The sequence below is a fragment of the Cornus florida genome, unplaced genomic scaffold, assembly GCF_030987335.1.
Source record: "Cornus florida cultivar Cherokee Brave unplaced genomic scaffold, ASM3098733v1 CherokeeBrave_3.0.0_Hap2_Chr09, whole genome shotgun sequence".
Taxonomy (NCBI): domain Eukaryota; kingdom Viridiplantae; phylum Streptophyta; class Magnoliopsida; order Cornales; family Cornaceae; genus Cornus; species Cornus florida.
The window spans coordinates 94,881,892-94,953,980 of NW_026775579.1; the positions used below are offsets into that span (position 1 = coordinate 94,881,892).

At 35.3% G+C, this 72,089-nt stretch overlaps 3 protein-coding genes and 2 non-coding genes across 5 annotated transcripts; 3 read left to right on the forward strand and 2 right to left on the reverse strand.

Annotated features, from left to right (window-relative positions):
* The first annotated feature begins 4,763 nt into the window (after positions 1-4,763).
* Positions 4,764-10,846, forward strand: LOC132275363 (probable protein phosphatase 2C 42). The gene is made up of 4 exons (XM_059776830.1): positions 4,764-5,388; positions 5,838-6,208; positions 8,900-9,136; positions 10,338-10,846. Exons 1-4 carry the CDS (start codon positions 5,082-5,084, stop codon positions 10,551-10,553), a joined length of 1,131 nt encoding a protein of 376 aa, XP_059632813.1. The 5' UTR covers positions 4,764-5,081; the 3' UTR covers positions 10,554-10,846.
* Positions 10,847-11,633: 787 nt separating this feature from the next.
* Positions 11,634-25,998, forward strand: LOC132275364 (uncharacterized). Its single transcript, XM_059776831.1, has 16 exons — positions 11,634-11,998; positions 12,969-13,163; positions 14,208-14,282; positions 14,358-14,525; positions 15,221-15,384; positions 18,138-18,356; positions 20,075-20,201; positions 21,923-22,111; positions 22,521-22,607; positions 22,810-22,967; positions 23,610-23,729; positions 24,557-24,782; positions 24,972-25,031; positions 25,106-25,279; positions 25,371-25,480; positions 25,609-25,998. Exons 1-16 carry the CDS (start codon positions 11,813-11,815, stop codon positions 25,772-25,774), a joined length of 2,424 nt encoding a protein of 807 aa, XP_059632814.1. The 5' UTR covers positions 11,634-11,812; the 3' UTR covers positions 25,775-25,998.
* Positions 25,999-27,337: 1,339 nt separating this feature from the next.
* LOC132275818 (small nucleolar RNA snoR118) lies at positions 27,338-27,427 on the reverse strand. The gene has a single exon (XR_009470764.1). It is a non-coding gene; the product is annotated as a small nucleolar RNA snoR118 (small nucleolar RNA).
* A 97-nt stretch (positions 27,428-27,524) lies between these two features.
* LOC132275804 (small nucleolar RNA R66) lies at positions 27,525-27,598 on the reverse strand. The gene has a single exon (XR_009470751.1). It is a non-coding gene; the product is annotated as a small nucleolar RNA R66 (small nucleolar RNA).
* A 2,661-nt stretch (positions 27,599-30,259) lies between these two features.
* Positions 30,260-31,035, forward strand: LOC132275365 (calcium-binding protein CP1-like). The gene has a single exon (XM_059776832.1). The coding sequence runs from the start codon at positions 30,400-30,402 to the stop codon at positions 30,877-30,879; it is 480 nt and encodes a 159-aa protein (XP_059632815.1). The 5' UTR covers positions 30,260-30,399; the 3' UTR covers positions 30,880-31,035.
* The last annotated feature ends 41,054 nt before the right edge of the window (positions 31,036-72,089 follow it).

A 72,089-nucleotide genomic window follows, 5' to 3' on the forward strand; every position in this document is an offset into this window, starting at 1 on the left:
ACAAAAAACAGAGATTTGTTGCAAAAAATTAACTTTTTGCAACAAAAACTTTTGTGTCTAAAAATGTATTTTTTGGCAACAAACTATTTGTCACTAAATGTCAAATCTTTTGGAACAAATAATATTTTTGTTGACAAAAGATTCACAATTTGAGACAAAATAAATATTTGTCTCAAAAAATTTAACAATTGGCAACAAAATCTAGAATTTGTCTCCTAAAATAGTGCCTTTGGCAACCAACTCGTAATTTGTTGCAAAACATTACACATTAGGCGACAAATTTACATGTTTGTTGCAAAAAAATATACATTAGGCAACAAAATTTGAATTTGTCACAAATTGCAACCTTTTGCAACAAATTTAATTTTCTTGCTAAAAAATTTGTCCCTAATACCGGTATTTGTTGTAGTGTATGGGCTGGTTTCTGACATAGTAGATGTGTGTAGGAGCTGTGAACGGGAATTGTGGTTGATGTCTGAGTTTAATTTAGGTCTTCAGAAGGCTTGTTAATACATATTCAACCAATTAATATTATTGTTTGGACAGTATACAATTTCTAAGAAAACTGGTAGACTGTTTTGGAGACTTAGGATTTAAACTACACCACTTTAGGTGTAGCAGATTTATTTGGGAATGGAGTTAGGCTATGATCATGGTTCTGTAATGGACTATAAGCATGTAGGAGTATAAAATGAACTACATGCTTATAATGGATGAAAGATGTATACTTACGTTAACTGTTTTATTCACTCCGGAACACCTATGTAGTATTATAGGATGAGTATGTAAATTTGTAAAACAAATCTATCATGCTTACTTGGATTTAATTAAGGGTTATATACATGGTCTGTATTATCCATCGTGGAACTGTGTGGAGGAGTGTTGAATAGACTTGTTAAATAACAAAGTTTTAATATGTTTAATGTGAAGCAATTGATGTTTACAATTGAGTGATTTACTGTCGATTGTTGGATATTCTATATAATTGATAATGATTTTTATTACTCGCATTGTCAACTGTGGATGTTGGATTATTGTTGGATATACTATATAGTTGATAATTACATTTATTACCTGTGTTGTCAACTGTGAACGTTGGATTACATGCACCGATATGGGACAGTGGCATGCTTAGGTTTGGATTAGTTTCAAAATACTAAATCCTACCTATATGGAATAAAGGAATGGATATCAAAATAAATCCTACTTATAATTGAGTCAAAGAAGCTGCATATGCTGAATGACTACTCGGATTACTCGTAAGTTATGTTAAGTCAAAGAAGCTGCACAAGTTGAATGACTAACTGGACTTTTTATGGTTAGAACGGACTTTAAGTATATATTATGGTACTGCGATCTGAGCTTGAGTCTCAGAGTCGTCGGTTAGGGAGCGTATATGCAATAGGATGCGTAGCTAGATATGTGAGGTTGAGATATACCCTGTTAGGTCTAGGTATTCATGCCCACCTTTGGGTGCATTTTCGCTTATTGCCTTCTATTCAGGTTAAGACTCCATCCGTAGTCCAGTTAGAGTCCTGTAGTGTGGATATAATTATGTATCAGACTATTAGCTATTGTTGAATTGCTTAGGATGTATAAGCGTATCGAGTTTCTGCTTGGATTGTAGTAGGTTATAACTTGTTCGTAGGCCTGACCCACTTCTATTTTCCAGGTACTCGTCAGTTCCAGACTTAAACCTGATCGTGCTGAGCAGAGATTACTACTCACTCTTCCGACGACGTAGGACTCTCTCCATAGTTTATTTTTGGATGTTCCTTTCAGTTATCGTTATTTTCAGTTTGGATTATTATTAGGGGTCCACTAGAGATGGATTCTCGAGTTGTTTAATCTATTGGAGGTTTTTTTGGATTATTGGGATTTAAGTTTTTATTTTAAAGAGTTTTACTTTAGTTTCTTCCAGCTTGTATTATTTATTCTTAATTCATTTTGTCATCTGTGTTCGTTTTTAAATATTAATTGTTTGATATTCCCTCGGGTTTGGGCCTAGGCCTGATCAACCCGTGTCTCAGATCCGAAGGGTATCACAATTCACGTATATTATTTTAATTAAGTCTTAAAGGCTAATCAATTAAAAATTAGCCCATGTACTTGCCCAGTTTAGTGGTGCTGTACTAAGTTACGCAGGAGTATGAGAGTGACAGAATTAAGTCATAATTATAGTGAAAATTTGAACAAGAATACGCACGAAGCGTGAGAGTGGGAACGCGTTCAGAACGTAAAAGCGACACGTGTTGAGAAGGATTATATGACTTAGGTGGTGCAATCTATACCCTTTACCAACACTACCAATAATTAAAGAAATAGTCATTTGTTACTTGTCTCACATCGAATCCGAATAAGAATTCAAATTTGTATAAATGGGTGGTTATCCTCTCGTCCTCCCACGTCTATTCCTTCTGTTTTGAGGAGCTTTAATGGCCTGTGGGGTGGGATTGTTTTGTTTTGGGTGACGCCCTTTTGAGTTTTGTTTTACCTCTAGGCGTGTTGGGCTAAGGCCCCTCATTTTGTATAATTTTTTTTTTATTAAACATTAACTTATCAAAAAAAAAAAAAAAAAGTTAATATCTTTGATCCGGTGTCACGCCAAGCGTTCGGTACGAAATTATCGAAGTTTTCTTCCTACTAGAATGTTATAAGTGGGACTTATCTCTCATCAAATCAGTATGAAAACTGAAATGTGTATAAAAAATTAAATATTTATTATTCAATATTATTGAATAACTTAAATTTTTAAATAAATAAACAAACAATCACTCATTACATCACTTCTCCTCAACTTTTATTAATTTTTATAGTGTCAGAATTAAAACTGTCGTCTATTTTGAAAAGAATAATGATATACAAGTAGAATCAAGTTGTGTGTGAATATATATATATATAGCACGATTCTTTTGAAAACTGACTTCCAAAATAATTGGTTAATTGATAGATGAAGACATGACACCGATACAGTAAGGTTCTTTCAAGAAAAGCTTGAAAAAGCAGGCATAATGCCATCAAGTTGTCATAGCACCTTTGGGCATATGGTAGACATTGATGTTGATGTGTTTCTTACATACGTGGCAGCATGCCTCCATATATTTTCCTTGCTTTATAACACAACTTTTCAGTTTCCCCTTTATTATTACCACACAGTTTTTCACAAAAAAAACTTTTTACTTTTAAGTTGGGAGTTAAATGATAGCAAATTCAATCACTTTTAAAGTCTGTTTGGCAAATTTTTTTTTTTTGTTTAATAACTTTTGTTGTTAGTTTGTTGTCTAAAAGAATCCCAAATCTATGCGTATATTTTTTTACTAAATATTTTGTTTCTCAATCTTACAATATTTTTTTATTAAATAAAGATTTTACGAATTCGGTTTCCAAATATGCCGTTAGAGATGTGGGAGGGTGTGATGTAAGCGAATTTTATACAGCATGAGGGTTAAGCGGCAAGTGCCAATTCATGCATTCCACAGTGCAAAGTATACGTGGACCAAGTATAGTTGAGTACTACCCATTGGAATGGACCTAAGATTTGAAACGGTTTTTAACTAACATGCTCACACTGCTAAGCAAAACATGTTGTCTACCCAACAATGAAATATGCTGGAGTTTGTCGACCCTCCACACTCAATAAACCAAGTGGAACTTTGCTACCCAACAAATGCTATATGCGGCCCCATTTCCTCATGCCCAAACTAACCATGCATGCCACGTCACGACCACAAGCACAAGCTCAAGCTTATGGCATGCCAATATTTCTCTGTATATCGGAAACGTCATTTGCAACAAAATTTTATATTCTATCTTATATGTAGGGGCATGTATTTGACCAAAATAATATGTTGTTGATTTTTTTTATTTTTTATTTTTTATTTATACGAAACAGAGAGTTGGGGTCACCCAATTTTCCCCGTATTGCCCTCTGCACGCCCCGACCCAGAGATTTTATGTGCTTGTGGTAGATTATGTAATATTCTAATCGTTCCAAATATCACTATATTCAACAAAGGTAATTATATTTAGAGAAAAATCTATAGATTTTGTTACACAAATAAATAGAATTCAAGCTTTTAAAAATAACAAAATTATCTCAATCACGTGCTAATTATCAAGTCAGATCGGTTATGTAGTCATGAAATAGAGTTTACAATTATATCATTTTTTTATTTTTTATTTTTTTATATGCATTGATAACAGGTACCCATCTTTAATTTCAAATATAAACATAGTCCTAAAATTTGACACTCTTGTATGTTAATGTCATGATCAATATTTACTTAAAACTCAATAATGTCTTTAGAAATCTTAAAAAAACTATTTTGTTCATAAAAAAAATAAATATTTTACATTACAAAACAATAAAAATATAATGTGTATAATAGTCATTTAACAAAAGCAAGCTCAGTGTTATATTTAAAACCATAAATTATTTAGGAAATTTAAGTGTAGCTATCCCATGTATATTGTTGCTTTAAAATTAAAGTGATTCATCAGGGTGTCTCCGAGGCTCCGACTCTCCAACACAAGGGTAGAAAAATTGGGCCAGGTCTGAGCCTTATAGAAAAATTGAATCATAAATCCAATAAAGCCACTCTGTTGTGGGCCTAAACCCAAAAACCAGACTGGCCCATTAAGTCATCCAATCCAACTGAATCTTCTTCCTCCAATTTTTTTTACCAGATGATGGAAGAAGAATCGTATAGTTACAGACTTACAGTGAAGACGGAGCTTAGAAAAAGGCACTTCAATGAAACAAAAAAGAAAAAAAGAAAGCAAAATACATTAGGATATATATATGTGTGTGTTTGTATATATATATACAGAGACATTGAAAGTAACACCCAACGAAAGGCTTCCCTAAGCCATCTTCTTCCAAAGAGAACGAACTCAACCCTGTTCCTCTACCACCGAACACCCCCACCTCCCCGCTCCCCCACCACTCTCTCTCCTAGGGTTTTATTTCTCTCTCTATATATACACATATATAATATATATAATATAATTTCAACTTCTTTTTGTTGGAGGGTTTTTTGCTGGGGGTTAAGAATAGGATTAGGGTTTTCGAGAGATGTGGGATGCTCGGAGGATTGATGAATCTCCTCTCGCTCTGTTGGAAGCCGTGTAGTGGCAGTGACAGCGATAGAGGTGGTAGCGGCATCGACGGTGTCGATTTTGGCAGGGATGGATTGCTTTGGTTTCGCGATATCGGGCGTTGCTCGTGCGGAGAGTACTCGATGGCCGTGGTTCAGGCGAACCAGGTACTCGAAGACCAGAGCCAGATCGAGTCCGACCAGTTCGGGACGTTCGTGGGTGTCTACGATGGCCACGGAGGTCCCGACGCTGCCAGATATGTGTGCGATCACTTGTTCCGGCATCTCCAAGGTTCATCTTTTTTATTCAGTTCTTGTGATTTTGATGTTTTCTAACTATTTTTGTTTGTGAAATTGTAATCAAATGCTCTGATCTTTGTACATTGCTTATTTGATTTACCCTCATTGAGAACTGTCAATGATCTCTAATCAAAATTGGCCCTTGTCTGGGTTTTTTTTAAGGTTTTGATTCGATTGAACCTCTAATTAGCTTAACTAACAAAATTATTACATACAGTGACAGATAGATTTGCAGTATTCTAAATGGAATGTGTCTTTGATTGAATATTTATTTTTGTTTATATCACAATTGCCCTCATACATATGTGGAATCTAACTTTATCCCACATATTTTGCTCCAGTCCCATAGATTGGGCACTGTGACCTTTAATTTTAGTTTGGCGTTAACACCAAAATGAAAACTGTCTTATGTTGGCGTTCTCAGATTTCATGTTTATGCAGCAATATCAGCTGAGGATGGTGGTGTTGTCACAGCTGAGACAATCGAAAGGGCTTTTCTCGAAACGGAGCGAGGGTTTACTGCACTTGTGGCAGAGTTATGGAATACTCGACCCCATATAGCAACTGTTGGGGCATGCTGTCTAGTCGGAGTGATATGCCAACAGACTCTCTTTGTTGCAAACCTTGGTGATTCCCGTGTCGTTTTAGGGAAGAAAGTTGGCAATACTGGGGTTATTGCTGCGATACAACTATCAACGGAGCACAATGCTAACCTTGAGGCTGTCAGGCAAGAACTTAAAGAATTACACCCAAATGACCCTCAAATTGTTGTCCTCAAGCATGGAGTTTGGAGAGTGAAAGGCATTATTCAGGTTATTCCTAGAACTATTTTTTCAATATTAGAATGTATTTGTGTTGAACCTTGTTTTATTCTGTAATTTCTGAAAGTTGTTTTCAGGTTTTTCTGCAGTCGAAGAGTATTCTTTGCTATTAGTATATAGCCAGTATTGAACTTAGTTTTTAATTGTGTTGACAGTCCCATGAACTACAGATAACAATATATATCAGAATTTCACGTTTAGAATCACTAAACTAAACATGTGAAGAGACAAAGTCACTACTGATCTGAGAATAGTGAGGACCTATGAAGATGGTACAATGACGCTGGATCTCACTGTCATTGGAGAGTTTGATGGACCATGTGATGATTGGCTTTAATAGGATATGTTTAACCTTAATCATATCATACATATCTTGAAACATACCTTTCAAGCCCCTTAATTAATCTGACTGATATAACACAAATGCCACACAGGACATCAATAACCTTGGATGAATTTCCCTGTACATCTGAACCTCGAAAATTTTGAAAGTTACCGGAGCATGCAGTACAATATGCTAAACTGAAACTTTATTCTCCTTTCTACCAATAAAGTTGTTTTTATCTTCTTTCAGACAGTAAAGTCGGATAAGATTTTTTGACCATTTGGTTAGCAAGGTTTAGAGGCTCCTGAATGGGCTGTACGTACACAAGTGTTGAAATAAGTGTAATTACATCATTTATTCATTACCTATGGATAAAGGGTTGTAGAGATTTTATTCCGTTCTCGGGTGAGTTGGTCTCCTAAACTTGGTGATTGCACTTTCTGAAGAATGGCAATTGCATGGATTACCATATCTTGCATAATGTCTGTGGTTGAAAGGATAAAGGGTTGTAGAGATTTTATTCCGTTCTCGGGTGAGTTGGTCTCCTAAACTTGGTGATTGCACTTTCTGAAGAATGGCAATTGCATGGATTATCATATCTTGCTTAATGTCTGTGGTTGAAAGGATATTAATAGAAATCTTTATATTGACCTTGGTGTTGATTATTAATTAGATTATTAAGTTTTATTACTTAGTGGGGTAGAAGAATGGACTAGCTTAGAGTGACTCACCGGTATCATCCTCATCATCTTTACCTTAATTCCACACGTTCCTATACAAATCATCTCTTTTAAAATATTTAACTTTGTAAAAGAATTCCTAATAATTTAATCCGACATTAATTTCGGTCTCATTCTCTTTTTCCTACCTTCTGTGCAAATAAGGCTTCCTCTTTTTACCGGTGCTTCTATAGGTTTTCTTTGTACATGTCCATACCACGCAATACTATTTTCTCTTTGTTTATCACTAATAGGCATCAATCTCAATTTCTCTTTCACATTTTGTTTAATAACTCTTTCTTTTCTAGTCACTCCAATCATCCATCTTAACATCCTCATTTCCACCACATGAATTCGTTGTTTTTTTTTTTTTTTTTTTGTTTTTTCAAGGCACCACACTTTGCACCATATAAAATACTTGGCCTAAAAACTATTATATTAAAATTTTATTTTTATTTTATTCTTTTATCGTATAAAACACAGTAGCTTATCTACATTTTTGTCCACCATGCTCCAATTCTACTTATATACCCATCTACCTCGTTACTTACTGTTTTTGTGTATTTTTGATCCACTCCTAAGTGCCGAAAATGGTTACTTTGGCTAATTCATTGGTTTTGAAATGTGATCATTACATCATCAATATGTAACTCTTTACTAAATTGACATTCCATATGTTCCGTTTTTGTCCTACTATTTTTTTTTGAACCTTTCGGTTCTAGCGCTCTTCAGAGGTGCCTAATAGTGCTATGTCATCTAACAACATACACCGTGGAATGTCCTCTGATGCAGTCTTTTGTAATATCATCTAAAAAATTTATGAATATATATACTTATCAAAAAAAAAAAAAATTTATGAATATTTATGGTGCACATAGTGCTGACCCTTGATACAGTCCACATTTATAGGAAAATGACTAATCTCACCATAGTAGTGCGTACTTTAGTTTCTGTACTCACATGCATATTCTGAATAATCTTGCGAATCTCTATAAAAATTTGTTTTCTTTGTAAAGCCTGCCAAATTACATCTCTGGTACCCTATTATAAGCTTCTTCTAAATTTATTAAAATCACATGTAGATCTTTTTGCTTACACTCTTCAACTAATTGTCTTCGTAAGTATATGGCCTCCATTGTGGACGTGGCATAAATCCAAATTGGTTATCGAACACCATGGATTCTTTCCTTAATCTTAAGGTGACTATATTTTTTAATTTTTAAGATTGCATATCACTCTTTTGAGCAAGGCAAAAAGCCTATATAAGTTGCTTATTCTCACAAAAGAGAGAGAGAGAGGTACTAATCTGGGTTTTCGGCCTATCTCCCCTCTGATTGTTAAATATGAACCTAAAACTCATTTTACCGTGTTTCATAGCAAGTGATATTCCATGAATTCAGTCTTCTTTCCTTGCCACAATGTTCCTTGAAATACATAATGCATTTGAATTATGAAAGAAACCTGAGTAGCTGAATCTTATGCTCTACATTGAACTCAAATATGCTGAATATGCAACTTGACTTCTTCCGTAATTTCTTGGTTCTTTTAGTACATGTTCCATTTTACAAGCTAGTATAGTTCCATGTTGACTAGTATGTTATTTTTTTCATCAACTTCACACGATTGTATTTGATGCAGGTATCTAGATCTATAGGCGACGTCTATATGAAACATGCACAGTATAACAGAGAACCAATTAATGGGAAATTCAGACTTTCTGAACCAATGGACATGCCTATCATGAGTGCAACTCCATCTATTATTTCACATCCTATCCATCCAAATGATTCTTTCCTTATATTTGCATCTGATGGTTTATGGGAACATTTGAGTAATGAAAAAGCTGTGGAAATTGTCCACAGTCATCCACATTCAGTAAGATTTGTCCTTTCATCTCTTTTTAGAATTACTATTTTCTGTGCTGAAATCACTTCCACTTTTATAAGCTTGTCTTTGTGTAGGCATTAAATGAACTTGGAAGTTCAAGTTTGGTTTTTGTGTTTTTTTGAGTTATTTGGCACTAGATCTGTGGTCATGGATTTGATCGAATATTTAAATGTTGATTTAACAATGACAGAAAATCTTAGGGCAATTTTTTAAAATTTTATTTATTTATTTCTTTTTAAAAAAACAACAAGAGTTAAATTCTTTGTCAAGGAGGAAGGAGCTTGATATTCAAGTGTGTTTATTATTCTTTGTCATGGACTTTTAGCAAATTTTATGACTCGGTTATGTTCATTTCTAGGAATAAGCTTTGGAGGTTTTTCTTTTTGACAAGTTTAACTATGTACTTTTCCTTTAAAGTTACATATAAATTGTTTCTGTTAATTTCTTACATATATGTTACTGCCATAAAGAAATTACGAATGATCCTAAACATGTGGGTCAATGCTTTATTCTCCACTACGAGCTAATAGCACAAGGGAAACAGAATGAGGAAATACATGCTATAGGCGGAGAAAAAAGGCGCAAGACTCGAATAAGACAGAAATCATTAGAAATTGTTGAAGGCATTATGGAAGAACGATGGATATTATTATATTCAAACCATTAGTTTGAAATAATTGCACAAGCAAAGGCAAGAGATGATGCCTTGTAACGTCTGCCCTCTTCCTTTTTGATCTACAATTTTTATCATTATATAATTGATCTGACAAACAGGCATGTGTTTTTCGAGTACCTCCAGTGGCATATTAACAGATCTTGCATGATTCTCTCATAGATTCTCTATTATTTGTTTTTCTTTTATTGCCTCTTTTTAGGATAAACAAAACCAGAGTTTTTCTTGACCTTGCAGCTTATCCCATTGTGGCTTATTTTGATAAAAATGGGCTTTGAACTTCTGTGACCCTTAAATTAGTTTTCTGCCCATAATATCTTGCTACTTTTTACATTCTCTAGTGTTGAATTTCAGTTATGATCCCCCTTCTCCTCTTAATTCTTGTGTCAGAAATAAATAGGGATATATTTCACTCATTTACTTGTTTTCATGTTCATTTTGATATTTTATTGACTTGTTTTAGTGATAATGCACCTCTTTACATCTTCTGTGCTCACTAGCTTTCTGTCAATGCAGGGAAGTGCCAAGAGGCTAGTCAAGGCTGCCCTTCAAGAAGCAGCAAGGAAACGGGAGATGAGGTATTCAGATCTTCGAAAGATTGACAAGAAGGTCCGACGCCATTTTCATGATGATATAACTGTTATTGTTTTGTTCTTAAACCACGACTTGATATCCAGAGGCACGGTGCAAGACCCTCCAATCTCAATCCGAAGCGCCCTAGAGCACGGATAAATCATGAACCCAAGAATATTTCTGCGTCCTCTGATTTTGGTCAATGCCCAGATAAGAGTACTACCTGCGAGACGTTTCACAATGCACGGCTAGTGAGCAGCAGTAGCAAACCAGTTGTGCTGCTCTAATACTTGATACCGAGTTCATTTGTTTGAAGAGGCATAAAATTGTAAAATTTTCTTTTTTCCTGAGCATAATTTGTTAAACGTTGTTGGAAGATAGCTAAGAAACTATGAGCTCTTTGTAACTCTTATATAATGTATTCAAAAGCATGTTCTAATTTTTGCCTTCCATTTTGTGGAGTCAGCCAGATTAACACTCTTTCGTTCTATATTTAGCTTCAAGAAATATAGATTATTTTGCCATGGAGATTTTTAACTGTATGCAGCCCCATCACAGGATGAAAACTCGTCGGGGAGGTGGTGCAGAAGCTGATATGTCTGCCGCTCCCAGCTTATGTATCCTTCACAGATGAGCACAATCGACCCATGAATAAGCCTGCACCACCTGCCTCCATGTTTCGTGGGAACTTCCATCAAGATTCAAGACCTTGCTGCGGTTCCTTTTTGTTAATTATGAATTGATTCTTGATAAAAACTGCTAGCAGTTACTGATGCCATTGCTAATGTCCCTTCACCATTTTGCAGAGCCAAATTTCAGCAAGTGAATTACTAGTACAATCAGACTACATTGGTAATTTCTTGCCCAAAATAAATAAATAAATAAAAAATAAATTTCATTTGTTTGTACCCGGAGTCTTTTTTGGCCTAGGTGTTATAACTTTCAGTAGAGAGAATTCAAAGATATTAAAATTGTTAATAGGCTCAAAAACATATCACAAAGCTAAGGTGGAGGGTTTATCTTTTAGTAGTAGAAAGAGTAATGTTCAAAAATCAAAAGATACAAGGCTAAAAAAACAAAAACACCGCAAAAATGTAATATAATGTAAACTTCCGGAGAATAAAAATGTAAATACAGTATAATGCAGAAATTAGAATGATTTTTTTTATACATATAATTGTTCATAATACAGGGGCATTTTTGGGATTCGGTAACCAAATTCAGTCAAGCCGAAGCACCACTAAACAACGCTTCTCAGTTTCAGCCGAAGGGGACCCAAGTACAAGCTCTCAAACACCTACAAATCTCAGCAGGCATGGCGAATTCTTGCTACGAAAACGCTTATATGTAAACATATATTTATATACACACATATACACATAGATAGAGAGAGAGAGATTTTACTAAATCGGAGAGCCATGAAAGCAAGTCCAACCCTAGTTTTTCTCTTAATAATCGGTACACTGTGTGTACTGCAATCAGACTCGGCACCTCAAGCCTTTCGGAGAGATCCGGGACACCCTCAGTGGCACCATGGCGCTTTTCAAGACGTCAAAGATAGCGTCCGATCAGATGTTCGTCATATGCTACATTCTCGCGCCGAGGTATATTTATCGCTAATTGTTTGAATTATATCAACTCTTCATTTTGTTATGCGAGCTCAAACAATTACTCATTCGATTCAGTCCACAATTTTTTTATATTTTGGTTGTCTTTAAATCGTAACAACTGGTTCTTACAGTAGAATTGTGTCTCAGACCATGAACAAGTTTCTTCAATTTCGTATTACTTTTTATTATTTGATGGTAGATTTGATCATTCTATTTTTATGGCAAATCACATCTGAAAGAATTTACATTTCTGTGTTTTCCGATTTGGACATTGGGCCCTTATACTGGTATTGTTCAATTATGTTCAACTCGTCTCGGTGATCATTAGGGTCCAAATGCTTATTTATTCTAGTATTTATTTTATTGTCTACAATCCTATGAGTTGCTGGCCATGTGATTAGAAATTACTGAGTTTTTATCAAATTTATAGGGTTTGGATGCCTTACGTTAGTGTTCATGGTCTATCAGACTGCTTTGTGAAATTTGGAGTTGATGGTTGACACAGTTTTATAACCTAGAAGGATCTGTATAACGAAGATTATGCCTGGAAATAGAATTAAGGTACACGAGATAATTTGAATCAGGGAAGGAAAATTTGAAAACACATTATGTCTACGAGGCAGCTATGCCATGCTGTTGTTACAGACCACTGTTTCATCTTTCCAAATAGAAGACATCGTTTCATGTTTAACTGAAACTAAATCTACCTTTGTAATTAAGATGCAGTAATCCCCTCCTGTACAGGCTTTAAATTCCTCCATTCAGTTATTGAATTTGTCTAACTCAGATTTCTTCTTTATTTCATAACACTACTCTACACTCTTTATTCCATGTATGAATTATCACTTTTACTTGCAAAAAAATGAAAAGGAAATAAAATGAAATTTATAAAGTACACTTTTACTGCTATCTTAATTGACGAGTTTTGTTCAAGCATCTTATTGTGTGTATTAGTGTCATGCAGGTTCCATTCCAAGTCCCTCTTGAAGTTAATATAGTCCTCATCGGTTTAAATGGTGATGGAGGCTACAGGTACACTATGGATTCACACAAGTTGGAAGAGTTTCTGAGAGTTGGCTTCCCATCTCACAGGCCCTCATGCCTGGAGACAGGAGAACCCCTTGATATTGAGCATCACATTGTCTACAATGCTTTTCCTGTAAGCCTCTTCTGAGTATTGTTTTCAAGAATTTCAGTTACCATGCTGGATGCAGCTGCCATTTTCAAACTGCTGTCTTTGAGTTTTTCGCACTGACTTCACAATCTTGTATATTTGAGAACAGTAATTTCATGTATTAGGAGTGTTAGGGTTATAACATGATAAACTGTGCAGCTTAAAAAACTATGTCACCACTGTTGTGGTAGATCCTCACAGAACTTGATATATACTTTTTGGTAATCGATACATTTCCTAAAAACTTTAGCTTTAGAGACAAGAAGTTATTTCATGGTATTAGAGATTTGATTCTCTAATAGGTTTTGGGTTCTAGACTTGCATGCCTATTTGTTCAAGTTTGTTCCCACATTCTAGTTGTTAATTTGCACTCCATGTTGAATGTATGTCTACCTCCACAATGTGAAGGGGGTGTCGCATTTGAAGTAGGATGTGAATGGTCAATGCACATTGTTTGGCCCATTCTGAAAGTGTTTGTCTTGCTGTAATATTTTGTTACAACCATGAAATGGTGCCTTTCAGATTTGGATTTAGATCACACTATTAGAAACAAGTTGGACAGCTGTTGCAGGTTTTTATTTTTAATGCCTGGCTGTCCTTAACCTATTAGTCTCAGACTAATCCTGCAAATTGTGTCTGTCGGGTAAGTCTGGGAGGAGTTGAACCTGAGGCATCCCATTCTTGAGCTGTTTCCTTGGCCAGCTCGCCCACCTGTGCAGGTTGACCATCTGCAGTTTAATCAGCTGACTGGAAACTGGTAATATAGTTAGTACGTCAAATTTCCTGTCACCATCATTTGATTTCACTGAAACATCATAAATTACTGCTAGTCCCTTATCCAAGGAATTGGTAGCTGGTGTTTGGGCACATTTATCGACTATCAATGTAAGCCAAATAGATTGCTTGTTTGAATTGCATATGCTTGTAATGGAGGTTAGAGTATCAATCTCATTGCCTGCAAATTTGAAGAAACTGAAGACTAAAAGAGGCTTGCTACTTTATCTCTTGGATTGGTGCAATATATGACAGGCTGGGCAGGCAGAACTAATTGCAATCGAGAAGGCTCTGAAGGAAGGCATGGTTCCTGCTGGTACTGCTAGAGAGGTGAATGCTATTATTTTATCTCAATTGCAACCGCTAGTCTGGGACAAAGTTCTAATGTATTTTTACATTTTATAGGCTGATTTTGGAAGGGAGGTGCCTTTGTTTGAGGTAGATGCAACTGCTGTAGAGTCCGTTTTTGAGAGACTATATTCCTATATATTTGACATCGAGAATGGGGGACTTTCTGCAGCAGATATGGACAAACCTGTTCCAAGTGCAATATTTATTGTAAATTTTGATAAGGTATTCTCTGCTGGCTCACCACTATGGTTTTGTCTTTATGAAAATCTGTTGATGTTAAGATAGATTCTCATATTTCATCTGGATATGAAGTCACTATATTTTTCCTAAATACCATAGTTGTTAAAGGCTCAAAGGGCACTAAGGCGCCAAAGGCCTTCTGGAGCCTAAGCGCAAGGCGCAGTATAAGGCGCGAGCTTGATCGAAGCAAGGAGCGTGTACATAATATGGCATATTTAAACATATATTATTATTATATATTCATAATCAAGCAGTAATTGCAGTTAATATAAGTAGTAAACCATAAATTTATGAATTTTATCAAACATTTCATAAGGTTAAACAATATGACATATGATGTAGGACTTTTTAATTTAGTATTCATCAAGTAAAAAATAAAATGATATGGATAAATGATTAAAAAATACAAGGCACGCCTTTTTTTAGCCTGGAGCCTACTAAAAAGCATGAGCCCGTGGGCTTTATGTGAGCCTGATTGAAGGGGCCTGGCCTGTAGTAGGTTGAGGCGATCTAGCTGAGCCTTGACGAGCCTGGGGCTTTTTTGGAGCCTAGGCGCGCCTTTAACAACTATGCTAAATACTGCTTATATGTTTTCTAGGCCATGACTTAGCGGATTCTCTTGTGCCTATAGCATCTTGATTTAAATTTTTTTTTTTTCCTTGGCTGGTTGCCTACAGGTCAGAATGGATCCCAGGAATAAGGAGATTGATCTAGATAGTTTAATGTATGGCAGACTTATGGAGCTAACTGAGGAAGAGATGAAAAGACAAGAGGGAGATTACATTTATCGTTATCGTTATAATGGAGGTGGAGCATCTCAGGTTTGGCTGGGCTCTGGCAGGTATAATTGATTTATTTTCTGCTTATTGGTATTCGTTTTTTTCCTAGAGAAATAATTTTTGCTAACAATCCTACTTCAATTGCATGGTTGTTTTAAGTTTTTGAGCTGTTGTGTGGGATCTGAACTGGATTAGGAAATGCCATATACTTATTAGATGGATCATTAATAAATGAGATCATTTTACTGTTTATTCTATAATTTTTGGTGAATCAGTTGTTATGCGGTCATAGATCTAGGCGATAGTGATGATTCAAATCTGCAGTTCTCAATCTGTAATAATCTTTTCTTTCTGATGTATATTAAGATGGCCAAGGGTGGATTGTACTGATTTATCATTCATTGTCACAACCTTCTTAGAAATGAACTTTATGTCCATTACCAGACCATTACCCATAAAGGAGGACTATATTTTGAATGACTCAAGGAGACTATATCTGTATTCTTGCTATTTGAACTTGTAGCCATGACCTTATATGGGATCTTTGGTATGGGTTTAGAGCTTCTTTACTCTGGGTAATGGAAAACCCCCCATACTTTTAAACTACAATCATACCCCATATTTTGAAGCCTAAACTAAGGATACCCACTTTGACGTGATCAGTAAGCCTTTGAACTTCTTATATGTTATAGTTAAAAAGTATGTAATAAGAGTTAACTAGTACACATTCACTTATAAACTTGTACGCATTCAAAGTCTCAAAGTGGTACGATGTGGAAGGTTAACCATAATCCTCTTTGAATAAACAAAAATCATGGTGCTTTGGAATGTTAAGTACCTAATACATGTACCTAAATTCATGTAATATAGTTATATCTTAATATTTTTCCTCTTGCTAACTTTTGCCATTTAATTGTGGTTTCCTCTTTAGTTAACCATAAATCTAAAGTTATTAATTTTAAAATAAAAGTAATTGAGCAGTTTCATGAAGCATAAGCCTTAGCAGCCAAGCACGCAAAGGCACAAGTCGAAGGCCCTCGGATATGGAGGCATATGCCCTTTGGGATCTCGTGAGGTGAAAAAGGTGTAAAATACATAAATTCTAGAGGAAAATGCAAGAAACCCCCTTGAACTTTCCCATATTTGCAAATAATCCCCTTGATATATCAATTTGGCAATAACTGCCTATCGTTTGTAAAAACCTGCAAACCCCTGACTTTTACTTTTCATTAAAAAATGGATGAAAAAAGTCATGTGTGCTTCACATGACATATTAATGGTATATTTTGACCAACATGTGATTTTGCATGTTGCCCTGAATTCTAGCATGTGAGGTGTATGTCCTTTAGGCCTCTTTCTCTCTCTCTCTTCCCCGTCCCCCCATATGAATTAGGTGTCGTTTAAGTTCTGAAAATTTTTAGATCTAAAATTTTAGTTCTAAAATTATAAGTCTAATGATAAATCAAATTTTTTTTTTATGCTTTTTGAATTTTTAGTGTTCAAAATGACAAGTATTCCTCACTTAAAATTTTATCCCATTTTAAGTGATATCCCTATTATGATATCGAATGTACATGCATAATTGAATAAGCACTTAAGTTATAAATTAGGTTATCAAACAACACCTAGTACTTTTAATATATTCGTGTTGGTTTAATTGGGTTGATTTTTTATTAGTTTTTTCCTTGGTTTAACTTTAATTGGGACTTGGAAATTTATTTAACTGAAATTTTTTTTGGAAGGTACCTATAAATAAAGTCAACCTACCATATATTAGCAAATAGTTGCGAGTTTCTAATATTCCACCATCTTTTCCTCTTATTTGAAGTTGAAAATATTGGTCCCTAAAAGTTTGAATGGGAGAATAAGCTTCACCCTAATGAAGCCTGGATGAAATTGAGCACAAACTGAGTTGATCAAAGCTCGATAGGTTTCTTCATGTGAGGCAAGTCAACTGAAACCCTCGTTTTGTTTGATGATTGATGAACCAAGCTTGAGATTGTTTGAGCTCAATTCAAGCTCAACTCAAGGTTGAACATCAGTTTTACTAAGCTGAACTTAAACATGAGGTTTAGGTGGCCCATCTCATCTCATTTGTAGCCCCTAACATGTTTACATTTTTTATGCAAATCGTTTTAAATAGTTCTTCATTCTTTTGAAAATGAAGTTTATATTTTGCTTTTTACATACCAAAAATGAAGACAATGATGATGACAACGATGATGATAACAATAATGATAACTTAATATATTTGAAACGAAACCACATATTAACCTTCTTAATCAACATGTATTTCAGTTAGTTGTCCAATTTCCTCGTATATCCTGGAAAAATGAAATTCATTTGTTTGTTAATGCATGAGCACTTAATTTGAGCAGTTGGGATTGTAGCGGCATAGGATGAAGCAAAAAGAAAGAATAATGTAAATAGTGTCAAAAGTAGATTGCTTATCCCTGAAATAGAAGTGATAACATAGATTGGAGTGTCCATACTTTGCTTTCCAATTCAAACCATGCCAAATAAATCTGCTCAAATAGCACAAATACTTGAAAAGGGGAATCCAAAGCATATGATTTTATAATGATTTACTAGGTTCAATTTCTTCCTTTCTTTTTCTTTGGGTCTTGGAAAAAAAGAAGTGAAAAGTAGTATTTGTAATGATATAATGTGCAATTTGTCATGATTCCCACAATCACGTTATATGTGCAACTCTTCACAATATTTGGAACCATGCTTCGACTTGTAAGAAGTATTATACTGCACCATTTTTGATTTAGAATTTACCATCTCATGTCATCTCCTGTCATGAGTTCAGGTTTGTGGTGATCGACCTCTCAGCAGGACCTTGCACATATGGAAAGATTGAAACTGAAGAAGGTAGTGTCAGTTCGAAAACACTTCCCCGGTTGCAAAATGTGATGTTTCCAAGAGGTTCAGGTGCAGCTAGCGGTCATTCTGCCCACGATATTTTTATTGGACAACTTGCTGCTCTGGTTGCAACCACAGTAGAGCATGTTATAGCTCCAGATGTTAGGTATCTTAATGTTACCTATTTATTCAGTGGGAAAAAAAAAAGGCTTATGTTATTACCCTACTGAATCTCCCAGTTTTCTGCAAAATAACCAGTGCTTGGTTCTAGTCTATATTTGGAATTTTAAGCATGGGGTTGACCAATAATTTCTCTACTTTTCTCTTTTACAAAAATACCACAATATGTAGCATATGTTACATCTTAACTTGCTGCTATTTAGATCAGTGGTATGGCCCCTTTTCTTATTTTGGTTTCAGTTTTCTGCGTCCCTACCTTTTGTATCATGTGTGCCATTCAAATATGTATAAATGCATCAATAATTTCTGAAGTTCCGTTTGTGTTCCATAGACTGCTAATAGGAATATCAAGTCATTTGTTTAATATCTCATCCTATTTGTTTAAGTGCAATAAGCTGATAAGTTACTTAGTAACTTCAATATTTATCAAGTGCTACACAAGCACCTAAGTAGGCTCACATGGGTATCTTAGTGCATAACCCTCGAGCTTGAAAAACCCTGTTACCCGGGGACTCATCATTGAAAAATATTTTTCTTGTATCCACTCAGAGTCTCAACACTCATAATAATTCATTTACAATATGGTTTGAAAGTTGACTGTTATTGTGTCATTGGGTACATTGTCGATTGCATAAGATTACTTGTTTTTTTATTTCTGGTGTATTATTTTGACTGTCATTTGTATTGGTAAAAAAAAGGTAGATTGTACTAATACTACTTATAGGGACAAAAGAAGTTCTAATTTTGAATTCGTTTACTGAACTAAGAGATCACAAAAATCAAATTTTAGGTGGACAGCCAAAATTTTATAATTGCCATTTTTCTCAAATACAATATCTCATATTTTTAGAATCCTTTAGAATGGATAACTATTGTGTTGAGAACTAGTGAACAACCCTGCAAGGAAAAACCCCAAAAATGATTCTCCAGGCAGCCCATTGACCTAGCACAGGAGGGCGTGTTATCCAAATACCTGCAACTCATATAACGAAAACGTCTTTAATTCCAGGATGGATCCCTTGGCCTCTGTAAACAACTACTCATGCCCTGAGGAGTTGGGAAGAAGCTCTTTTTTTTTCCTAATAAAAATTACAAATGGTCAGAGATGTGACTTTCTACCCTTCTGTAAAATATATTTTTCTCTCAAAGTGTCATTTGATGCTGATTTATAGCTTGTGTTTGTTATATGTATAAGAGAACCCTATTTATGCTTTTAACATTAAAGTTTTTGCATTGTTAACAAAATATGGGTTGGACCGTTGGAGATTACTTGCTAGAAAGTACCATAGTCAAATTGTTTCTTCTTTTTTATGCTGAACTTATTATATCTCTCTCAGTCCATTTGATTGCTTTGATTTCCATTGAACACCCTTTCATCGAGACATTGTTACGCTATCAAGAATTTTTCCATGTACTTTAACAGTCAAAAGTTGTGACGTATATCATTACTAAAGGAGACTCTGAATGGTTCTCAAGTAACCCATTATTGGAGATCCATAGTTCCATACTAGTCTTCATCTTTTGTCCATTTTGTGTGATTGTTTGCCAGCGAAGTATCTTTATCTGCCAGTGTATGAAGGCTAAGTAGTATTCCCTCTGTATGGACATTTGATTTCAATTTTATAGTAATTTCCATGCACTTCTTTCATATGGTTCTGCACCTTCTAATGAATTTTGTTATGTTTTCATCTTCTGTTGACTCAGGTTTGAAACTGTTGATATGACAACAAGGCTCCTTGTACCAATCATTGTCCTCCAAAATCACAATCGGTACAATATCATGGAGAAAGGCCATAATTACAGTCTAGACATCCAAGCTATTGAAGAGCAGGTCAGTTTTTTATTTTCATTTTTTTCCAGTAACAATTTCTCAGTACCTGTATGCTTGTCAATGATTTGGTTAAGGTTTGCACAATAAAATTTAAAAAATAAAAAATAAAAATTTGGGAGGTAAGGGGATATCATATGCTTGTCAATCCCTGTCTGGAAATTAACAATTACCTCAACTAGCTAGAGGTTGGTTAAGAGACTGTTGGTTGGCAGCCTATATTCGAATGAATTATACCACTTTGCTTATGACTTGGGATAAACACTTTGGTCGAACATCGCCTCTAATTTTTATTCATTGTTCAGATTTGTTTTTTTTTTATTTTTTTATTTTGATGGTAAACGATCAAATTGGATGAACTAATATATGATCAGTGCCTAATTGCATATAAAAGAGAGGTGAATGAATGCATTATTCCATCGCACTACTGGGTTTTTATGATTTTTCTTTTGAGTTTGGAGGGGCTTCTCTGACGATAAGATGTTTTTGATATATAAAAAGATGACCTCAATATAGATATTGTTTGCACCTCGCTAAACAAAGCAGTTCCTAAAAGGATAATTATCTGAAACCTGCAACCTCCAGCTACATGGGGCCGGCTGATTGTACAACCTTAGTGCTTTTAAAGATTTTAATCCATACCTTCATGATGGGGATACCTTGAGCTCCTTGAGAAATAAATGAACCAATTTTCTGTACGTCGTTTGGTTCATTCACAAGAAAGAAGGGAAAGAAGTCCTGGGAACAACTCAAACAAAAACCAGGAGAAGCTAAGCACAACACAATCCAGACTTATAAGGGCTCAACCAGGATATAACTCTCCATTCCCACCGAAAGCATGTCTCTTTTGCCCTATCAGGATATGACTACATATGCCCTCTATCAATTCACAACTTTAGCCCTAATAGAAAATTGAATGTCTGTAAGGATCTTGAGGGGCTTTTTGCCCTTCTGTCTCTCGCATATAATTCACCTCTCTTGAATGTTTCAAAGCACGCAGTTAGTAGCAAAGATTTTAACCCAGTGACGCAGCTTATCCCTTGTAGATAATCTATCTTTACAGGCAAGTTGCAAGATAAAGCATGCTTGGGGAATTCTCTAGCAAACCAAAAAGGTTTTGTTAAGATGAAAGCATGCTTAGGGGTTTTCTAGAGCTATATACATTTTAAGATATTTTAGCCCTCCTTTCATGCTTTTGCAATTGTTTGTGGGTGTCAAATTGGTTTGTGGGTGTCAAATTGTGTTTCTCAAGATGGTGCCTATACTTTTGTTCCACTGGGCTGATTTAAGAAGCAGAAAATTATGTTGATAGATCAGTACCAGATTTTAGAATTTCGAAATCCTTTCCAGTTTTTTGAAGTAGAGTTTTCTGTGTATTTCTCAACATGCCATTACTTTTTGTGAAATTGATTTTTGGGAAAAAATTAGGTTCTTCATCTTGTAGAATCTTTGAGGTCGGCGTCTACTCGAGAAATTTTCTGAATGTTATGTTGTTTATTGAAGACAGTGTGATTGATTTGAACCCCAAGGGGTTGGCCTAGTTGGAAAAGACTTGGGCCCTGGTGCCTCATGAAGCATCAGGTCTCAAGATCGATTCCTGCTAGGGGCAAACAATTCCTTGGAGGGGGGTTGTGGGGTGTGAGTACCAACTAGGAAAAAAAAAAAGTGATTGATTCTGAAGCACTACTATGGCTTATGTTGTGCTTCATTTTGTTGGTTTTCAGGTAAAGAAGATGGTTCACCATGAGCAGGAAGTAGTGATTATTGGGGGTTCACATGCATTGCATCGTCATGAGAAGTTGGCCATTGCTGTTTCAAAAGCAATGCGAGGCCATTCACTTCAAGAAACAAAGAAGGATGGACGTTTCCATGTTCATACTAAGACATATTTAGATGGTGCTATTTTGAAGGAGGTGTGTTATTTACTTTTCTTTTTTTGTTCACTTGTTTCCTTGTTATGAAGTTTCCACAATGTGCTTGCCAATCATATATGGGGTGAAAATATGTACGGTGTGGCATAACTTTTCAATCATTACATTAACCTCCTATCATCTGTGTGGATGCAATATCCTTTTTTGTTAGTATGAATGGTTCAAGTGGCTTTTGCGGTTCACTTGGGCATCTAAACTTTTTGGTTAAATGCTACAGGTGTTGCTACTTAGTTGCCTTTATTCTATTTCACTATAATAAAGATGTCTGCTTGCTCTGCTGGTCAAGTGGTTTCCATGTCTCTTTATGAGGCTAATCTTTTATGTCTTTTGCGCTCAAGTCACTGAAGGACAAGTTATATGACAAGTTGTATTCTCTTACTGTTCATTGCAGGAGATGGAACGATCTGCTGATGTGCTTGCTGCAGGTTTACTTGAGGTGTCTGACCCATCACTTTCTAGTAAATTTTTCCTCCGCCAGGTTAGTCTAAATAAGCTACATGTATACATTATCATTATCGTTATGTAGGATGTCATGGAGAGAATAATGCGGCCTTTATTCTGTGTGAGAATTTGTTAAAAATAATTTATTTATATGGAAACCTATAATACTTCTTTGTGCATGTTTTTTATGTTCTCTTGATTTCTGCATATTGCCCTCAAAAGTATCTTGTGTTTCCCAGAATTGGATGGATGAATCTGATGGTTCAAGCGATTCAATTCTAAAGCATAAACCTCTTTGGGCTACTTATGGCCCTAAGCATGGCAAAGGGAAGAAAAAGAGAATAGAAAGGAAACAAGGAGATATATACCGGACTTATGGAACAAGAGTTATTCCAGTGTGAGCTTACCATCCTTTGCTGCTAACTTTTATGCACGAGTTAAATGATATTATACTTGAATTTCATCTTACAAGTTACAGTGCAATATTGCCCCCTAGTAACTAAAAAGTTTGGTACTCATAAACACTTTATTTTGTACTCTATTATGTAGTAGAAAATAAAAGTTTTTCATAGTATTTGGTAAGGTAGTTATTCATAATATTATTTTAATTTTTGAAAAAACTGTAACGAGCTTGCACGAGTATAGGATTAGTGATCTTCAAATATCATTTATACATATGTACATAAACACTGTATTGAAGGCCAAGGAATTTTGTCTTCCTACCATCTCTTAGGACCCACCACCATAGTCAGCAGTATTGTCCTCTTTGGGTTTTAAAACGCATTGTTTTTCTATGGATGCATTGCGAATGTACTTTGTTCGTTTTGGTGAGTGTGATTTGTTGGATGGCAATAGTGATTAAGGTCAATGAAGGACTGGGAAACTTTATATTAGTTTCTTACGCTTCTGTTGGTGTGCTCCAATTCTTTTTCCATTGTTGCCCAGTCTTCAATTATAGAGCATCGTTGCTGTAAATTTTATAGTGTCTGAGCAATTCTGAGATGAGTGTTGAAATGCAATTAAATTTTATTTTTTCCAGATTTGTGCTATCATTAGCCGATGTGGATGCACATCTTATGATGGAAGATGAAAGTCTTGTATGGACGCGCAACGATGTTGTGCTTGTACTTGAGCATCAAAGTGAAAAGATACCTTTGAGGTGCGTGGACATGGAATTATTTACAGCTTCTCAATGATAAGTCTTTGAAGCACCTTCAATTTACGTTATACCAATCCTCTTCACTATCTCTTTCCATATTATAATTATTGCTAACTTTAGTTTCTATCAAAGTCATTCATTTCTCATGCTTTCCATTCTTTGTTTTACAATTTAATAATTTATTTATTTCAACATTTTTAAATAACCATGTTCATTTCTGAAGTTTCTTGGCTGTCCAATAGATGGACCATGAAGCACAGCTGACCCAAAGCTTGGATCATTTCTCAATTTGTGTCATTCTCATTTCTATTTTCAATTTTACTGTTAACACATAAGAGCATATGCCTCTTCTTATTTGCTTATATCTTCTCTTTGTTTTACTTACTGTATAGCAACAACAAAAAAAAAAGGGTGTGCCTTCTTTGTTTTATAAAGAGGAGTATTTTGTGTTGGCGTATAAAGGAATGTTCTGTACAAAGAAAAGTGTTCTTTTTTGTTATCACTTTGCCTTTTAACTACAGCTTATTTTTACTATTGCTGTGTAAACAGTAACACTTGAGTCATTATTGTAACTGGTGCAATAAGTTGTAATATGACACAAATTTGGAATGTATGGCACTCTTTTCTCAATCAAAACTAAAACAAGCTAGTCCCATCACCATGCAACAATCCCCAAGGCCTGTTATAGTGGTCTCTGATTAGGCTGGTGTGCATCAATTCTTTTATATAAAAAGATGGAGTTAAAGGGTTTTTTTTTTTCATTCTTCAGTGTAGAATTGCTGTGTTTCTTCTAGTGAATATCTTGCTCCTGTGTGTTTGTTGGACAGTTATGTCTCAGAAATTGAGAGAAGATATGCTTTTCCATCACAAGCGCAGCGTCATATACTGGCTGGGCTGGCTTCTGTTGTGGGTGGGTTGAGTGCGCCATATGAGAAGGCTTCTCATGTACATGAAAGGCCTGTTGTAAATTGGCTTTGGGCAACTGGTTGTCATCCATTTGGACCATTCTCTAATACTTCCCAAATCAGTGAAATGCTTCAAGATGTTGCTTTGGTAAAGACTAATCTCATTCTCCCCTAAATTTTGCATGAAATTTAAAATGAGGTTAAAAGTTATTATGTGCCACATCACTTAAAGGGTACTTGCTACATAAGGAGTTCTTTTACTCTTTTGTTACTCTTCTGGTAGCATGTTTTTATATTTCACAAGAAGTAGATTCTCATTGTTTACTGTTATTTGCAGAGGAACACAATATATGCACGTGTAGATTCTGCCCTTCACCGAATTCGGGATACATCAGAGGTGACTTTAATATTGATTGGCTATCTTTTAGTTGTGTTTAGAAGCTTCTGAAGTCTTTATCTTTATTTGTACAGACGGTCCAAGCTTTTGCTGGAGAATATCTGAAAACCCCTCTTGGTGAACCAGTCAAAGGCAAAAAGAACAAGTCAAGCACTGAGCTATGGTTGGAGAAGTTCTATAAAAAGACAACGAACTTACCAGAACCTTTCCCGCATGAATTAGTTGAACGGCTAGAGAAATACTTGGATGTAAGTCATTTCTAATCCAAGTCGCTTCTTTGAGCTGTATAAATATCTTGGCAATTGACATACCGTTCCTTTATGTGATTTGGTATATCAGAGCCTCGAGGAACAGCTTGTAGATTTGTCTTCCCTGTTGTATGACCATCAGTTACAAGATGCACATTTGAACAGTTCAGAAATTCTGCAGAGCACCATCTTTACCCAACAGTAAGTTGTCCTGGAATATATTCTCCTATCAATTGGGTGAAGAAGGTTATTAGTAATTTTGCCATTTTAACCGTGTGTGTGTGTGTGTGTGTGTGTGTGTGTGTGTGTGTGTGTGTTGTTGTACACAGGTACGTAGAACATGTTCTGGCTAGCGAGAGGGAGAAAATGAGATGCTGCAATATTGAATACAGATTACCTGTGCAGTCTTCTCAAAATTACATATATGCAGGAATTCTAGTGGCAGGATTCTTTGTATATTTTGTTGTAATTTTCTTTTCATCTCCTGTGCGTTGAATGATAGTATATGGTAATTAACACCCAGAAAATTGGTTCAAAGGCATAATTGTTGTTATGTTGAGCGAATGCAGTTATTGTCATATATAATTTTGAGAGAGGAAACTGATTTCGTTTTCATGAAATGGTTGATAGTGCATGGGTGTTAACAAGCGATGTTTATTTCTTTTCTTCTGGAATCTCAAAATTTGGAGATAATTATTTTAACTTTGTTCTTTATGGTATGTTTGGTTGGAGGGAAGGATTGGGAATGGATGAATGAGAGGGATAAAATAATTCATTCTGAGTTTGGTTGGATAAACCATCCTCCTCCATTTGTATTTTCTTATGGGATGAATTGGTATAGGTGAAGAGCTATATGTAAAGTTCTTCTCAACGTGTTTTTTTAAAGCCGTCAATCTATCAGAAATTTGCCATATCTAGTGTCCTTTCATAGTTGATTCTCAAAATAGATTGAAATTTCTCTGGATTTGGAAAAGCTGCTAATTGATCCGCCGCTAGAGTATGATGCTTCACCCAGGTCAAGGAATCCACTCACCCATAGGATGCTTCACCCAGGTCATGGAATCCAGTCTTTTAGTGGGGGTTGTTATAAAAGTGTTGTTTAATAAAATTGAAAATTAAGTAATGAAAATTTTAAAGCTGAATTTATGAATTTTTTAAAGCTTAAGAGATGATTCAGTTTGGACAGGATTGACAGTTTTCTGGATCCAATCCATTTATAACGGTTTCACAAGCTTAAGAGCTGATTCAGTTTGGACCAGATTGAAAGTTTTTTGGAATCAATCCATTTATAACGGTTCACTATTTTTAAAATCAGGTCAAATGATAATGACAATGGAATCAAACCAAACTGTAAAAACCGAATCAAACCAAACTGTAAAAACCGGTTTGGTTCGGTTTAATTTGTCAATTTCAATAGATTTCCTTTTTATTTTATTTTTAGAAACAAAATTTCTTGTTTTTTTAAAAAGAAAAAAGGAAGAAAAATTAAAATATATTTGAAAGGAAAGAAAATTGAGATATAATTTAAAAAGAAAATTTTGTTTTGTTTTTTTTTTTAAAGAAATTTAAAGAACAGACAGGGTTATACATATATATATATATATATATAATATAACATAGTAATAGTTGAATCCGAGCTGGTCTAACAGGACCATAAATGAAGACCGGACAAAAAATTTACAGTTCCATAATATTGGAACCCTAAAGAGTCCGTGTCTTGCCCCTCCATAGCAATAGCAAATTTTAGGATCAGATTTTAGTCTTCAGTCTCATTTATTCATATTGTAAAATTATAATTTGTTTCTAGATAAGATTTGCAATTCTCTTTTTTATCATACCATTCAATAATTAATCACAGTAAGTGAACCATTTTGCTTTTCCTATTTCATTGAGGTCCAAGCAATGTTACAGTCGGTGTTTCCATTCCAATTCCTCTTAGAATTTTATCTATCCAGAAAAATTATTCCATCCAGAAAAATTGTTACGAGCTTTTTCTGGCAGGAAAAATAAAAAATAAAAAGTAAGGAATTCACAAAGTTGAAAGGGGGAATTAATTGAGGATCAGAAATAGCTTTCTAGGCTGCATTGTCCATCATTTAACAATTGAATGCACAATTGTTCAGAGCCCAGTGCATATTCATCATCTACCCTCGACAAATATAAAAAATTGAAATAAATTAAATTAAAGAAACAACATAAACAAGTTAATCACCAAAAGAATAAAAATTTTGTTTTACTTCAAGGGGTCCTCAGAAAAAAAATGCTTGCAATTATCATCAAATTAGACAATCAGGTCTCAAAGATTCATGCATCACAGGAGCCCCAATCTTGAACTCAAGAAAAATTACTAGAATTTTTCAAAAAAAAATTTATCTAACAGAATTAATTTTATAAAAATGAGATGATTGAAAACTTGTAAAATTATAAAACCTAAAATCTGGCAAAATAACAAAAACTGGAAAAGATTTGGCAGGAAATTATTCACTACAGCCGGCGAAAATTGTAGGTGCAATGACTCAACTCTCCTGCGATTAATCTGTGCCTCTAATGCGTGTATATACACACAGAGAGAAACCTCCATCTGAATCATTGAAGGGTTCCCATCAAAAGGCATCTTCATCATCAATCAAAATACAGGCATATATATGTGTGTGTGTGTGTGTGTGTGTGTGTGTGTGTGTGTGTGCGCGCGCGCGCGCGCTCGCCCGCGTGTGGGTAGTACATATATATGTATAGAGAGAGAGACTCTTGTACAAGAAATCAATATAGGTAAAGAGGAACAGTTGACGAATGAGATATCTCGTTGGAAGGAAAAGAGTACAAACGATGAAGGCCGATTGCAGCTCCTCTACTTTAAATACTTGAAGATTAGGAATTAGGGTTTGCAAAAGGGTCGGTGAGGACCGGTTAATTACTAAAAACGCCTTCATTGTTCTATCTTATAATTCCTATCGCAAGAAGGAATCGGACGACAGGCCCAATATTAGAGGATTGGGTTCTGACTTCTCTTCAACCTTCATGGACCTACTTGAGTCCAATCCATACCGAATCTAGACCCAACCCAACTACAGTAAGGCCTTAACGACCCAAGACTTATTGGACAAGTGTCTTTTAGTAACAGTGTTTAATAATGGATCATTGCCCTTAATTGTTATATCATTCTCATCCTTTAATTCCAAATGAATTAAGTCACAAAATTATTTATTATTATTATTATAATTTTTTTTCCATTCTATTGTACTTGTTAAGTAAACCTTTAAATTCAGTCTTCTGAATCTAATTTTTTTTTTTTTTAATAAAAAAAAAAAACAATTTAAAATTTTCAATAGTGAAACACAAATTCTATGCCAACAAGCATAATATCAATTAGGAGTTCCTACTTTTCTTCACTTTTCCACAAAAACATGTTTGGATCAATTTTCTGATTACGTGATGGAAGATGATATACTTGATGTGACAATCATACTAATTTTCTGATTACGTGATGGAAAATGATATACTTGAATTGACAATCATACATGTTTGGGAAGCAGACGAAAAATTTGTTGGACTTTTTTTATTGACATTACCTAGCAGTACTCTTATAACAATTTATGACTTGTATTATGGTGCATGTTTTGGGATTTGGGAAAGAGAGGTCGCGGATAAGTCGGTGCCTAGCGAAAATGGAAGCTGACAAAAAGCAGATTCCATTTTATTCGAGCATTATTTATAAACAGTATTTTTACTATTTGATAAATTGTCATGACCAATTAAAAAATTTCAATGAGTCATGTTTCAAAGTCTATGAAAGAATTGTGAAAATTTAGAAGTCTTGAATAGATCGAAATTCAGTGTTTACATTAAAAGCTCCAACGGATATAATTCTGGGTGCCGAACAGTCCAACCTCGACCCTTTGATTCAATAATTGAGCCAAATGTTGATTAAGCCGCTTATAGTTGATTACCATACGTTTTTTCTTTCAGCTGTAAAGATAAGTAGGTGGCTAATTATCTCCCGAATCAGTTTATTTGGATCTATGTTTGCTTATATATATTCAAAACTCAAGATTTTGGAAACACTTATTGGAGGTTAGAGAGGTGATGACTGCAAATCTTCAATATAAAATTGTTAATGATCAGTCAGTCAGTCAGTCAGTCAACAATATTATTCTTAGACCCTTGGTGGGATGGTGAGTCCTAGATTAGTCATTTGGCCATAGACTTTGTACAATATTTGATCTCCCTGGCCCTTCATAGTTCAGATATATGATCTCCCTAAAGATGCTAATTGATACATGGGGTTGCCAAATTTAAAACTTTTTGGCATGCTTGCAGGCAAAGGCTTGTCACACAAAAAATAAATAAATAAGAAAATAATAATAATAAAAGACAGGATTGGTCTGGAATAAAAGAAGGGCAGCTGCAAGTTTTACCTGTAGCTTGATTATACAGAATAAACTCTCCTCAGTGTGTTTATGCTCAGATTCAGAGCTTTGATCAGCTCTTAGCATGGTTTTATCTCTCAGATTAGCAGCAATAAGTATATGAGAAGCAAAAGTGTGTTTACAATTGAAGTGTGTGCGTGTCATGAGAAAAGAGTATCACAAATTATTTGAGATTCAAAATCCAAAGTCGATTGTAAACATCACAGGAGATTTCTGTAATTGACAGACTAAGTATAAAACAGAACTACCACAATAATTGTGACCCATCGTCCACACTCGTCACCGCTTTATCACAACAAAATTTCAACACAATTTGCTTTAATTTTCCAAAAAAAAAAAACAATAAATAAATAAATAAACAACAAAATTTCAACACGTACAGACTCAATAGACCCATGATGTCACCACATACGTCCACAATATTAGCCAAATCTCCAGTTTGGTACCTCCTTCCCATACTCATGTTACTACCAACAAACCTCTGGAAGTGGTGGCGGTGGACCCAACGCCACCACAAGTCCAACTACATATTTAATAAGTCCACACCTATACACATGTGCCCTATTAGCTCGTGTTCTCGATCTGACTTTATTAGTTGACGTGCACAAACAGCCAGCTGTGTGTATATACACACTAGTGATATAACACCACAATCACATAGCTGTTTTCTTTCCTCTAACAACCAGAAGTAAAATGTGTCCCACCGGAAGTGCCCTACGACATCCTCAGACCACCAAGATGTCAGATTTCCGTCCGGCATTTGAGGTGCTTGATGCCGACCGTGACGGGAAGATCAGCCGGGACGATCTTCAAACGTTTTACGCCGGTTTTTCTGGCACCACGGCGTCGTCGTCGGAGGACATTATTGGATCAATGATCTCCGTTGCAGATTTGAACAAAGACGGTTATGTAGAGTACGATGAGTTTGAGAGAGTATTGAATGGCAGGAAGAGGAGAGAGAGAAGTGGAGGGCGAGGTGTGATGGAAGATGTGTTCAAGATTATGGACAAAGATGGGGATGGGAAGGTCGGCCAAGATGACCTCAAGAGTTACTTCAGCTGGGCTGGTTTTGATGCCACTGATGACGATATCAAGGCTATGATCAGATTGGGCGGTGGTGATGAAGAGGGAGGCGTCACTTATGATGGTTTCCTCAAGATTTTAGGCCTTTAATGATAGATGGTAATTTTTTTTATTTTTTTCTTTTTGTTGGGAGGGGTGTGGTTTCAACAACACCAATGTCTATGGTATGAAACATTGATCATTAAATAAATTTGTGTATTTTCAGATGATAACGGAATCTTAGATCGTCATATAATTTTATTCCTAGATGCACTTTTTTTCCTCTTCATTTTGATTTTTAATGCACTTCCATCTCAAGATTATAATATTAGAGTTTATTTTTACTCTGTTGGTCGGTTTTACTTTGAATGCCTTGTGGTGATATTCTGACTGTTTTGATGCCCTGTCGGTGAGATTATGATTGCATATAGATTAGTACGGAGTATTTAGCACGTGTTGATTACTATTACAAGTCATGGTCGATTCATACAGTAGGGACGTCGTTCTGAAGGCGCAAGCTCAATCTTAAAGCTCAAATTATCATTTCCTTGCCTCAATCTTCTGAAGAAAAATTAAAAAAAAAATAAATAAATAGCTTCCTTACCTTTTCTAGGTTCGGATGGAATACTGACTATAAGGATGACAATTTCTCTTAATCCGTCGGATTTCTGCCTCGTCCCACTCCTAATGGAGCAGATTTGGTAGCCCTCCAAATAGGTTTATTTCTGCCTCGTCCCACTCCTAATGGAGCAGATTTGGTAGCCCTCCAAATAGGTTTAGAATGGGTACGATGAATTTAGTAATGAACCCATGACCCCACCCCGACCCCGACCCGATTATATATGTACCATTAAAATATATATATATATATATATATATATATAATATATTTAATATTTTTAAAACCGTTGTTATTTGGATAAAAGTGTCTATTAATATATTAATATTTATTACTTAGTAATTTAAAAGGTGGGTCAGCTTATTTATCAGTCAATTTATTACTTAGTAATTTAAAAGGTGGGTCAGCTTATTTATCAGTCAATTTGAGCACATTAGACTAGTTTTGTTTTACTAAATTCTCAGAATGGCATAACCCACCCCGCCCCTCAATTAAATGAAGTGCGTGAGACGGTGTTGGTACTTTGTATGTCGGAGCAGGGGCGAAAATGGTATACCAATTACAAACCTGTCACAAAATAGAGGAAGAGTTGGTATGACGAATTTTCTAACGAGGCGGAATAGGATTTAGCCAAATTCGCCCCGTTGCCATCCCTAACCGATTATGATCTATAGAATATGGATTTCTTTTAATTGAAAAGAACATCATTCATACTCTTCGCAATAATTGCATCCTACATTTACTTCCATAATTTCTACTTTCTCTATAAATCATCTTTTGTTTAAATAAATATTATATCAAATTCATTTACCTAACAACCTATTATTGTATGAATGCATGCATCCTATTATGAAGGATATAAAACATATATTATGCTGTATATCATAAAAATATGGTTTCACAATACATATCTGACCAGATGGTACCTGTAAAATGATGGAGAACCTTGCATTCTACAAGATGATGTCCTGTCACGGTGTCACCATTATTGGATAATCTCATTCTCCAGTAGCACCGAGGACCAAAGCTTCATGTTCCTTGACAATCACAGCAAACAAGATCTTACCAAAGAAGTATATGCACAAACACATGAGGAAAGCACAGGGATCTGCAGCAAGTTTTAAGACACCATACAGAATGAAAGACGGTGATGTTTCTTGCAAAAAAAATATCCAATTCCGCTTGCAGCATAGAACCATCCTATAACTAATTATGTTGTTAACTTGTCGCTTTCGAAATTTATAAGAAACATGTGAATAATAGAGCAGCAGCATGTCACTGATAATGTCAGCAGGAGAAGCGAGTAACAAAGTTTGCATGAAAATATTGAATCCAAAAGCTTAGTCCACACTGATTTAGGATGAAATCCATGGGAACAGAGAAATTTAGATTCAATGCATGATACTCCAGAATCCGAAATAATCAATGCCAGATACTCCAGAATCCGAAATAATCAACAACGGAAATTCTCCATAATTTGAAATAAATTACCAATTGTAAGTGCAGCATTGAACCTTCCTGTAAGTAATTAAGTTGATTACTCGATGCTGTTGAATTTATAAGAAACATGTGAATAATGGAGTAGCAGCGTGTCACTAATAACAACAGGAGGAGCAAGACTAACAATGTTTAAAGGACAACATTGAATCCAAATGCTTAATCCACACACTGATTTAGAATGAAATCCCGCTGGGAACAGAGAAATTTAGAAGGTAAAGCATGATACTCCAGAATTCGAAGTAAGTTTCTAAAAAATATACTCGGGAAACCATATTCACTACTGACATAATATAGATATTTGGAGATGCGATCACAACTGGCAAACAAATAATAGTTCTTAACAAATACAAATTACCAAACCTCAATCTATGGTATCAACCATACAATCATCAGCTTTGAGTAAAAATACATAAAAGAATAAATTGCCTGTCACCAAGCAGGAAAATTCCTAAAAATCTCCTGCTTCACTGGATAACTTAAGTGCCCAGCAGCAGTTCTATACAGATTGAGAAAAACAATGTATCAATCACCACAAATAAAGTGATTATCCACATACTATAACCCAATTTTACACATTCTCAATTTGTTATCTAGCTGTATGTTCAACTGACATATATTTTAAACTTTTTGAGTATATAATTTAAAATTAACGTTTTAAGCCTCTAGGATGGTAATTCAGGAACTATAAAATAGCATATTTAAACTTCAAACTGTATGCACTGTCTAAAAAGTTGCTCCAAAAATTAAATCACCAGAAGGCAGGAGCTTCAACAAATATTGGACATACACACAATGCCACGGTGCAGATGGCTTCAAGTGAGACTTGTAATGACCAAGCAATTATAAATTTATAAGAGAACTATGAGTTTAAATGCTGCTCTAAATCTTCAGTACATCTGTAATAAAAAAAATTTCAATCACAAACTGTTAAAGAGGATAAAGCTTCAACTATACAATCCTTTCTCAAGATTCCTTCAAATGGAAATAGACAATGAAGTACCTAGAAATATTTTTACTCGTGAAAACAAAGAGGATGAAGAATGCAGTCTTAATCACTTGGCAAACTTTTGTTCCTCTAGATAGCTTATTCCAGAGTACTATCTTTGCATGTAGAACATGTGTTTATCATCTGCATCTAGGAGTTAACTACTTAACAACACGTGAATATGCTAACCTAATATCTGAACATCTATCTAATGGCATGACAAATTGCCTTAAGACTACATCATGCTTAGAGTTGCTTTTAAAAGATTCTATCCGTTTTAGTTAAGAAGGGCCAACTTCTGCTGCAAATGTAAAAGTACTTCTGCTGCAAATGTAAAAGCTTGAAGGTTCTAATTGTATAAAATCATGTCAAAGGTTAGTTCAGTATACCGCTCACAACGCCCCGAATAGGTGGGACGACACTAGTAGTGGTATTTTACTTATGAGCATTTTAGCATTCATTGAAGCGAATTTGTAGCATCCTTTGTACTATAATTGGGTAAGGACTCTAATCAAGAAATGGCTCCATTCTAGAGGATGGAGCTTTACCTTGAAATTAAGAAAAATGGTCATTCAATTGCATAGGAAGTCCGGCCACAACACCCAAATTTATCCGGTAACTCAAAACACTGCACAGATTAATGCCACTTTTCGTAAATTTTTCGGCAGTTTATTCCAAAGACATAAACAATCGTGAAGTAGCACCATGACCACAAATCATTATTGTCAGATCACCACTATAACCTTATTGTTGATTATATGAGGAAGGAGATTGGGTTGGGGGGCAAAGAGTAAGGTTATAGATACAACCCGAAAGAGTCAGCAGCATACACCTTTGGTGGGTTGGGGGTCTTCCACTAAATTACTCCATTCCTTCCTTTCTAAGGATTTACAATGTCTATAATTTATAGAGATGACTTCCCAAACTAAAGCCTATTCAAATTAACTAGAGAAGGAATCTACTTAACCAAATTAGAGCTATTAAAATTCATACTTACCAATTTAAAAACCAATATATAATGGAAAAAGGAAACTACTAACTGTAGTTCGTATTAATTTTTGCTGTCATAATAATGGTTCCTTAAATTCACTAAGAACATGCATTCATGTGATACACAAAGAACATACATTTAAACACAAAGAAGTAAAACATTTTTCAGAAAAAGCTTCACAGTTAAACAAAATCAATGGTATATCGAGGTGACAACGAAATCCTACTAATTCTTATTTTGTCTAGAATAAGTAATATTTTAGCTGCTCTCCTAGGGTGTTGAACAATTATATTGATGAGAAATTGACTAATTGAATGCAGATCATAGGTGCTGACAATATGCATGCAATTTGAGAGAGAGAGAGAGAGAGAGAGAGAGAGAGAGAGAGAGGGTGTCTACAATACCTCAATCTCTTACAAACAGAAGTCTTCAAAAACCGCATAAATTCTCTTGACCATTCATAACTAGTTCGGTGTTACACACACCACAGATATATACATACAAATATGAGAAGACTAGGGTTGGGAATTTGGTGATATCATCAATCAGATTTGTGTTGTTGAACCAGAGCAGCCTGAAATTGAAACATACAAGGAACGCCCTTTTTGTTGCTCAAGAACTCAGCATCAATAGTCCCAATCAATGAACTGCAGTCATCCATAGCTGGTAACTCTCACCCCTCACCTCAACTGCAATTTATCTTATCACAAATCCTCTAAAGCGATAACTTTGTCGTTGTTCCATTGAAATCAAGAGGGAAAATAAAAGCAAAAAACTAGGGCCGAGAGAGAGAGTTTGCAAAGTAGTCATATCACGAGTTTGTGCGTGAATACACCATCAAATCGCCTGCATAGAGATTCGTACTGAAGAAAGAATGGACAGCTCTGATGATGAGGTTAGACTAATGCACAAACTAGAGATATGTCTCGTCACTTTGTTAAACAATATAGAGTGTCTGTATTTTGAAGTAGGACAATACTTTTTATAGAGCAAAGTTTAAATAGAGAGAGAGACAGAGCATCGACAACACAGACCTGAAATTTTGACTATGTATCAAGAAAGTGAGAAAATATTAATTTATAATGAATTAACTGATGACTGAGCTGTACAATAATTACGTTACTCCTCCCTTTTGAATACAAAGTAAAGATTTTGTGAAGCCCTACTTCTGACCCAAGGAGCTACTAAATTACAAAAACTCGAGCTGTAGGTATAACTTTAGCGAGGGGGTTCTTATTCATATCAATCACATCTAGAGCACTTTCCAACACGTGTACATGACCACCACCTCATTCTGTCTTGTCACCTAAGTAGCACAGACATGGACGGACATGTCAATAAGTATAATCCTAAAAGAATAGGACATGGACACGACAAGGACACAACTATATAGATATTTTTATTTATATACATATATTGTATAAGAAAATTGTAGAATTTTTATTGATTTTTATTCCTATACTAAGAGTTACATATTTAGAATACAAAGCTATGGAAATATTGTAAAGGTTATTGTATTATATATGCTACTACTTTATTACTATAATGTTGTTGTCCCATATGAAAAAATATCATTTCTTCCATAACTTGAGGCAGCCATTAATAATGTAACTTTTTTTTTAAAGGGGAAAAAAGGCACAACACTTTTTTTTTCATAAGTAAAAACAGAAAGGCACAATACTTTGAGGTGTGTTAATACTCTCTTATGCATTTGTGTTATGTAAGATTATGTTGAGGAGTCTCTGGAATGTATGGATTAGTGTCCAGGAAGAGGACGTCCATCCATAAAGTGTTGGACATGTGTCCATGCATTAAGTGAGTGTCTGTGTTTAACACATGTCTGACACAAAACAGCATCTTCATAGAAAGTATCCATGCTTCATAGCTTTTCACAAATCAAGATAGCAAACCCCAACATCACGATTTTAAATCAACATCATCTGCCATCAAATTGTTGTCCAGACAGCACAATACAACCTCCGTGTCACCACCTCCCAACCCAATCTCAAAAGTCATATAACCAACACTAAGATTATAGATACAACTCAAAAGAGTTAGAAACACCCACCTTCTGCTTAGGGCTGTAAATAGCTCGGGCTTGACACTTAATGCATTTGTGTTATGTAAGATTATGTTGAGGAGTCTCTGGAATGTATGGATAAGTGTCCGGGAAGAGGACGTCCATCCATAAAGTGTTGGACATGTGTCCATGCATTAAGTGTCGGTGTTTAACATACTTATCAAAAAAAAAAAAAAAGTGTCGGTGTTTAACACGTGTCCGACACAAAACAGCATCTTCAAAGAAAGTATCCATGCCTCATAGCTTTTCATATATCAAGATAGCAAACCCCAACATCACGACTTTAAATCAACATCATCTGCCATCAAATTGTTGTCCAGACAGCACAATACAACCTCCGTGTCACCACCTCCCAACCCCTTCTCACAAGTCATATAACCAATACTAAGATTATAGATACAACTCAAAAGAGTTAGAAACACCCACCTTCTGATTAGGGCTGTAAATAGCTCGGGCTCAATTCGTGTTCGTTTGTTTAGTAAATGAACAAAGCTAAAACAGAATTTTCAAGCTCGATTAATAAACAAGCCGAGCTCAAAGAACCCTACAGGCTTGACAAACGGCTCGTTTAAAGCTTGTTAATTATATATAATATACACATAAATAGGTTAAGGCGGCTTGTGAGTTGTGAACCATTTAATTTCATTTAACCCATAAAAAAGTCCAAGCCCAATCCAATCCAATCCAACCCACTCATTTCATATTATTTTATCCATACAAGAGCCCAGTCCCCAAGCCCACATCCCCATTATCATCTGTCGGCTTTTCATTATTCCCTCTTTTTCTCACTCACACAAACCCTAGCTGCCGCAGACTCCAAGAAATTAATGAACTTCAAGAAATCGATGATTCCAAGCTTCCTAATTCATCACCATCGTAGCTGGAGAACTCCAAGAAAACATTGATTCCAGGTTTTCCCGGTTCATCACGATCGCAACCAAAGCTCTTTTGCAAGTTCAAGCAGATTAGTTCTCTCTCTCTCTCTCTCTCATCTATATAATGCTGAGCCCGAACACCCCAAAGCTCAGCTCTAATCGGCTTGTTTACAGCCCTACTTCTGATCACTTAGGTTGACAATCTTCCACCAAAATACACAATATTCCACTGCTTCATTCTAAGGTTATACAACATTTAAATTTATGGGGACGACTTTCCAAAAAATAGCCTAATCAAACTCAACAAGAGAAGGAATCTGCTCAAGACAAGTAAGAGGCTCGCAGCTATTAAATTTCATACCTACCACATTGAAAACCCATTTAGACTGGAAAAGGTAACTGGAAATTGTCCATAATTATTTTTACCTATATCATAATAATGATTACATAAATACACTAGGAATAATTCAGATTAATGCGAAACAGTTGTCCACATAAAGATTATATAAATTTCCACCACTACCAATTTGTAAAGCGAAAGACAAAGTTTAACCAAAAAAAAAAACATGAACACATTTAGACATCAGAAAATAAGACATCATTGTCAAAACACCTTTCACAGTTCAACAAACATTAATGATATCTCAAGGTGACAACAAAATCTTACAAATTCTCATAATAAGTAACATTTCAGCAGCTCTTCCAAGGTGCCAACAATCATATTGGTCAGAAAATGAGTGCAAATCATTGATTGTACAAATTTCAGAAAAAGAATTATCACAACCGCATCAATTGAATTTTATTCACCATTCATAACAAATCGAGAATACTTTCAAAAGCTATATACATATATATATAACACTTACAAATAGGAGAAGATCAATTGGATTTGCGCTCTGGATTTTGAATCAGAGCAGCCTCAAATTGAAGAATCCCAGGACCGTTGCATCAACCCACTTCAATTGCTCAGCATCATCAGTAGTCCCAATCAACGAATCGTGGCTGTCCACTCCTAGAAACCCTATCCCTAACCATCCATCTAATCAAAACTAGCGCCAAATGAGAAAGAGAGAAGGGATTGCAGAGAAGACATATCACAAGTTTGTGCGTGAATCTAACACCATAAATCAAATGGCCTGTATCAGAGATTGGTACTGAAAAAGAAAGCGATGGTTATGTTAGATTCACGCACAAACCAGAAATATGCCTCATCACTTTGTGAGCGGAGAGTTGGGAGCAGGGGTGTTGCCCTTTATAGAGCCAGGGTTAGAGAGAGAGAGAGCATAACCAACACCGACCTACTGTTGGTATCGAGATAGTGCCAATATATATATATACAAAACTCAGAAACATACACCTTCTAATTAGGGATGTAAATGGAAAAGCGTTCGACGAACAACTCAAGCTTGACTCAACAAGGGCTCGGTTCGTGTTCGTTTGTTTAGTAAATGAACCGAGCTCAAATAGAATTTTGAAACTCGATTAAAAAATGAGTCAAGCTCAAACAACCCTCTGATCGGCTCGAATAGAATGTTCACAACTCACATGCTTGACAAACAACTCATTTAAAGATAATTGTTAATCACACACACACACACATATATATATGTAAACACATAAATAGGTTAAGAAGGCTTGTGAGTTGTGAACCATTTAATTTCATTTAACCCATAAAAAAGTAAAAGCCCAATCCAATCCAACCCACTCATTTAATATTATTTTATCCATACAAGAGAAGAGGCCCCAAGCCCACCATCCCACTATCAATTGTAAGCCTGTAAACCCTTTCGGATTCTCATTATTCCCTCTTTTTCTCACTCACACAACCCTAGCCTTAAGAGAGCTCTTATTCCTTGCACAAACCCTAGCTACCGCAGTACTCCAAGAAATTGATGATTCGTCACACAAATCCTAATTGCTAGAGAACTCCAAGAAACCAATGGTCTTCTTGGTTTGTAACTCTAAGAACAGTTTTCTATTTTTTGTTTTCTAAAAATAGAAAACTGTACAAAAACCTCTACTTGGTTCAGTTTTTTGAAAACTCTCAGTTATAAAAAGGTCTGTTTTTAGATAACTGTCTTTTATTGTTATCTAAAAACTGTTTTATGTTATCAGAATTCTTGAGAACTGTTTTCAGAGTTACAAACCAAGCAAGCCCAAAAACCTCTGCTTGGTTCAGTTTTCTGAAAACTCTCAGTTATAAAAAGGTCCGTTTTTAGATAACTATCTTTTATTGTTACCTGAAAACTGTTTTATGTTATCAGAATTCTTAAGAACTGTTTTCAGAGTTACAAACCAAGCAAACCCATTAATGATTCCAAGCTTCCTGATTCACCACGGTTGCAACTAGAGAACTCCAATAAAACGTTGATTTTAGGCTTTCCCAATTCATCACGGTTCTCTTTATCTCTCCTCTTTTCTTATCTATATAATTTCTCGTGTTTGTATGGATTTTGAAATCTGAAGTTTGATGTGAAGATCACTAATTGATTGAGATTAACGAGTTTTTCAAAATTAGCATATATATATACACACACACACACACACACATATACATACAGGCAGATACAGGAAAACACGCTTAACAAAGATGAGCTCGTCCAAACACTGCCGAGCCGAGCTCGATCTTGACGAGTGAAAGCACGATCTCGAGCTGGAGCACCCCTCTGAAGTTGAGGAGCCAAGTCCAAATGCTCCAAAGTTCTGCTCGGTTCATTTACAACCCTACTTCTGACCACCAAAATACACAATATTGCACTGCTTCATTCTAAATATATACAACATTTAAATTTATGAAGACGAATTTCCAAAATATAGGATAATCAAAACTCAACAAGAGCAGGAATCAGCTCAGACAGGTCAGAGATTCAGACCTATTAAAATTCATAACTACCATATTGAAAACCCATTTAGACTGCAAAAGGTAACTAGAAACTTTACTTCATAATTATTTTTACCTGGATCATAAAAATGATTACCTAAACACAATAAGAACTATTCAGATTAATGTGGTATAATTGTCTAAATAAAGACCATATGAATTTCTACCAATTTGTAAAGCAAAAGACAGATTTAATATATAAATAAATAAAACATGATCGCATTTAAACATCATAAAGTAATACATCATTGTCAAAACACCTTTCACAGTTCAACAAACATCAATGATATCTCAAGATGACAAAGAAATCTTACAAATTATTTCGATTAGAAACAATAATAAGTAACATTTCAGCCGCTCTTCCAAGTGCCAACAATCATACCGGTCAGAAATTGAGTGAAAATCATTGGTTTTACAAATTTCAGAAAAAGTATTACCAGAACCACATAAATTGAATTCTATTCATCATTCATAACGAATAAAGAATTGTTCCAAAAGCAATATATATATATAAATATATAATACTTACAACTAGGAGAAGATCCATTGGATTTGCGGTGATCTTTGAATCAGAGCAGCCTCAAATTGAAGAATCCAAGGAGCGATTGGCCTTTTCATTGCATCATACCGGCTTCAACAGCTCAGCATAGTCCCAATCTGTGGTCGTCCATTTCCAGGAGCCCTGTCCCTAATTATCCATCTCATCAAAACAAGCGCCGGAAGAGAGAGGGGATTGCAGAGAAGACATATCACGAGTTTGTGCGTGAATCTAACACCATAAATCAAACGGCTGTACCAAATATTTGTACTGAAAGAGAAAGGAAAGGAACGGCTCTGTGATTATGATATTAGATTCACGCACAAACCAGAAATACGTCTCATCTCTTTGCGGCTGAGTGTTGAGAGCAGGGTGTGTTGCCCTTTATAGAACCAGGTTTAGAGAGAGGGAGCGCGTCACCAACGCCGACCTGCCGACCAACCAATAATATATTATTTATTTACTTTTTGGTAAAATGGGTAGGTACTCCGTAAATCATATGCTTAATCAAGCCTTAACTTGTTTCCCAAGTACCTACCCGTTTTACCAAAAAAGTAAATAAATAAATAAATTTTTTTTTTTTAGTTAAAAAAATAAATAAACTTGTTTCCCCCGTGACTCATATTTATAACAAAATAAATATGAAAAGAAAGTGTCAAATTAAAATATTAAATGAAAAGAAAGTGTCAAATTAAAATATGAAAAGAAAGTGCAAGATTATAAGTAATTCTTTTTCTTTCTTTTTTTCTAAGTCAATTTCTTGAATTGCGTTATCTGGTGTAAATATTTAATTGAACTGAATTATATAATTCATGAAACTCATTAAAGGAGCTTGCTTGTCTGAATAATGTTCCATTAAGGTTTTCTTTTTCTTTTTCTTTTTGTCTTTTTTTTCTTTTAATCAAATTTATATGCCATTTATTTTTATGAAAATTGGAATTACAAAATCATTATCAACGTTGCCGCTTTTATGCTCGGAGCACACTTCTGGTCTTACGCTCTACACGTTTTCTCGCTCTTATTCTCACTGTTTGTGATTTAATTTTGCTATTTTTGCGCTCTCGTTCTCGCTTTATGTGACTTAAATAAATACTATTATATTATAAATGAAAATTCGGACTTTAAAATTGTACGCTCCACTTTTATTTACTCATAAATTAAATGACAAAAATAACTCTCAAAAAAAAATTAAATAAATAAATCACTCTCCTTTCCATCTCTTTATTTTTCATCTTTGCATGATGCCTTTTTTATTCCAACTAAATCAGGGAAGCCTACCAAGGCGATTAAATTACTCTTGTTTCCATCTCTTTCTTTCACTTTTTATATGCTTCATTTTTTTACTCCAAAGAACACCTACATTCATAAAAATCCCATTTACCAAATATTAGTTATATTATGTACCATTGTGAATGAGAATATACATAATCCTCAGGCAAACAAACTTAGCCTTCTACAGTGAAAAAAAAATTAAGAATAGCCGGTGTTAATTGTAAAATATAAATTTGTAAATTGACAAATTTTGTCGTCAAAACGAGTCCGATCGAGTTATAAAGTTTTGGTTCGATTTGTCAAGACTCAAGATCGGGAGTGGAATTGAAGAAGTTCAAGTGTCCATACTTTGACACACACCGTGATGATGAGAACAACACTTTATGAAGGTAAGAGAGTGTGTGAGGACATGCATGTGATACCCCTCGGATCCGAGAAACGGGTTGATCAAGCCCAGGCCCAAACCCGAGGGATGTCAAACAATTAATATGTAATCGAACACAGAATACAAGATAAAATAAGAATTAAAAATAATAAGCTGAAAGAATGCTAATTGAAAATCCTTAAAATAATATAATTATTTAAAATCCGTTAAATCCAAACCCCATAGGTTTACAACTTGGGAATCCATCCATTGGACCCCTTATTAAAGATTCTCAAACCGGAACTGAAAATAATATAAATAAAGACCAAAGCTAACATAAAGGAGATTCCTACATAGTCGGAGAAATGAATATCTGTATCTGCTCTGCACGTCCAAGCTCTAACCCTGGAACTGACGAACACCTGAAAAATAAAGAAGTGGGTCAGGCCCACATGCAAGTCCTAATCTACTACAATCCAAACAGTAATCCGATACGCAGATACATCCTAGGAAGACTCAACAATAACTAGAGTAGTCCATATAAGTATATAGTACACACTATAGGACGCTCGCTAGTCCATTAGGTTTGTCTCAGCCTGAATAGAAGGCAACATGCAAATACGCACCCTAAGGTGGGCATGAGTACCTAGACCTACCAGGGAACAACACCTATGTCCAGTTATCCATCATAGGCGATATACGCGCCCTAACCATGGTCATGAGACTCAAGCTCATACCACGGCACCATATAATATACATAAAAAGTCCGTACTCCTCCTAATACATAATACCATCCATCTGTGTAATGGTTTGATATATGTATAACAAATCCATCCCGAAACCATAGTGGATCATTCAATTCACAATTGATATGACATATGTTGGCGATGGACTTAATCTTTATGATTAATCCATCCCTTAATCCAAATTTAGGTAGGGCTTAGTGTCTGAACTAATCCGTACCTAGTATGACACCGTCCCATACCGGCGCATACCATCCTCCAGTTTTTGTAGTTAATAACACCGTAAAATTACTTATTAACCACATCCCAGAATAAACATAAATATAGTTTAGCATGTACACAACCAATTTATGCATCCCATATAAGATTTAGATATCCCATTACAGTTCTTGATATAAATGAAAAGACTGTACATTTAGCTCCTCCAGTTAACACAGTTGATGGAAACAGTATCAGATACTAATCAACCATACTCCAAAATTTGCATAATTACAGTTTAACATGTGTATAACTAAATTATGCATCCAATAACAATTTTAGAATCTCAATTCCAGTCATTTAAATACATGAAATAAAGCTGCACATTTAATTCCTCCAAACAGAACCATAATTAATGCAATCAACGGAAAAGGTAATCATCAATTAATTCCAGCTAAATAGATTTATGTTTCCGGATAAATAACTATATACTTGTACACAGTTAAGACATGTTTAATGTCTTTAATTTAGACAAAGAACCCCAATTGTTTCAGAAAATAGTAAGAACAATATACTAGTTTCAATCCTTTCATCCACTGTTTCCCAAACAAGTTTAATGTTGAACCTTATCTTTGTGCCCCAATTGTTTCAGAAAATAGTAAGAACAATATACTAGTTTCAATCCTTTCATCCACTGTTTCCCAAACAAGTTTAATGTTGAACCTTATCTTTGTGCATACTTCAACATAATATCATCAACATGCTTCCCAACAGTTTATACATCTCTGGAATAATTATACAGATCATCCACATTCCCTGAACCAACCCAGAAACCTTCCTATAGGCCAAACCGGACCCAGAACCACGCAAAACCTCAAGAAAAGGGGTTGGAGCCGCCTCCAGAAAGTTGGAGCCAGCTCCCCCCTTAGTGGAGCCGCCTCCACTTCATGTGGAGCCGGCTCTACCCCATGTAGAGCCGGCTCTACAAGTCCTAGAGTCGGCTCTACCCTTTTGGTGAGCCGGCTCTCCTCTTTTGAGAGTCGCATCCCCTAACTCGTTCGTCTTCTTCGCCTCCGGCGAAGTCCAGAGCCTCTGTAGTATTTTAAACTCCTATTCTGGTGTTTATTTAATGTCCCAGATTTATTTGAAAGCCCCCGACATACAACAATAATCCCAATTAAACCAAGCTTAAACTCAAGAACGGCATGCAACAAATCACAGAAACTTTAAGAACTTACACCAGTTTGGTTCACGAGATTTATTACAGTTTAAACATGCATTCAAGATAAATTTAAACATTTATTTAATCCATTTTAATGTTGGTTTAATCCCTGGAGTCTTTCTAAGCATGTACAGAACACAGATTAAAGAGATAGAGTGGAACAGAGACTTGCCTTGAGTTTCAGACTTTGAAACTCTAAACCTCCGTCTCTGAATTGTCCGTCAACGTCGTCGACTACTGTCTTACTCCTTCGACGCTCTTGATTCAACCCAGAAAACACCCCGTCCAACCTTCCTTGAACCTCTCTGTATAATACTCAAGTTCCCTCTCTGTTTCTCTGCTCTCACAACTCTTTGTATCACTGTATACGGGAATAGAGTTTTATGTATTTTTCCTCAAACTCTAAACCCACATAAGGTCATATATATAGGCGTAGTAGTCCAACCCTAATCCTTGTATAATTTGAGCCCTAATGCAACACTTAGTCGGCCCAAGAATAACCTAAATTATAACCTATGTCGGTTAATACGTGAATATACAGAAAACACAATTCTAATTTAAACCAATTTAATTAAACAAACCCAATTATCAATTAAGTCAAATAAAATATCATAAAACAATTTAATTTAAAACAATTTAATAAAAGAAAACAAAATAATTTAATCAATTAATTCTACTAATCACACATAATCAAATAAAATGCAGTTAAGTAATAAAATTAAAAAAAACCCAGGAATATCCTTTTAAACTAGGGGTATTACATTCTTCCCCCCTAACAAAAGGAATTCCGTCCTCGGAATTCGCTCTTACCTTCTTCCAATATTTCAGGAAACTGCGAACGAATGACATCCTCCCGTTCCCAAGTAGACTCAGCCTCATTGTGATGACTCCACTACACACGAACCAAAGGGATAACCTTATTGTGAAGGATTTGATCCCGACGGTTAACAATACGACATGGTGGCTCCAAATAAGTTACATCCGGCTACAACTCAATCTCCCCAACATCGATATGCTGATACCGATCCTCATCTCGTAGAAATTTTCGTAACATGGACACATGGAATACGTTGTGTACGCGGTCCAAATTATCCGGCAGTGCCAACCGATAAGCAATAGCTCCAACTCGATCCGTAATCATGAATGGACCGACAAACCGCGGAGACAACTTCCCTTTCTTCTCAAAGCGCATAACACCCTTCATAGGAGATACTTTGAGAATAACCTGATCCCCAACCCGAAACTCTAAAGCACGAGTGCGACAATCAGCATAGCTCTTCTGCCTACTTTGAGCAATACGCATGCGATCTCGAATAATAGCAATCTTTTCAGAGGTATCCTTGATGAACTCAGGACCTAAGAATCGATTCTTTCCAACCTCCATCCAACAAACAGGTGATCGACATGGTCGACCGTATAATGCCTCAAAAGGTGCCATCCCAATAGTCTTCTGGAAACTATTGTTATAAGCAAACTCCACAAGTGGCAAATATTCCTCCCAGTGGCCCTTGAAATCCAGAACACACGACCGAAGCATATCTTCCATAATCTGATTCACCCTCTCAGTCTATCCGTCAGTCTGAGGATGATAAACAGTACTAAGGTGTAACTCCGTACCTAAAGCCTACTGAAAACTCTTCCAAAATCCAGATACAAAGCTCGAATCCCTGTCCGATATAATAGACAATGGAATGCCATGTAGCTTCACAATCTCTGAAATGTAAAGCCTCGCCAACTGCTCCGAAGTGTAGTCAGTGCAAATAGGCAAGAAATGAGCTGACTTGGTCAACCTATCCACAATGACCCATATGGAATTATGCCCCTTGAAAGAATTTGGCAACCCTTCCACAAAATCCATAGATATGCTCTCCCATTTCCACTCCGGAATTGGTAGTGACTGTAGAGCTCCTGGTGGCCTCTGATGATCAATCTTAACCATCTGACAAGTACTACACTGAGAAACAAAAAGAGCAATGTCCCTCTTCATACCTGCCCACCAAAACTGCCGTTTCATATCTTGATACATCTTATCGCCTCCTGGATAAACAAAGAACTCAGAGTGGTGAGTCTCAGTGTAATACCCCTAGTTTTAAAAAGGATAAAATTGGAATTTCAATTATTTTTTAATAAATTATTTGAGTATATTTTTGTTTGATAATTGTTTATTTGTGGTTATTATTTGCTTTTAATTGCTTTAGTTGATTTATTTGAGATTATTTGCATTTTGTGTCATATTTGTTTTAATTGCATTTAATTTTGTCATTTAATTAATTATTTTTGTTACATTGAACTTGATAAGCTGTTTGTTTTAAAATTGACTTATTTGGTAATTGTTAAATTTAATAGGTTAAATATGTAAATCCGTTAACTCAGGTTTTAAATATGTTTTCTGTTAGGGTTTTCTTGGCGTCGTCATACAAGTATCTAACGTGTATGTGACTTAAGTTTATGGGCCGACTCTAGTTTAATTAGGATTTCTGCCTTAGCTCTAGTTTAATTAGGGTTTTCTAAAGGCCTATATATATATATATATACGTGTATGAGTTTCACTAAGGGTTTTGGAGAACCCTATTCACGGCACAGTGAAAATAGGACGTAACAGAGAGGGAGTTGAAATAACAGAGGCGGTCGTAAGAGCTACCAAGGACAAGAATAGAGAGGATCAAAGGAGGGTTGTGGTGGTTTAAATCACACCCATAGGAGGCTTAAAGGAAGTTAGTAGTTGCCAGAAACTTAGAGACGATGCTGGGGTTTTCATAACTGAAATCAGGCAAGTTCTTCTACTTTCTCCTTCCCCTTGGCTCGTGTTCTGTGCACCTAGATAATCTCTAGGATTTAATCAATCAGTAACTGAAATTTACATGCTTAGTATATGTTATATTAATAATCTGTTTGTGTTGAAATCAAAACTGTTACAATTTCTACATGTCTCGTTCCAGTTGTTTTTCTGTAAGCATGTAATCTTTGTTGTAACTTTAGACTTAGTAATTGATTTGAACTAATGCAAACAAAACCATGGGGACATTACTGGGATGAGATAAGATCCTTAGGTTCAATGGTGAAGAGGAACATAGGGGTTGGAATTGGACTGAAGCTTCGTAGATTAGTTTCAGAGTTGTTCTTCAGGTATACTGGTTTAATGGCTTTGTTTAATCTCTGTAATTTGATTTCAAATTGTTGTAAACAAATCTTGGGGATGATTTTAGGTTTTAATAAGACTCTTAAATTAGTTTTAAAACCAAACATAAAGGTTGCAACTGGCCGAAGTTGGAACAGAGGTCAGAACAAAGCTGAAACGGAGGGGTAGCTCACAGGGGGAGAGAGAGCCGGCTCTGGAATGCCAAGAGCCGGCTCCCACCTGTTTAGAGCCGGCTCCAAGGTGGTGGTAGAGCCGGCTCTATGCTGATGTGGAGCTTGCTCTATTTTTCTGGAGCAGGGTCTTTCATTTTGAAGCGTACAGTGACTTTTTGGTTACTATTTGGGCACTTGGGGTTCTTGAACAGTTTTAAAACTTTAGGGGGCTTTTCAATAATTAATTTAACATGTAATCAAGGTCTTAGATTGCAATAAATACCCTCTTTATATAAATGGAATTAACAGTGCGCTAATTAACAACTTGCGCGCGGTTAACTACTAGAAGGAAGTTAAGTTGCCTAATTTCAATTTGACAATTTAAGGTGCGACAATATGATTCTAAATTAAAGTTTGGATATATAATGGAGTCTTTTAATTAAAAAAATTAGACTTGTAGCATATTGTGGCTCTGTGCTAAAAGATTAAACAATATACTAGTATATAACTTAGCACGCTGTTATCGGATGGAGAGAATTAACTTGCTAAATTAATTTAGCAATTTTATTGGACTATAATATGATTGACAAATAATTTTAATGCATGATAGAGTCATTGATACATTAGATGTGATCTACGCATGCTTCGGATGCTAATTGTTGAACCTTTAAACCGTTTCCTGCAAATACATGGTTTAACACTTGGATTTAAATTACTGAAACTATAAATTGTCTTCGGCAATTATATGGGATGGTTTTTGGATTGTGAATTGCTAAACTGTTAATTGTATGTTGTAATTTACATGGTTTGGATGTTCATTGTGGAATCTTATATATTATTCTACAATTAATTGGATTATGGTTTTGAACTATAATTGTTGTAGCATTGCATAAACTATTCTGCAATTATTTGGATATTTGTTTTTGGATTGTAAATTACTTGCTTATTATTTATATGTTGTAATTTACATGGATATGGAGGATTGTATGCACCGGTATGGGACGGTGACATACTAGGTATGATTTAACTCAAAACACTAATTCCTACCTTATGGATTTTAATTGGTGAACAGTTTTACCTGTTCAATCAATTATATGGATTTTGTGGATTGTATGCACCGGTATGGGACGGTGACATACTGGGGACAGACTGATTCAAAATACTTAGTCCTACCTATTTTGGAATAAGGGTACGGGTTGTTAAATAAAATCCTCCTTATTTATATGAGTCGGTGCGGTTGAATACGCCGAACGACTTACTGGATCTCTTATGGATGAATGTGAACGGATTTTATATATATTGTTATGGTACCATGACATGAGCTTGAGTCTCATAGTCGACGGTTAGGGAGCGTATATGCAGTAGGATGCGTAGCTAGCTATGTTGGTTGAGGTATACCCTGTTAGGCTTAGGTAGTCATGCCCACTCAGGTGTTGCCTTCTATTCAGGTTGAGACCCTCAGCATAATCTAGTGAGAGTCCTGTAGTGTGGATATATATTTATCTATTACGAACTAGATAGTTATTGTTGAGATATCTAGGGTGTATCTGCGTATCGGGTCACTGTTTAGATTGTAGTTAGAGAAGAATTTGCATGTGGGCCTGACCCACTCTTATTTTTATAGGTGTTCGTTAGTTCCAGTCTTAGAGCTGGATCATGCTGAGTAGATACAGTCATTCACTCCACCGATGCTGTAGGACTTTGTTTCATGTTTTAGGCTTTGGATTTTTTCCAGTCAGCTGAGTACAGTGGGATATTTTAGGGGTCCACTAGATGGATTCCCGAGTTGTATAATTTGGAGAATGATTTGTATTCGTGGAGGATCAGTTGTAACATAATAGTTTATCTGTTAATAAAATTTTATTCTGGGGTTTTTTTTATTATCATTCTAGTTTCTTTTCAGCAAATTTTATTTACTTCATTTGTTTTAATTATATTCTGTGTTCGATTATTGCTAATTAGTTTGATATCCTCGGGTAATCGGGCGTGGGCCTGGCCAACCCGCATCCGGAAATCCGGGGGTATCACACTCAGTCATCACATCCTTCCTCAAACCATCAGCAGAAGGTACCACTAACCGTCCCTTGTACCTTAAACCTCTATCAGCCCCAACATAATAGAATGGAACCTCTCCGGAAGCTATCTCTGCGATCTTGTTGACATACTGCTGATCGGTGAGTTGTGCTTGTAAAACCTTGCGAATGATGGAAAGTGTAACCACCATGCAAGCCATAAAAGCATCTGACAACTCATCTACATTCTTCAAAGCAGTCCACTCAGTAGTGAATAGAGCAGAAAGACTACCAACAGGTCGGCGACTGAGTGCATCCGCCACTACATTCGCTTTCCCTGGATGGTACTGTATAGAAAAATGATAGTCCTTTACAAACTCCAACCATCTGCGCTGTCTCATATTCAGCTCCCGCTGAGTGAACAAGTACTGCAGACTCTTGTGATCACTGAATAATCTGAAGGACTCACCCAACAGATAATGCCTCCAAATACGCAAGGCAAAAACCACTGCTGCCAACTCCAAATCATGTGTTGGATAATTAAGCTCATGAGGCTTAAGTTTCTGAGATCCATAAGAAATCGGTCGCTCCTTCTGCATCAATACACATCCAAGACCCTGCAACGAAGCATCCGTGTAAACAAGATACTCTATCCCGCTCTGCGGAGTAGCCAGAATCGGTGCAGAAGTCAGCTTCCTTTTCAGCTCATCAAAAGCTCGCTGACAGTGTTCATCCCACACGAACTGTACACCCTTCTTGGTCAGATGAGTGAGTGGTCCTGCTATCTTGGAGAACCCCTGGATGAATCTCCTGTAATATCCTGCCAGACCGAGAAAACTCCGAATCTCAGTAGGTGATGTAGGCTGTCCCCACTCAACCACCGCTGAAACCTTGGCCGGATCCATTGCTATCCCCTTTTCTGACACCACGTGACCCAAAAATTTTACCTCCCGCTGCCAAAATTCACACTTCTCGAACTTGGCATATAACTGGTGCTCACGAAGCGTCTGCAAGATTATGCGAAGATGGCTAGCATGATCGTCCTCCGACCGAGAATAGATTAAGATGTCATCAATAAAGACAATAACAAACTGATCTAAATAAGCCCGGAAGACTCTATTCATTAAGTCCATGAACACTACAGGTGCATTAGTCGTCCCAAATGGTATAACACGAAACTCATAAGAACCATATCTCGTGAGAAATGCTGTCTTAGGAACATCCTGCTCCCTAACCCTCAGCTGATGATACCCAGAACGCAGATCAATCTTGGAGAAGTATGTGGCTCCCCTTAACTGATCAAATAAGTCATCAATCCTGGGCAAAGGATACTTGTTACGAACCGTAACCTTGTTCAACTCCCTGTAATCTATACACAGACGAAGCGAACCATCCTTCTTCTTCACAAATAGAACCGGTGCTCCCCAAGGTGATGTACTCCTACGAATAAAACCCTGGCTGAGTAATTGCTGAATCTGATCCCTCAACTCTCTCATCTCTACCGGTGCCATCCTACAGGGTGCCCTAGCAATAGGCGCAGTGCCTGGAGCTAAGTGTAATACCCTAATTTTAAAAAAGATATTCCTGGTATTTAATGGTATTTAATTTATTATTTAAGTGCATTTTATTTGATTATGTGTCATTATTTTTTTTTTATTAGGTGCTTAATTGTTTTCTTTTGTGGTGATTTAATTTATTTAAATAATATTTATTTTTAGTTATTTGATTGGAATTACTTGTTAGTATTTTAATTATTTAATTGGCATTAATGATTTAAGTGTAATTGGTTTAGTTATTTGATTGGAATTACTTGTTAGTGTTTTAATTATTTAATTGGCATTAATGGTTTAAGTGTAATTTGTTTAATTATTCTATGTGTGTCTTATTTTATGTGTGTTTTATTTGGTTTAATTGGGTTTACTAATTATTATTTTGTTCAATTAGATTATTTGTTAAGTATTTAATGGTGAATAGGGTAATTAGGTAAATACATCTAACTAGGGTTTTAATTACAGTATAAATTAGGGTTTTATATTATAGCCGTCGTAGGTTTCTACGTGAATTGGATGGGCCGGTTAGGATTGTGAGTTGGACTTAAATGAACCTAGGGTTTAAGAAAACTCTATAAGTATAAGGTAGACGTCTGTGTAGGGTTTTTTTAAACAAAACACACGTTTTGTGGAAGTGGAGAAGGAAAAACGTAGTTTTTCACATTCTGCCAAGGTTTGATCAAAACTCCGATCCCGCCTTGTCCATGGTCCGATCGAGCTGAATTTTGGAGGAGAGGTTCATGACTCAGTGATGCACAATTTGAACGGTGGAGATCAGAGTTTGAACTCGGGAACAGTGATTCATACTCGTGAACAGTAACTGGGTTGCACAGGTTTTTTCCATTCTGCCCAGATTTCATCAAACGCCCGATCCTACTTCGTCCGTGGTCCGATCGAGCTGAATTTTGGAGGAGAGGTTCATGACTCAGTGACCCACAATCTGAACGGTGAAGATCAGAGTTTGACCTCGGGAACAGTGATTCGTACTTGTGAACAGTAACTGGGTCGCACAGGTTTTTTTTCCATTCTGCCCAGATTTCATCAAACATCCGATCCCGCTTCGTCCGTGGTCTGATCGAGCTGAAATTTGGAGGATAGGTTCATGACTCAGTGTCGCACAATCTGAATGGTGAAGATCAGATTTTGAGCTCGGGAATAGTGTTTCGTATCCGTGAACAGTAACCGGGTTTTGGAACTCGCCGGGATTTTTTAAGAAGACGACGTTGAAACTTTGAACAAAAGTTTCTGAGGCAAGATTCTATCCTTACTCTTTCCCTTAGGCTTCATACTCTTTGCACTCTTAAATGATTCCAGGATTAATGAAGATTAAACTAAACTAAAATGATATCTGTTTTGCTATGAAACTGGTAGTTACAGTAATGTTGTATGCTTGTTCAACCTAGACTAAGCATGTTTGTGGATGCATTGTGGTTCTGTGGTTCACGTTTTTCCTTACCACTGCTAGTATAAATTATTGGAAGGATGGGTCTAGATGATAGCTATCTTAACTTCTGTAATAGCAACTGTTGGAACTTAAATACTAGGAGGATTTGAGTTTAACACTAGATCGGTTTTGTGGAACACTATAATTTGAACATGTTTACATAGATACTGTGAATATTGTTTTGATGCTTACATTATCACAGTTAGTATCAACTGTGGAGGTTAGGATTTTGTGATACATACCCTACATATCTGTATGTCATTTGTAAGGTGTTAAATGGAAGTTTTAATTAATTCTGTCTTTATATCAGACTAAAGGGAACAACTTAAATTGGGCATGTATATGTTGTTGTTGTGACCCTGTTTATCAATGCTTATTTTATCACTGCTAACATTGAATGTTAGATGTTGGAATTTAGTTGATATATACTTGATTTATTGGTATTATTGACTACTGGAGGATTGGAAAGTAGGCACCGGTATGGGACGGTGGCATACTAAGGATGGGTTTGGTTTTTAAAACAATACCATTACCCACCTACTTGGAATAAGGATGGGATTAACTAAAAGTTAAGTCCCGTGGATTTGTATTGTCATGGCAACTACTTGTTGAGCGGCAATACCAGGGATTTTGGATGGATTTTATATATGTACTGTTATGGTGCCTCGGTATGAGCTTGAGCCTCAGGACCGATGGCTAGGGAGCGTATATGCATCGGGATGTGTAGCTGGCTACGATGGTTGGAGGTGTACCCTGTTTAGGTATAGGTACATATGCCCACTTCGTGTGCGTTTTAGCATGTTACCTCTATTCAGGTTGAGACCGGCCTATAGTCCAGTGAGAGTCCTTTAGTGTGACTATATATATATTTACGGACTATCAGCTATTGTTGAATTGTTTAGGATGTACATGCGTATCGGGCCTCTGTTTGGATTGTAGTAGTATAGAACTTGCGCGTGGGCCTGACCCACTTCTATTTTTTCAGGTACACGACAGTTCCAGGCTTAGACGTGTTCGTGCTGAGCAGAGGTCTCTATTCACTCTTCCGACGATGTAGGGCTCTTTCTATAGTTTTATTTCTAGACGTTTATTACAGTTGTTCTATCTTCCGTTTGAATGTTTAATAGGGGTCCACTAGAGATGGATTCCCAAGTTGTAAACTGATGGAGTTTTGGAGTTTGGGTTTGATGGATTTTAATAATTATGATATTTTGCAGATTCTATTTTTAGTTCCTTCCAGCTTTAATTTCATTTCTTAATTTATTTTGTATTCTGTGTTCATTATAAAATATTAATTGTTTGATATTCCCTCGGGTTTGGGCCTGGGCCTGATCAACCCGTGTCTCGGATCCGAGGGGTATCACACTAAGTCTATCACAAAATCGATCTCGCGACTAGATAGCAGAATCTCCTGAAATACATCCGAGAAATCCTGTACAATTGGTATGTTATCCAATGATACAGTAGTCCCCTCATCTTTTTTCTCCTCCACATGGAACAAATAGGTGCTACCGCCTCCTTTAGAATGTGGCATAGCTACTACATACATATTCTGACCAGGTATGGTAAAAATAATAGATCTATCAAAACAATCAACTTGGGCATGGTAGTGAGACAACCAATCCATCCCAAGTATCACATCATAAGTGTGCATGTCCAGGACCAGTAGATTGGCTATAAATCTGAGTCTGCCAATATCTAATGTCACAGGCCCATCACTCTCATGTATAATAGCTGTATCACTCAATGGTGTAGAAATACCCTGAGGTCTAGTGCATACCCTCGTCCTCATCCCAGATAAAGTAACAAAAGTCTTAGCTACAAATGAGTGTGTAGCACCCGTATCAAATAAAACACGTCCATATAAATCATGAATAGAAAACTTACCCTCAATAGTCTGAGGTGCCTGAACATCCTGTGGCATGGAGTTATACACCCTGCCATAGTGCAACTGTTGTGGTGCCTGTCCCTGAGTCTACGGCGGTGCCGGTAAAGCCAGATGTGTCTGTCCCTGAATCCGTGGAACCTGTGGAGCTGGTAGAGGCACTGGCGCCTTCTATCCCTGTTGCACATACTGTCCCTGTCCCTGTCCTGCTTTAGGACACTGCCTGGTGGTATGACCATATTCTCCACAAGTGTAACAACTACCGTGAAAAGTACCAAATGGCCTCCTCTGTCGGTTAGCTTGTGGCTGACCCTGTCCTACCTGTGGTCCCCCATTCTGTTGCCTCTGAATAGGTGCCCCATTCCAATGAGCATCTGAACCACCCTTGTGCTTCTTCCAAGGCTGTTGTCCCTGGAACTTGCCTTTGTCATTCTGCCAGTGACCATTGCCGTTTCCCTTTTTAGCTGACTGATTAGTAGAGTCTTTATCACCTCGTTTCTCACCACGAGCCTGTCTGATGTCCACAGTCAACTGATACTGTTGTAGAGCGGCGTCTACCACCTGAGCATAGGTAGTATAGGCTGGACTACCTGTAATAGCTCTCTTGATAGACCACATCAGTCCCTTGACGAAACTGTTACGCTTCTTCTCCTCTGTATCCACTTCCTCCGGTGCAAAGAGAGACAAGCGTGTGAACTGCTGCTCATACTCCGCCACTGTCATGTTTCCCTGCTGCAGATTTAGAAACTTGGTCTTCATAGCTGCCCTGACTGCATAGGGAAAATATTTCTCGTCAAAGCGAGCACTAAACTCATCATAAGACAATGTCATCCTCTCTTCCGGGGTGGTAACTGACTTCCACCACTGTAGTGCATCCCTAACTAACTTGAAAGTAGCAAGCATCTGCTTCTGAACCTCCGTGCACTGAACCAAACGAAGATGACGCTCAATGTCCTGTTTCCACTGGTAAGCTGCTCTCGCATCGGTTGAGCCTGAGAACACAGATGGACTCCCCTTTGTGAAAGAGCTCCTAGCCTTTCCCCAAGAATCCGTCTGAACCACTGGTGCTGGTAGTGGTGCCGGCTGTACCCGAGGTTGATTCCGAAGTGCAGCTGTTACCCCTGCCTCTATAGCCCGAGCAATAAGGTCATTAAGGTGAGGAGGAAACTCTGGATTTCCTCCCTGATCCCCAGTCTGCTAAACTTCCTCCTGCTCCTCATAAAACTGACCTTCATCCTCCTGACACTACCTACGGGCCGCTTCCTTTCGTTGCCGATTGTTCCGTCTGGTTCTTGCGTTAGCCATTCTATCAACACAGAAAGACAGACATCAGCACGATTAAACCGAACCGTAAAGAATACAATGAATCCTAAACTTAAGCTCTAAACAATAGAGAACGCTACGCGGAAGTCTTATACGATAGAATCCTAGAGACACTTGAACCTGCAAGGCTCTGATACCAACTGTGATATCCCTCGGATTCGAGACACGGGTTGATCAGGCCCAGGCCCAAACCCGAGGGATGTCAAACAATTAATATGTAATCAAACACATAATACAAGATAAAATAAGAATTAAAAATAATAAGCTGAAAGAATGCTAATTGAAAATCCTTAAAATAATATAATTATTTAAAATCCGTTAAATCCAAACCCCATAGGTTTACAACTTGGGAATCCATCCATTGGACCCCTTATTAAAGATTCTCAAACCGGAACTGAAAATAATAGAAATAAAGACCAAAGCTAACATAAAGGAGATTCCTACATAGTCGGAGGAATGAATATCTGTATCTGCTCTGCACGTCCAAGCTCTAACCCTGGAACTGACGAACACCTGAAAAATAAAGAAGTGGGTCAAGCCCACATGTAAGTCCTAATCTACTACAATCCAAACAGTAATTTGATACGCAGATACATCCTAGGAAGACTCAACAATAACTAGAGTAATCCATATAAGTATATAGTACACACTATAGGACGCTCGCTAGTCCAGTAGGTTTATCTCAGCCTGAATAGAAGGCAACATGCAAATACGCACCCTAAGGTGGGCATGAGTACCTAGACCTACCAGGGAACAACACCTATGTCCAGTTATCCATCCTAGGCGGTATACGCGCCCTAACCATGGTCATGAGACTCAAGCTCATACCACGGCACCATATAATATACATAAAAAGTCCGTACTCCTCCTAATACATAATACCATCCATCTGTGTAATGGTTTGATATATGTATAACAAATCCATCCCGAAACCATAGTGGATCATTCAATTCACAATTGATATGACATATGTTGGCGATGGACTTAATCTCTATGATTAATCCATCCCTTAATCCAAATTTAGGTAGGGCTTAGTGTCTGAACTAATCCGTACTTAGTATGACACCGTCCCATATCGGCGCATACCATCCTCCAGTTTTTGTAGTTAATAACACCGTAAAATTACTTATTAACCACATTCCAGAATAAACATAAATATAGTTTAGCATGTACACAACCAATTTATGCATCCCATATAAGATTTAGATATCCCATTACAGTTCTTGATATAATGAAAAGACTGTACATTTAGCTCATCCAGTTAACACAGTTGATGGAAACAGTATCAGATACTAATCAACCATACTCCAAAATTTGCATAATTACAGTTTAACATGTGTATAACTAAATTATGCATCCAATAACAATTTTAGAATCTCAATTCCAGTCATTTAAATACATGAAATAAAGCTGCACATTTAATTCCTCCAAATAGAACCATAATTAATGCAATCAACGGAAAAGGTAATCATCAATTAATTCCAACTAAATAGATTTATATTTCCGGATAAATAACTATATACTTGTACACAGTTAAGACATGTTTAATGTCTTTAATTTAGACAAAGAACCCCAATTGTTTCAGAAAATAGTAAGAACAATATACTAGTTTCAATCCTTTCATCCACTGTTTCCCAAACAAGTTTAACGTTGAACCTTATCTTTGTACATACTTCAACATAATATCATCAACATGCTTCCCAACAGTTTATACATCTCTGGAATAATTATACAGATCATCCACATTCCCTAAACCAACCCAGAAACCTTCCTACAGGCCAAACCGGACCCAGAACCACGCAAAACCTCAAGAAAAGGGGTTAGAGCCGCCTCCACTTCATTTAGAGCCGGCTCTACCCCATGTAGAGCCGGCTCTACAAGTCCTAGAGCCGGCTCTACCCTTTTGGTGAGCCAGCTCTCATCTTTTGAGAGTCGCATCCTCTAACCCGTTCGTCTTCTTCGCCTCCGGCGAAATCCAGAGCCTCTGTAGTATTTTAAACTCCTATTCTGGTGTTTATTTAATGTCCCAGATTTATTTGAAAGCCCCCGACATACAACAATAATCCCAATTAAACCAAGCTTAAACTCAAGAACGGCATGCAACAAATCACAGAAACTTTAAGAACTTACACCAGTTTGGTTCACGAGATTTATTACAGTTTAAACATGCATTCAAGATAAATTTAAACATTTATTTAATCCATTTTAATGTTGGTTTAATCCCTGGAGTCTTTCTAAGCATGTACAGAATACAGATTAAAGAGATAGAGTGGAACAGAGACTTGCCTTGAGTTTCAGACTTTGAAACTCTAAACCTCCGTCTCTGAATTGTCCGTCAACGTCGTCGACTACTGTCTTACTCCTTCGACGTTCTTGGTTCAACCCAGAAAACACCCCGTCCAACCTTCCTTGAACCTCTCTGTATAATACTCAAGTTCCCTCTCTGTTTCTTTGCTCTCACAACTCTCTGTATCACTGTATACGGGAATAGAGTTTTATGTATTTTTCCTCAAACTCTAAACCCACATAAGGTCATATATATAGGCGTAGTAGTCCAACCCTAATCCTTGTATAATTTGAGCCCTAATGCAACACTTAGTCGGCCCAAGAATAACCTAAATTATAACCTATGTCGGCTAATACGTGAATATACAGAAAACACAATCCTAATTTAAACCAATTTAATTAAATAAACCCAATTATCAATTAAGTCAAATAAAACATCATAAAATAATTTAATTTAAAACAATTTAATAAAAGAAAACAAAATAATTTAATCAATTAATTCAACTAATCACACATAATCAAATAAAATGCAGTTAAATAATAAAATTAAAAAAAACCCAGGAATATCCTTTTAAACTAGGGGTATTACAATGCACTTTGGTGGTTCAAAATTAGGTTTTTAGAAGCTTTTACATTTTATCTAACTTGAACTGATTCAAATTTTCTTGAAATAGGTTCAAGTGTAAAGTTGAAAGTTATTTTTAGCTTCTGGCTTACTTGAACTGATTCAAGTCCTTCAGACCATTTTGAAAACTCTATTTTATTGTATGTTTTGGCTTCTTATTTTGCATAGAGTTTTACCATAATGATTATGCACGAAATTGACTTGTTTTTCGAGTACAGTTAAGTTTTCAAAAGTCTCTAAATTTATGTTTTCATACACATATAAATATAAGTGATTTAGGAATGGTGTTTTCTATTTGATCGGAATTGGAGCATAATTGAAAATTTATAGATTCTGAAAAGCAGAATTCATTCATTCTTTATCAAATTCAGAATTGAAGAAAATGCGTGGAGCGATCACACTTTGAAAGGGTCAAAGCATTCTGTGTTACCCCTCATAATATATTTCCATTAATTAAACAAATTGATAATAAACGAACACAGAGTACAAAAGAATAAAGAAGAATAAATAAAATGCTGACAAGAAACTAAAATGATAATCTAATAATAAACCTCATAATATATTTCCATTAATTAATAAACTCTTCTGATACAACTGATCCTCCAAAATACAATTCGGGAATCCATACTGTGTGGACCCCTAGAAAATCCAAACTAAACAAATGACAGTAATCTAAAACAGGAAACTGAATCATAAAGGAACTCCTATGTAGTATCGAAAAAATGAAGTAGACTGATCCCCGTTCAGCACGAACAACCTCTACTCGTGACGAACACCTGAACAATAATGGTGGGTCAGGCCCACAAACAAGTTCTACTCTACTACAGTCCAAGCAGAGATCCGATACACGTATACATCCTAGTCAATCCAACAATAACTAGTAGTCCGTATATATATATATACACACACTAAAGGAACCTCACTAGACTATAGGGTTGTCTCAACCTGAATAGTAGGCAACATGCAAAACGCACATATAGTGGGCATGAGTACCTAGACCTACCAGGGTACACAGCTACACTATATCTAGCTACACATCCCTGGCGATATACACGCCCTAACCATTGATCCTGAGACTCAAACTCGTATCATGGCACCATACTCATATATATAAAATCTAGTAACCATCATATCCAGTATAAATTAATCCTCCATAAGTCATTCAACTTGTTCAGCTGACCTGACTTGAATATAAGTAGGACTTAACATTTTAGTTAATCAATTCCCTTATATAATAAATTAATCATCCATAAGTCATTCAACTTGTTCAGCTGACCTAACTTAAATATAAGTAGGATTTAACATTTTAGTTAATCAATTCCCTTATATAAAATAGGTAGGACTTAACTAATAAGTTAATCCATCCCTAGAATGCCACCGTCCCATACCGGTGCATTAAACCACAAAATCCAACAATTGATGTAACAATTAAGGAAATACATCAAACATTCCATAAATAACTATGATAAATATGATATCAAGTTATCACATAATAGGAATGACTTATTATTTCTTTAAACTTCCTATATCATATGTCCTACACAAACTGAATCTTATACATGATGATATTTTATTATACCGTTAAATAAGGATTCTCCATATCCAATTCATCCTACACATTTAATCTCAATTGCTAAAATATTTTAAAAGATTAAATCCATTCGTTTATTTAAAACATTCAAATAGCAAACATCATTATGATTGAGTCTATTTAAATTTATTAAAATCCAAACCTAATCCCTATTTAATGTTCAGGAATCTTAGGCATGTTTTTACGTTCCATCATTCCACAGATATAAAAAATACATAATTTAAACATGTAAAAATTCACATAAGAAATCAAATCAAAATCATGCATTTTATCAATTCATAACACAAGAACAGATATGAACCAATTTTATAAAAACCTATGTTTTAATCCAATTAAACATGCATAATTATTTAATTTTATGTGTTTTAAAAATCTTGGAATTTCCTAGGCATGTACGGAAACACGAATCAAAGGGAAAGAGATAGAAGAAGAACTTGCCTTAAATTTTCGGATCGAAAGTTAAACTTCTTCTTCCTTAATCTTCTCTCTATAGGGTTTTTCTCCTCATTCCTTCCTTTTCCTCCTTCCCTCTCTAACACTATCTCTCCAGTATATATCACGTGAATATTTCTAACCCCCTTCTACAACCTATAGCTATATATTTATAAGCTAAATAAAATAACCCTAACCCTTTTCCCAATCCAAGTCAATTAAAAAAAAAAAATGAAAATAAAAATATTAAAAAGGTAAGCAAAATATGTTACGTATATAATTTATGTATATGTTTATTAAATAAATAAATTATACACATTCCATTATTTATTAATGGATTATCCAATAATATTTAAGTTACCATAATATTATAAAGTAACTTAAAACATAACACGTATCAAATCTATGTATATTTTTATTATTTAAATAAACATATACATTAGATTAAATATTACTACCCAAATTACCATAAAAGTAATTAATAAATTATTTTCTCTTTTATATATATATTAAAAAGGTAAGTAAAATATGTTACGTATATAATTTATGTATATGTTTATTAAATAAATAAATTATACACATTCCATTATTTATTAATGAATTATCCAATAATACTTAAGTTACCATAATATTATAAAGTAACTTAAAACATAACACGTATCAAATCTATGTATATTTTTATTATTTAAATATAAAATATATATATCAGATTAAATATTACTACCCAAGTTACCATAAAAATAATTAATAAATTATTTTCCTTTTTATATATGTATATAATATATATTTATATATATACATACATTATCCATGGGTAATAATTCATACACATCCAACCTCCTATCCAAGTAGTCCATGGGATCCAATTGGTTGGCCCATTACTACTAACCATAACCATAAAAGAAAAATAAAATAAAATAATAAAAGAAAAGAAAACATTTAATTTACAATTAAAACAAATAAATAAATATCGAGACTATCCTTTTAAAATTAGGGGTATTATATTCTTCCCCCCTAATAAAAGGAATTCCGTCCTCGGAATTCGCCCTTAGTTTCTTCCATTATGCTTGGAAACTGTGAGCGAAAAACATCCTCATATTCCCAAATAGACGCAACCTCACTATAAGGGCTCCACTTAACTCCAATATACCAAGTGGTATATAGAGTTCCTATATTTTAAGAACAATGCGTAGGTTGTATCAAATAACAAAGTAATCCTCCTATGTGGACAAGGAAATGATCTACATACCTCCAAGTGTCATAGAATATACGCACGAACTCCTATGCACCCAGCGCTAATAATTTGGTAACGCTGATTCAGAGGTGACTGCCTCAATTGCGAAACACAATCTTCTAAAAGTCAATGTAATAAGTAAAATTGACCTTTCTCCAAAAACCGCCTTTCTTCCTACATAGAAAACAGAACGAGCAAACTACTCCATGATAGAAACACTCTAGTATACGAGTTCAACTATTTACAACAACCTACTGTTGCCTCCCAACCGCGCGCAGTTCATTATAAAGGGAAGTATCTATTTCCGACATATTTTTAAATGAAGTCGAGGTCTGATTGTATAACCCTTACTTCCATTTCCAACCAACAAATGAGAGGTATGCATTGTGAAAGATACAAAACCTCCAAAGTTGTCACACTAACCTCCTTGTGCCAACAATATCACAGACAAAATTCTGACAAGTGAAGTAAACACTTCCAACAGTCCATAAAAATCTAGGATATATGCCTCAAACAAATCCTTTATGGTCTAATTTAATCTCTCGATTAATTCCTCCGTCTATATATATGAAGTAGAGCTGCTGCTCCAAAATCTTCATAAAGCTCCTTCGAAATAGCACTTTGCATCCACTAATATGGACATCCACATGCTATAACACCACTATCACTGAACTATATAACTACTATGAAGTTCTAAAATAAGCATCACTCAAATTTATGTCCTTAAGCGATCTTTCTCAATCCACTACTCGGATTCCATATGGAAAATTGAAATTCCAAATCAATGTCGATCCTTCCCACCAACTATCACTCCTGTTTAGTTCAACTTCCATATTTGTTATAGGAAGTGGCTAAAGATTCCTATGATATCTAATGATCAACTTTCCACCTTTGTAGCAGGTTTTACACTTAGGGTAATTATATACACGTCCCTATCCGTATTTGTTCACCAAAACTGATATTTGATGTCGTGATGTACCTTCGAACCGTTTGGGTGTACCAAGAAAAATTATAAATTTCCATCTCAGTCGCCCGACAGTCATATCACTATTTATAGAAACTACTAACTCCTCCTCCAGTACCTTAAACTCCATCTGAGTAAGGTAACACCTTCTCTAGGGTCAGCTCCGATATTCAAAATTGACCTCCTGAACTACCTTGGTAATAACAAGTGTTATTATTCACACTTTGCATCCATCTAAGCCGTCTCGTGATCCGTTATATTCGTATGAACTGATATCTTACCAGCTCGATCAAAATAGACAAAATGAAACTGATTTAATTTTATCAGTCAACCAATATCCTATCTATAATCCTGACCCTTGCATCAAATCAGCAATCCCTCAACTAAATCCGTGAAAATGCTCTGTCATTTCCACTTTAGTATAGAAAATAGCTGCAAAAATCCAGTGATCTCTGATGGTCTATCTCTACTATTTAATAAATATTAGCCTTAGAGAAAAAACACTATATTCCTCTTCCTGCCTGTCCTCCAAACATCTGCTTCATACTGTGAAGCATCATATTTCTACTAAGGTGAATAAAGAACTAAGAGTTGTGAAACTCAATCCTTACATCCTTCATCAAATTTGTCTACAGAAAGTACCGTTAGTCCGGTACCACCAACTTTCGTCTGTACCCATTGTTTAAATTGGAGCATCTTCAAAAGCGAATTCTGTAACTAAATCTATCCACCACTGATCCATGATAAACTTGCCGATATTAAAAATCAATTGGTAATTCAATTTATTAATAGTTAACTATGACTTTAACTCAACAAAAGTCAACAAAGTACAACCTTTCCATACAGACCATGCACCTCATCTTTATATAAGTATTTGGTCTCACCATCTTGTCTTTGACACACCCTGCTTCTTTAAGACAAGTTAATGACAATCCGACTTCTTTATCTAACTTCAAAAGAATATGAAATCTTCTCATCCTCTACATAAGTCATCAATTTCCTTGCAACAGCTAATTGTTGCAAATTGTGACTAAAAAAATAATTCCATATTATTTATGGAAATGAAGAGACTTAGTTTCCTCTTCCATGTGCAACATCGGCAAATTCCTTCCAGTGATATACCCTCTTGAATAAATTCTTGATTAAGAATTTACTGATGAATATTTATTCAGTCTCCTATCCTCACTCGGTGTCATTCCAATAAGTACTTAATCCAGTATTAAATCCTCCTTCTGACTTGGTAACAACTTCTGAAATTTTCAAGAAGATGTTCAGCAAATCTAGCACCTCTGATATATCATCATGGCATTTTAGTGATCTTTATTTACCACTACCTCACGCATACCGAAACATTAACAATTACCAATATCATGACGTTGTAATATGATACGAATCCATACCTAACGTAAAGTATATCAAATTAATCGTTCTAGATTGTTTGACTCGTAGTGATGGTTTAATTATCCCATCCCAAAACATACCATAATGACACATGTCCAGGTCCAATAGATTGGTTAGATTTTTGTGTATCTACCAAATCCTATGACCGTATGCTCACAAATTTAGCATAAATGGCGCTATGACTCCATGTTATTAAAACAATAATTGGTTGATTACACACTTATGTCCTCAACTAAACCACATACCAAATCCCGAGTAATTAACAAAAAAATAAAATAAAACACGTATGATAAACACAATAGAACAAAATATACTCCTACTTAGGATATCGTTCTTTCTAGAAAAGAAAATCTCCTTTGAAATCAACTTTACTAAATTGTTTCAAAAATTCCTTTTATAGTTTCATAAATAATCATTCAACCTCGTAACATATCCTTTAAAACATCGCTTAAAAGTACAAATGTTTTCCTAAGCAAATACCAAGGGCTTAACCCTCATCTTCCTTATATGCGGAATGTAAACTGTCTTACTTGACTTTATAAATCAAATTAGAACGTCACAACATAATACCAATGCCTTTTTGTATGTGATTTAAAAATTATGTATTTCGTTCTGATAAGAACACATCCAATCCCCAAACTCCTGAATAATACTTCTTATATACCTCTTTTAGAGATGATAAGAAAGATTTAATTATTTGTAGATTGATCAACCCCAATTCTACTAATAACATTCACTATACTACTAGCAATTTAGATCACCTCGCGCAATCATCCCTCTTCAAGATTTAGTGCCCTCTCTATTGGACACACATAAATCTCCTCCATTAGGATCCTCTTCGGCTCCTACTCCTTGCTTGTCTCCTTTTTGAGATCAACTGAAGTCGTGTTGGTCCCGATATGCGGTGACCTATCACGTACACCTAAATCCTTCCTTGGCTTATACTTTTAAAGTAACGCCAAACGAACCTAAACCGTCAATCCTTAACTCTCCCTTCTGGCAACGAAATCGATAACATACTCCTTTGGGTCTTTATTGCTTTCGCCTTGAACCCATCCTTTTTCTAGTGCCAACCATTCTATGACTACAGAATATAATTGACATCAGCTCCTCCTAACAAACCGTAAATAAAGTACAACGAATCCTAATATGGGCTCTAAGTTTTAAGAGACGCAACGCGGAAGTCACATAACAAAAGACACTCCTAAGGACACTTGAACCTGGAGTGCTCTGATACCAACTGTGATACCCCCGAATTTCCGAATGCGGGTTGGCCAGGCCCACACCCGAATACCCGAGGATATCAAAACAAATTGATAATAAATGATCACAGAGTACAAAAGAATAAAGAAGATAAAATGCTGACAAGAAACTAAAATGATAATCTAATAATGAACCTCATAATATATTTCCATTAATTAATAAACTCTTCTGATACAACTGATCCTCCAAAATACAACTCGGGAATCCATACTGTGTGGACCCCTAGAAAATCCAAACTAAACAAATGACAGTAATCTAAAACAGGAAACTGAATCATAAAGGAACTCCTATGTAGTATCGGAAGAATGAAGTAGACTGATCCCCGCTCAGCACGAACAACCTCTAATCGTGACGAACACATGAAAAATAATGGTGGGTCAGGCCCACAAACAAGTTCTACTCTACTACAGTCCAAGCAGAGATCCGATACACGTATACATCCTAATCAATCCAACAATAACTAGTAGTCCGTATATATATATATACACACACTAAAGAAACCTCACTAGACTATAGGGTTGTCTCAACTTGAATAGTAGGCAACATGCAAAACGCACATATAGTGGGCATGAGTACCTAGACCTACCAGGGTACGCAACTACACTATATCTAACTACACATCCCTAGCGATATACGCGCCCTAACCATTGATCCTGAGACTCAAACTCATATCATGGCACTATACTTATATATATAAAATCTAGTAACCATCATATCCAGTATAAATTAATCCTCCATAAGTCATTCAACTTGTTCAGCTAACCTGACTTGAATATAAGTAGGACTTAACATTTTAGTTAATCAATTCTCTTATATAATAAATTAATCATCCATAAGTCATTCAACTTGTTCAGCTGACCTGACTTAAATATAAGTAGGACTTAACATTTTAGTTAATCAATTCCCTTATATAAAATAGGTAGGACTTAACTAATAAGTTAATCCATCCTTAGAATGCCACCGTCCTATACCGGTGCATTAAACCACACAATCCAACAATTGATGTAACAATTAAGGAAATACATCAAACATTTCATAAATAACTATGATAAATATGATATCAAGTTATCACATAATAGGAATGACTTATTATTTCTTTAAACTTCCTATATCATATGTCCTACACAAACTGAATTTTATACATGATGATATTTTATTATACCGTTAAATAAGGATTCTCCATATCCAATTCATCCTACGCATTTAATCTCAATTGCTAAAATATTTTAAAAGATTAAATCCATTCGTTTGTTTAAAACATTCAAATAGCAAGCATCATTATGATTGAGTCTATTTAAATTTATTAAAATCCAAACCTAATCCCTATTTAATGTTCAGGAATCTTAGGCATGTTTCTACGTTCCATCATTCCACAGATATGAAAAATACATAATTTAAACATGTAAAAATTCACATAAGAAATTAAATTAAAATCATGCATTTTATCAATTCATAACACAAGAACAGATATGAACCAATTTTATAAAAACCTATGTTTTAATCCAATTAAACATGCATAATTATTTAATTTTATGTGTTTAATAAATCCTGGAATTTCCTAGGCATGTATAGAAACACGAATCAAAGGGAAAGAGATAGAAGAAAAACTTGCCTTAAATTTTCGGATCGAAAATTAAACTTCTTCTTCCTTGATCTTTTCTCTATAGGGTTTTTCTCCTCATTCCTTCCTTTTACTCCTTCCCTCTCTAACACTATCTCTCCAGTATATATCACGTGAATATTTCTAACCCCCTTCTACAACCTATAGCTATATATTTATAGGCTAAATAAAATAACCCTAACCCTTTTCCCAATCCAAGTCAACTAAAAAAAAAAAATGAAAATAAAAATATTAAAAAGGTAAGCAAAATATGTTACGTATATAATTTATGTATATGTTTATTAAATAAATAAATTATACACATTCCATTATTTATTAATGGATTATCCAATAATATTTAAGTTACCATAATATTATAAAGTAACTTAAAACATAACACGTATCAAATCTATGTATATTTTTATTATTTAAATAAACATATACATTGGATTAAATATTACTACCCAAATTACCATAAAAGTAATTAATAAATTATTTTCTCTTTTATATATATATTAAAAAGGTAAGTAAAATATGTTACGTATATAATTTATGTATATGTTTATTAAATAAATAAATTATACACATTTCATTTTTTATTAATGAATTATCCAATAATACTTAAGTTACCATAATATTATAAAGTAACTTAAAATATAACACGTATCAAATTTATGTATATTTTTATTATTTAAATATAAAATATATATATCAGATTAAATATTACTACCCAAGTTACCATAAAAATAATTAATAAATTACTTTCCTTTTTATATATGTATATAATATATATTTATATATATACATACATTATCCATGAGTAATATTCATACACATCCAACCTCCTATCCAAGTAGTCCATGGGATCCAATTGGTTGGCCCATTACTACTAACCATAACCATAAAAGAAAAATAAAATAAAATAATAAAAGAAAAGAAAACATTTAATTTACAATTAAAACAAATAAATAAATATCGAGACTATCATTTTAAAATTAGGGGTATTACATATTCGATTGTGGAGTGTTGTTTAATCTATCAGCAATCATTCTACAGAGATTAATAGTAAATCTGTGGTCGAGAGCTGTTGGACGGTGGAGTCACAAAGCCAAAGATTGTCAGCAATTGATTTTTGGTAAAACGATAGGGTGTGAGCCTAAGTCAAAGTTCAGTGTACATTGCTTCAAATATAGTGGATCATTTTGCCCTGGACGACGTAATTCACGATGTTTTTCCCATAACAATTGGTTGATTTCCTCGGGATTTTCTCGCTAAAAATCCTGGTGTTATCTCTTAAACTTTATTTATTTGACTTGCACTTTATTTTTACTTTGTGTGTTTGATTTTAGTTTTATTTCGATAAAATTAAAATAAGTAAAAATTGAATAAAGGTGCAAGTAAAATCTATTCACCACCCTTCTGAATTATTTTTAATACAAACTTCCACATCTATTCCGCTATACAACTCACATCACTAAACTATCAAAGTTAGAAGAAACTATACTTACTAATAAATAAATAAATAAGTTGAAAACTATGGAAGAAAGAAAACTAATTTTAGTGAGAAAGTATAAACACTTATTAGAGTTTATTGTATATAGCTCTTGAGGATTCTATTAGGCCATATATGTTTTGTTGTTCTCATCTTTATCGGCTACATTATCTAAATAATTTTGTTTTCATCTATCTCTGTTCTTTATCTGTTATAGGTTCTTTTTCACTTGTCTCTGTATTCTTTCTTTTTTCTTTTTCTTTTTTTAATCTCAAATTGACAATGATTTGTGTTTCAATATATTGAGAGCAACGTAGATGCAACATCAAAGATGATAGGGAAGGAAAGAAAGGAACGGGACAATGACCTAGCTGTATCATACTCTTACTTCTCAGAAATGTCAAATGTTCAAGCATCAATGGAGATATCTCTGTGTGAATAATAGATGAAGACGGAATTCAGAGAGTTGTAAGAGATGAGAGAAAAAAAAGCTAAAGATTGTATTGAAACAATTTAGGATTACTTTTGTCATTTAATTTATAAAAATAGATTTTGGAGCAAATATCAGCTCCCTAGTATAATTTGATATGTTAAAATTTGAAATCACTCGTAATTGAGGCGTCCTATAAGTTTTTCATGTGAATAGTATTTTATTTATTATTATTTTTTTATAGGTTCTTATATAATTTTGACAAATTTGTTAACTATTTATTGATAAAAAAATATTTAAAATGAAAACAAAAATAAAAATTTAAAAGTTAGTACATCTGACAAAATCACCAGCCAAGCTAATCTAATTAATTTCGGTCACCGTTAATTTATAAAGAAGAAGAGAGAGCACTAAATTACAGTTTTGACAACACCTTAAATTAAAATTTGAAATGATTCCTAATTGTGCGGCTTGAATAAGCCAGTGAACTATTTATATTGATAAAAATAAAAAATAAATAAATAAAAATTGTAATAAAATTAAAGATATAAAAAATAATTACTCCCTCCGTTTCAATTTAAGTGTAATATATCGTTTGAAAAAAAAAAAAAGAAAAAAAAAAAGAAAAAAGGACAATATTTTGGGACAGACAAAAAATGAAAGTTTGACACTTAGTTTAGGAGGGAGGGAATATAATTTTAAAAATCAATTGATATCTCGATAACAAACTAAATTAAGAGGAATCTTATCAGTCTTATCATTTTTTTTTTTTTTTTTTTTGCCCTTTTTTTAAAACAAAGATGAATTCAAATTTATCAACTTTTAGAGCTCATTAGAAATCTTAGTCAAACTCGGATTAACCTGCAAATAAACTAGTCAAATCTGTTGTTTATTTATTTATTTATTTTTAATACCTTGGCAAGATGCCAACAAATATTTTATTGTCTTGACATGCAAATTAAATGGAGGGCCCAAAGGAATTGAATATATTACCAAAAGGAATTGAATTTTAAACGCAATTGTCTTCCACCGTGAATGGACTGAGAGGCTTGGGAAAATCTTTAGTCCATTTCTTGATTCCTAGCATCTTTCCTTTTTCAAATTAATTCCTACTTTTACCTTTGTGCACATAAATATGCAACTCTGATTCATAAAATTCACCACGTTAGGATGAATTGGTGATGTGGTCGGTTTTAATTGAATGCAAAGAGAAATAAATACACAGTTATATTTGGGAACACTGAATTGACGGTTTAAATTTAAAATTAAAAACAATTTAGTTAAGTCGATTCAATATTACGAAACGCAAGAAAAGAAGAAAAATATTAATCAAGCACAAACCAAGCCATGCGCGGTTATTAATTTATTCTAGGATAATTATAATACATAGCATGCTTAATTGGCCTACAAGCCAAGATATTAATTCACCACACAGATTAAACAGTAAACACACAACACACCAAACCATATATGCTTCAACTTTGTGAAACTCATCTATGTAGGTTCCACTTTATTACACAATATTTTACAAGCCCGCCATTTTTTATTTTACATCGATCAGCTCCATTTTTCATAGAGCTATTCCTTGTCGGGTCGTTGATCATCCGCGTAATAGTGGTGAGTCTCAGTGGATGTCCCTGAAGCATTCCCATAGCTCTGATTCACATCATCGTCATCACTGTTATCAGTACTACTGTCTTCAGTACCTTTGTTTCCGGCGAGACCACTATAATCGTGAGCACCGTTGTTAACTTTCCGGCCGAGATTGGCATCAGTACTCATTAGCTGACGCTCCACCAAAGTGAGCCTTTTTGCATTTGCTTCCAGAGGTCCCAAAATCAGCAAAAAGGCTACAATAAGCACAAGCAAGGTCTTCATGATCAAAGCTAGTGCTGCTTTAATTAATTCCCTGAAAAATATAAAGTTTATATAGTTAATAAAAAGATATATGTATATTATCTAAAACTACTAATTGAACAAAATAACAAATTAAGCGGTACTGCAATGAAACAAGCTAGGGTTAGAAAATGTAATTATATTATACTCTTCCTGCTTCAAGAATATATGTATGTATATGATCTATGAAATAATAGTATAGATTGCCAGTGTGACAACAAATATATATAGAAGAATTTTGGTACCGTACGTGTTTAAATGAATTAGTGGGAAGGTAAGATTACCAAATTTTGAGCATTGGTGAAAGAACAATTATTGAACAATGTGGGGACTC

Coding starts and splice junctions, on each gene's coding strand:
- LOC132275363 (XM_059776830.1), top strand. CDS start 5,082: ATGCTCGGAGGATTGATGAATCTCCTCTCGCTCTGTTGGAAGCCGTGT. Junction 6,209..8,899: donor GAGTGAAAGGCATTATTCAG/GTTATTCCTAGA, acceptor TATTTGATGCAG/GTATCTAGATCTATAGGCGA. Junction 9,137..10,337: donor TCCACAGTCATCCACATTCA/GTAAGATTTGTC, acceptor CTGTCAATGCAG/GGAAGTGCCAAGAGGCTAGT.
- LOC132275364 (XM_059776831.1), top strand. CDS start 11,813: ATGAAAGCAAGTCCAACCCTAGTTTTTCTCTTAATAATCGGTACACTG. Junction 24,783..24,971: donor TGCTTCAAGATGTTGCTTTG/GTAAAGACTAAT, acceptor TGTTATTTGCAG/AGGAACACAATATATGCACG. Junction 25,280..25,370: donor GGCTAGAGAAATACTTGGAT/GTAAGTCATTTC, acceptor TTGGTATATCAG/AGCCTCGAGGAACAGCTTGT.
- LOC132275365 (XM_059776832.1), top strand. CDS start 30,400: ATGTGTCCCACCGGAAGTGCCCTACGACATCCTCAGACCACCAAGATG.